Raw genomic sequence first — 72,089 nt, forward strand, 5'->3', positions numbered from 1 at the left:
TACCTTCATGATATTAACATATTATCTTTATCGAAAAATAATAATTAAAGGCATGATGGCATTCTAATTAATGAATAATCAATTTACAATAGCCTTGAAGGAAGCAGTACAACCCAATTGCATATGTACGGATCCGTACACATAGGTCACATGTAAGTGCGGAATTTGTACCGATGGTTGATGCTGGCACGCCCGAATGCGGCTTCGAGTTTTTGCCGACGAACATTTTGGCCTTATCCAGGAACATGAATGAGGCCAATTGTGAACCGACGTCGAACATCTTGCCAGGGTAAAAATACGGGTCTCACCAGTTCTGTTGCCGAACATATCTGTGTAGGGATGAAAACGGAGCGGGAGTAGACGAAACTGAGTTGTCCAACATTTATTTTCGTATTCTTTTGTAGAAACAAAAACGGAAGTAGCTATTGTCACAAACAGATATGAACCAAATACAGTGCAGAAACGGAGCAATGCACATGTTTGCTGGAACCTTGAAAATCCTTGGATCATGCAAAATAAATCAAGCATTCAGCTGAATTGACAAGCATGTTCCCTAACACGAGGGAATAGAGGAAGGCCGAACGAAGGAAGAGTCCTAACATGTATGAAGGGATTACTTGACAAGGTCATGCAACGGGGGTGACATGCACATAAATGTTAAAACGGAAATTCCATTTAAGCCGGAAATGGCAATTCTAATTTCGTCTTTGATCCGTCTAAAAATGTTGTTCTGTTTCCGTTTTCATTTCCGCAACAAAAGTTTTTGTTTTGATTTCCGGTTTGCAGAATTTTAATTTTGTTTCTATTTTTCTATTCCGTTTATGTTTTTCCACGGAAAAGTCAGGTACTTTCCGCTCCATTTTCACTATCTAGCGAGATGGCCGTCCGATCAGATGGTGATCACGAGGTGAAGGCGGTCCGACGGTGACTCATATGTGGCATACAGATTAATGGCCAGTTGGCCACTTTACATTAATCTACATCTTCTTGGCAAGGCCACTTTTGGGCAGCAGTTTCGGAGCTGCTTCGATCTGTATGCATGCGACGTGCCGTCAGGACTATTTGCATCGCGTCGCCAAAAGATTATCACTTTATCACGAGCAGCAGGTAGAAAGCGCCACTTATCTCTCAGGGCCGCCGTCGCCGCCATCGCATTACGTTTCTACCCCACCACCCCATGAATAGCAGTAGAAAATCTATCGGCAACACGGCGTCACTTTCTCCCGGTTTGACAATGCAGCAACTTGTGACCTGACCCTGATTCAGCTATCGCGGCGCAATAGAAGCTAGCGTGCAAGAAAGCGCCACGCCATGCGTACGAATGATCGACAGCGAGGTCGCGATGGTGTTAGCACGTTGCTACTTGGATTAGCTGATTAATCAATCCGCCTGGCAGGGTTCCAGGAAGAAGATGCAGGAGACTTTTGGAGGATCCAGGACCCCTGCCCCGGATGTTATCACCTTTCCAGATTCAGCTAAAGGCCAAGGGATCCGCTCGCGCGCGAGGTTTCGTCCGAGCAAGCAGAAAGAGTCGGGCTTCATATAGCATCTGGCCATTTGGGGTCAATCGATCGGCCCCGGTGACTTTTGCAAACATGGTGACGCCTGCTGTTACACTTGCTGCTACGTTCTGCATTCCACTTATTCTAAAATACAGTTGTTGGGAGTGGTGGAGCTCCTTTCAGCCTTCCCACCTCCCCGTTGTAAGTAGATCGATCACAAACTATCTCAGAACAAACATACAAACAAATAAGCGGACAAACCCTCCCTCGAAAACAAGAACAAAACAAAACTACCAGTCAAACCAAAATTCATGCGTTTCGGACTTTCAGGGAGTTAAAAAAGAGTTTCGGTCTTTCAGGGAGTTAAGAAAGAGTTTCAGACTTTCAGCTATGAAACTCACTTGTAAAACAATGTCAACCTTCCCACAGTAGCAGCAATGGACAATTTTTTCTAACCATAAATAGTTCCCGAGGAATACAGCAGAACAGAATAAACGGTTACACGTGAGACAACAGTAAAGGGAACTCATTAGCATCAACCTCACATTTGTTGTAAGCTCGCTTTTCAGATGGAGCGGAGACATCTTTGGGGGATATGGGTAAACCAAATCATTGCACAGGCAGATAATAATACAGCTAGTACACGCGGAGCAATCAAATGCAGATGTTATAATACAACTCGTCGGAGTTGGTTCAGGTCAACCCCAAATCTTCGTACACAAAAATACAGCCAGGGACACAGACTGAAAATACTTGTTAGTTTGAGCCTGCCAAACAACATTCAAAACTGCAAATACAGTTCTTTGCGAAATCCTGAAGGTCGCAAGCTGAAAAGAACAGACAAACAACCACATCTTGCCTTCCATAAGAAATGCTTAAAGTTGACATGTGCACACTTTCTATAACCTGTTGGATTTATCCTGACATATCCAAAACGTTCTGCCACGCGTGATGAACATTGATAGTCTTTCAGTTCCACAGAACAAAGGAAATTGAAGAACAATATTCTACTAGGGTAAATTACTAAAACAGTTTTTAACATATCACACATTATCTCCAGCACACCCGCAGCCTCCCACGAGTTGACAAAGGCTCGAGGGAATACCTTATAAAATTATTATTTTACAACAATGATAGAGGAGCAAACATATAAGAAATCTACGAAGGACCTGGTGTTACACAGCCCAGCTTGATTTCACATTCTAAATGTCTTTATCATGATGACGCTTAATATAGATGGAGGTCAACCAATATTACAGTATAAACCTCACCAGCCACCAGCCCCACCTTTCATTTCTTTTTTTCATAATAAGAGCTCCTCTTCTCTTTTATCAGGAACTGTCATTTTCAGTTCATAAGCAAAAGTACATAACCCATGCCATCGATAGCATTGGTTTGGATTGTGATGAAGGTGAGTATATTTTGCAAAGATACTCCTAGGTGAGGCTAAGTGTACTACTAGTAGAGATACAAAGTTGTTTCTTACTCTGAGCATTGAGTCAGAACCATCTGAATTCTGATATAACAAACACTAAATCTTGAAACTTCGGTTTGTGTTTTCACATGAGCATGCTCAGTGTCATTACAATATCGAGAAATACTTACTAGTTACTACAATTCATGATTGAAATCAAAAGAAATGTTCTTGAGATATCAAATCATGCAAACAAAGATGAAGATAATAATAATAATAAAATAATGTGGCTAATCTACATGCAAATCAATGATGGCAAAGGATATCACAAATCATAAGAACTGATACAGGTCAACCCCCAGATTCTTTGGAGAAAAAAATACTGCCAGGCATAGAACTGAATATGGGGCTACAACACTGGCCTGAAAGGGCAGATCTCACTAGTAAGTCCATACTAGTGTGGTTCCGGCCCACCAAACAATATTCAATTTGCAAATACAGCATAGAGCGAAGTCCTGATGGTCTCAAGCTGAAAAGAACAGACAAGCAACCACACCTTTCCTTAGAATGCTTAACGTTACCATGTGCGCACTTTATATAATTTGCTGAAGATATCCTGACATATCCAAAACGCCTGCTGCCTGAGCAATGTGTTTGTTTTTTTGTTCTAGTTTACAAAAAACAAAATAAATTTTACAAACATATTCCAGTAGCGTAAGTTTTACAAAAAGTTTAAAACTTTTGATACATTATCTCCAGCACACCCTTAGCCTCCCTCGAGTTGACAAAGGCTTTACAAAATTATTTTTTTACAACAATAATAGAGGAACAGAAATATAAGAAATCTCAGAAGGGCCTAGTGTTATACAACTCAGCTTGATTCCACATTCTAAATGTCTAAAGCATGATGACTCTTAATGTACATTGAGGTCAACCAATATGCAGTATAAACCTCACCGGCCTCACCTTACATGATTTTTGTTTAAGAGCCCCTCTGCTCTTCTCTCAGGGAACAATTATTTTCAGCGCTTTTCAAAGTAGGATGATAGATGAAGATAAACAAAGTACACAATCCATGTCATCCATAGCACTGTTGTGAATTGTGATGCAGGGAAGGATGTTTGCCCTCGATTCTAATAGGGCTATAGGTGACCCTAACTGTAGTAGTTTTCTAGCTCAGGTTTCCTACTCTGTCCGCGCCACCTGAAATACCAAACCCAAAAACATGAACTGAACTTCATAGTCTGTGTGCTGAAAATAGTGGTAACTTGTGCACTCCAACTTCCAAGTCCTTAAACTTCCCTATAAAGCGTTGATAGTATAAAAGCCAATTCATAAAGCAAGTCTCAAGGCCCCGTTGCTGCAATTAGACAATAGGTTGATAATTAAGGTAGCTTGAACTTGGATCTTGTGTTAAGCTAACTAATAGTATCACGAGCAACAACCAACTATGCAACAGATTTAAAGAGGCCTTGAAAAGATGCAGAGAAATTGTTCCAACTCTTCGATTAGCTGCTTTGTTTAAGTAATCACTTAATGTACTCCCTCTGTTCACTAATGTAAAACCTATTAGTTAAATGGTGGTCGGGAAAAACTCGTGCATAGCCTTGTTTGCATATCCAGTTTTCAGTGTAGCTAAAAACCCCAGTAAAAAAAAGTCTAGCTAAATTTCTGCTGACAGGTTAATCAAAGTGTGGATACAGTCTGGGCAGTTAAGTCCACAAGAGTGGGATACAACTGATGCTATAGTGAAAGCTAGGTACGTTGATTTAGGATTTTACTGTAACACCTTTAGATTCTGCCAAGCCAAATTTCCTAATGAAATTACAGCCAACAACACCTATTTGTAAGAATGTTCCAGCCACTTCCTGTTGTCTATTGTTCTTGTTGGAATTGGTGATGGACCATGGATATGGTGCATAAGTTTGACGACAACATACCTGCTCGCTCATTTGATAATTTCCAGGTGATTATCCTACAAATTACATCTGACCTTTAGAAAAAAAAATCTGCTTCACAATAACAGAAAGGTGCATGAATACTAAACTTAATGCAGTTTGTGAATTTCAGACATTGTGACTAGGAGCATAGCAACTGATAGGAACGAGGCTGAATTTTTGTTATCATCATTGATGGAAATTCCTAGACAGTATAAAGCAACACTTGACCCTAAGGTTTTTTCAACCTCACCTGAGTCAATTAGAAAGACTGTTTGACCTTTTGGCGATAGTTATGCCATTTGAGCACTTTCTTCAATCTCTTCTGTTTCAGTCGTCGGTTCGTCAGCAAGGAATACCTCCAAGAGTTCCTCTGCCCCCACCGACAAGGAATCCTTATTCAAGGTCTGCCAGCTTTGACCAACAATCTGGTGTTTATTAGCTTGGGAAACAAACAAGTGGCTTTCAGGAATCAGAAAGTTTCTAACAGCAACAGCCTGCAGCTACAAGGAGACCTGACACTTCCGCATCAGAATGTTCTCTACAAAGCAGACTTTTAGGTAGTATCTTTTTGTGTTTATACCGCATTCCCGCCACCCCGTACCCAAATATGGATAGATAAATTAAAAAATGTGTACTACAACTTTGATTACCTACACCACCAAAAAGCCTGAGGGAATCCTTTTTAGCAGTACTTTTGGATGCTGGGGCTTGGGGCAGCTAGTTGATACAGTGGAACTATATGGGGAACTATTAGGTGAAAATGTACAATGCTGTCAAAATGGCGCTTACAAGTTCCAAAAGTTCTCAAATATTTCACTACTATAAGGAACTATATGTTGTACACCCATGCATATTTGGAACTCCAAAGTTACTTCACGCCATAGAAGAAAAGAGGGACGTATACTTATTGCAAAGTACTTCGAATTTGAAGCTGAATTTTTGCATCATGTAGAACGTACCATTCTACAGTAGCTTTTTCAGATCTCTTTTGGAAAACTGATACAGACATGTTCACAAAATTTGCACATTGTGTGCATTTTTACTGGAAATGTCCCTGGGCCTATAGTGCTTCGAATTTTCTAGTTCAACCACACCGATAACTATATTTGGCTTATCCTCAACAATTCGCGTCTGCCTTTAAAACTATTTATGCCCTGAAATATTCTAATTTAGCTGCCAAAAATATAATAGACTTTAGCTTCCTATTCTACTCGACACATGCACTTGCATCTTGTGGCCCCTTGCAGATCATTGTGCTAAGTGCTAACTGCATGATCCTCTAAACTTTAGCTGAATAGAAACTAATTTTGGCTGTTTGCGTCATGTGCTATACGTATGGATAAATTGGAAGATCTTGCATTTGGATGTGTACATCAAGTGAAGAGAAGTTTCCCTTACTTTCCTCGGAGCATTTCCTCAGTCTTGTTGTATATGCTAATAGCTAACATATATAATTCAAAGGCTTGCAATGACTGGAATTTTTTTGGTCTGCTGCCCTATGTGCCAGCAGAACATAACCACAAGGATCAGGCTGTACTGATTAATAAATGTTCTCTGATACTTTTGAAGCCTAATGGCATCACCAATATTGGAAGAAGCTAAATGGAAAATGTTCTCAGTCACATAAATTTTATTGTTCTCCTTCTTGTAATTGGTGGTTTAGTGTTCTTACTGCAGTGCGATGTCTTCAGTTAGTGCTTCAGGGGCCCAGTTGGCATGCAAATTGATATTTCCATTTCCCGCAAGGGAAACGGGAATGGAATGGTTGAGTTGAAAATTACTGTGTTTTGAACGGGCTCTTACTGCCTTTTTAAGGTAAGACACTACAGTTTTAACCGCAGTAGTTGGCATTGAAAATGTGGCCTGAAAATAATAGGCTCTTAGGGCATCTCCGCAGCCCAACGCAAACGGACGTTTTGTGTCCATTTTGGTCTGCGCAGACAAAAGAAGGGTCTGCCCACAGCCTAGCGGCCTGACGCAAAGTGACCAGCCTGTCCGTTTGGACGCAGACACTGTCCGCGCATCCCTGTGTCCGTCAAAAAACATCCCCCCTCCCTCTCCTCCCTAAATTAATGCATGGCACATACGGTCTGCCCTTGCCATGTACCAGCCACACAAAAGGGATCTTCCCTTCTCTCTCCTTCCCTAATTAATGCATGGCCCATACAGCCTGCCCTTGCAAATGTCAGATGTGGTAAAAAACGGCAGGGCCGCTGGTGCAGGGGTGGACGCAAACGGACAAGGAGCGCAAACGGACAAGGAGCTACTTTTGTGTCCATGTACGTTTGCTTCCACCCCTGTCCCAGCGGCCCTGCCCTTTTTTGACTGCATCTAAGGGCATCTCCAACGGGGCGACGCAAACGGACGCTGAGCGACCGTTTGCGTCCGCCGTGACCGAAAATGCGTCTGGGCCCTGCTCCAGCGGGGCGACGCAAAGTGACCGGCCCGTCCGCAGCGACGCATACCTGGCCCAAATATGCGTCATGTTTGCGTCTCCGCGGACGCTGCGTGGACGCGCCGAGCATCCTTCTTTTCTTACCCGGCCCCGCATGCCAAGGACAGCGAAATCGAGCGCTTCAACTAACTTCTTTTTCTCCTTCTTTGCTGCCATAGTGCGACGCCACCACCCCAACCCACCCGCCGCACCCACTCGCCGTTGGCTCGGTTATCGCCGCGCGGGAGACCGCGCGGGAGAGCAGGATCGTACTCAGGGTAGGCTCCGGCGCGCACCTATCGCGTTGTTTTGGAGCCAAACACTGCCGGTTGCGCCGCCCGACCTCGCCGCCCACGACCTGTTCGATCAATTGCACCGGTAGGTTTCTTAGTCGTGTTTTCGGCGCTATTGTGTGCGGCCATTGATCCGTAGTTTGTACCCACGCAGATGGACATGTGGCAGTGGACAAGTTCCGCGCGGAGGTCGTTGACTCCTCTTCTGATGAGGAGTCTCCTCCACGAGTTCACTTCAAACCAGGCGCCAGTGCACCGGCTGTCAAGGGTCGCTCAAAAAACCTGCCGCGCAACAGAGTGGCCACACTGGTGAAGAGTATCCGTAATCCAAACTCGGAGAAGACTAGGAGGTTTGCCAAGATGCAAGAGGCTTGCAGGAAAGATGTGGAGCGAGGATTTGGTGTGCTCCAAGCTCGGTGGGCAATTTTCCGTCACCCGGCAAGAACATGGTTGCTGAAGACAATGCATGAGGTGATGACATGCTGCGTGATCATGCACAACATGATCGTTGAGAACGAGCGTCCGTGGGATTTCCAAGGTGAGCTGGTTGAGCCAATCCCTGGGGCTTTATCTTGGGAGGACTATCTGCATATGAATGTAGAAGTCACTGACGATGTCGTGTGCAAACGCTTGCAGACGGATCTGATTGAGCATCAGTGGGCTTTGGCTAGCCATGAAGACAATGCCTAGAGGAATACCATCTTATTTTCATTAGGACTTTTTAAAATTTGAATGTAATAACTATGCCTTCGTTGAAAATGTTTATTTTATTGTTTTCAAACATCCTAATTCATGCCGACGCGGAAATGCGTCGGGCCGCTGGAGGCACCCCAGGTGCAAACGGACGGGCGGACAAAAACGGTCATTCTCGCGTCCACGGGGCGACGCAAACGGACGCACGCGGACAATTTGGGCGTCCGATTTGCGTCGCCCCGTTGGAGATGCCCTAACATGGGCAAGGGCAGGCCCATATGTGTCATGCATTAATTAGGGGAGGAGAGAGAGGAAGATGCCTTTTGTGTGGCTAGCACATTGCGGCCATATGGGCAATGCATTAATTTACGGAGGAGAAGGAGGAGATGCTTCTTGACGGACATAGGGACGCGCGGGCACCTGGACGCAAACCTGCCCCAAATTTGGGCCATAAATGCATCCAAACGGATACATCCAAAGGACCATGCCAATCGAAGATGAACCGCTCACCGACCCGAGTATGTGCAAGACAAGACACAGCTAGATAAGTCAAATAGAAGATATTGCTTTTACACGAGCAACTATTTTCTTCATGTGGCAACTATTTTCTTCAACCCTTTTTTTGTCCGCGCAGACCAAAACGGACACAAAACATCCGTTTGCGTCGGCCGCTGTCGGCCGCTGGAGATGTCCTTAATGTCTTTTTAAGGCATAGTACTTTTGACTACAAGAAGTGGGTGCAGATGGGTTCTAGTGGTGAGCACCAAAATCGAGCCCATCAAATTAATAGAATCATACAGTTAACTGAGTATTAGGAATTCCACCAAGGGTAAGAATCACATAGATGGATCATGTGGAAGGAAAATCAGACAAACTGTTTAGATGACAGATGCACACTACAGTCATCAATTGTGGACTGTCATAGTAGTATGATAGTAACACAATTCGTGCCAGTGATCTGAATACAGCCTTAACCCTGTTTCCAGTTCAGAAAGGGCCTACTTCCATTAATAGACAAACAAGTTATGTGAAAGGAACACAATCGATCACTAATTAAACATTCCTGCACGTTACTAGTTCAGAAAGGGCCTACTTCCATTAATAAACAACAAGTTATGTGAGAACACAATCGACCACCAATTAAACAATCCTACAGAGAGATGTACATATGACACCTATGCCTTATTGACAAAGCAACAAGACACTAGTCAAACTCAAATTCAACAATTACAAGGGTAAGGGCCTACACCAACAGATAGACAACAAAAAAATGCCTAAAGACTTCAATTGCTTTCACTTATCAACAGAACAAACCTTTCAGCAGTGATAGCAAAAGTACTACCCGCAAGTTTACCCAGAACCAATATGTGTGGAATGGTAAATCTAGGCAAGAAAAGGCTTCACGGAATGCAAGATAATAATAGGCAATACCTGGTACGTGTTTGGTACCTCGCATGAAGGCTAGCCAGGCCTTCGGGTAACACAATCATGATAATTGGATGGCTGGGCTAGCTCTACATTGTGGCCTGCACACGCTTTAAAGCACCTCCCGGGCCTCTGCAGCGATGGCAAGTGGGTGGCTCCAGCGATGCAGCCTGTGTACATGAGCATGCGGGTGATTTGTTGTGCTCACCTTCCTTAAGCTCTACAGACAGCCATGCTTGGATTCAAAATAAGCTCTACACGAAGAAATGCGTGTCGATGATATGATATTATGATTCCATTCTAACAATCGGTTCTGAGTTTCACTAAATGTAAACCTCCAATTTCATCTTCTTGTTTGGAGCTTTTCTAAACGAATTTCGTCAAATTGATCGAACATGGTCAACCATCCAAAATGGTAAAATTGATCAAACATGGTCAGCCATTTGAACATGGACAACTTATCCTTTCTGATCAACAAAATTGTGCTTCGATTCATGACGAGGTCTACATGAAAATCTTGCGCATAGACTGTGCTTCCATTCCGACAAACATTTCCGAGTTCCGTTAACTGTATCTTCTCAATTGTGTGTTCATGTTTCGAGCTCTTTTAGATGAATTTTATTAAATTGATGGCACATGGTCGACCATTTGAAATTTCCTACAAAGACTAGCTTCATCTCGCCATTTTCCACAACTCGTGTTGTAAGTTTTCTGTTTCGACACTAGTAGATGAATAGATCTGAATTCTTAATCTCTATGTCATGTGAGTGGTGTACGAGGTAAGTCTACCACCATGTTGAAAAAAGGTGATAGGAACATCACTAACACATTACATCACCGGAGCTAATGTGGATTTTTTTTTTCACCTCATGCAAGAAAATGGATTGTGGGCAACCAAACGAAGTGGAGAACATGGCTCAAGTGCCATTCTCCCATGGCCCATGCCCCGGCCCTGCCCCGGGAGCACAAAATTTGGCCCGAGCAACCAATCCCACCCTAGGTGGGCAACTAGGACCTTATATACAACATCTTGGCTATAAGACCATCTCCAGTCGCGTCCCCCAAACCGTCCCCCAAAGGGATTTGGGGCGCGCCGGACAGAAAAAGCGTTCCAGCCGCGTCCCCCAAAGCCCTTTTTTGTCCGGCGCGGCCCGATACGGTGTCCGGCGCCCCGAGCCCGTCCCCGTCCCACAGGGGACGCTCCGGGGACGCCGGACACAACGAAATGAGAAGCGAGGAGGCGCGGGGCCGACGCGTCAGCGGCACAGTTAATTTTAACCTAACCGTCGCCTACCTCGCGACGGAAGTTATTCGCGCGCAGCGGCATCTTTGCCTTAATGGCGACGGAGGGGCAGGCGAGACGTCTCGTCTGTGCTGCGCAGCCTCCACGCGTCGCCGGCGTTCGCACGCCACCGCCCGTTCCCGCGCGATCTTCCCGCCTCTTCTCGTCTGTTCCCGCGCTTTCTTCCTGACGCCGGCGTCTATAAAAGGTCTCCCGGCTCATCAATGGTAGCCACCGCACCCCGCCGGCAACAAACACAGCCCTCGTCGCTCCACAGCCGTCTCCTCCATCACCAGTGGCAATGGCGAACCGCCCCGGCGATGGCCACTTCCCTCCACCGCCGTCTCCTCCATTGACGAGCCGGCAGCGGCGTGCGGCGGCACTCGAGGAGGCACTCGAGGAGGAGGCCCGCCGGCGGCGTGAGGCGCAGCGGCGGCGGATCTAGCGGCGTTCTCCGCCCTCGCCTCCGCAGCTCGAGGAGGCCGCAGCGGCAGGCGCGTGGCAGAGCAGCCCGTGCGACACCGTTGCGGCGTTCGACGCCTCGACGGGACAAGAGGCGCGGCGGCGCGGCATCGGGAGGAGATGGAGCAGCGATGGGCGACGAGCGCCGGCGCCGGCGCGATGAGCGGCGAGTGCTGTTCCGTGAACGGCGTGACTCGATCGAGCACCGGCGGCGTGAGTCGATCGAGCTCCAGCGACAGCGACGGCGGAGGAGCGTCGACAAGCGGGGAGGCGCTACGGCGCTATGGGGAGCGAGGCGGAAGCGATTGGCGGCGGCCGACGCGTTTGCGGCGGCGATGATGGAGGCGCCAACAGATGTGGAGGAGGAGGCGCCAATGGAGGAGGAGGAGGCCGAGGCGGAGGAGACCGAGGTGGAGGACGACGACGACGGCAGAGTTCGAGTGGTCCGACGACGACGGGCCGCACCCGGACGAGACGGCCGATCAACAACGCGCCCTCGTCGAGTCCTTCGAGTCGGAGAAGAAGCTCCAGGACGACGCCCGTGCCCTCGAAGAGGCGCATATTCGTCGCGCCATCGAGCTCTCCCTCCGAGCGGCGCAGCGAGGGACGGCGGAGGACGCGCGGCGGGAGCGGCACCGTCTCGGCCACCGCCGAACGCAAGGAGAGGAGGCGCGCGCAGGAGGAGCTGCGGCGTAGGGAGGCGGACGACGGGCGGGGCCGTCGAACGCGCCGCCGGGCGGTCAGTAGTCTAGGTTTAGATGAAATCTAGCCGTTTTCATTCAAACTTTGTAATATATAATCAAAATTGAATGAAAACCTTTATTTTCGTGCACAAATATTCATTTGGGGGCGGCGTTTGGGGGACGCGGCTGGGGAGCGACGTCCCCCAAACGCGGCACGAACAAAACACGTCCCCCAAACGCTCGATCCGGCGCGGTTTGGGGGACGCGACTGGAGATGCTCTAAGAACAGCATGCTAACAGAAGTATATAATTTATATCATGGTTGTGAGTTGACCGAATCTGTCAAAGTTTACAATACTGAACTTAATTGAGCAAGTGCAGATGCTATAGGATTTGTTCATGATGGATAATGACTCTACTCTACGGCTACTGGGTTGTTCAACTGCAGTACTGCACCTTTTCAAGAAGCTACACCAAACACTTGAGAAGCTACCACAAGTGTAAGCTAACGCCAATTCAGCAATCTGAAATTGGATTCAGCAATCCATCCTAGCACAGTTGATATGCAGAAGAGGGCTCACCGCCTAGCTAGAAGTCCATCTGCAGCCACTTCTTGTAGTAGACACAGGTGGTGGGCGAGATGACCCCATCCGGCGAGCACTCGTCCATCCTGGGGCAAACCCCGCAGGGGATCCCCTCCATCATACCGCCCTGCGGCGCGCCGCCCCTCCGGTAGCAGACCCTTCCGGCCCTGACGGCGCTGAACTCGCCCTCCCCAGTGCTCTTGCGCTCCTCCAGCACCCTGTCGAGCGCCATGGTCTGCAGGATGTCCCTGATCTGGTCGATGGTGTAGCCGGCCCTGGGGTCGTCCCTCTCGACGCCCTTGTGGACCATGTCCGGGGTGGCGGCGCCGAGCCTGTCAATCTGGTCGAGGCACCTGCGGCGCACGGCGGCGACGGCGTCGGTGTCGAGCTGGCCGTTGTGGTACCAGGTGCCGCCGGTGATCTCCGGGGCGGGCTCGATGCGCGCGTCCATGAACACCTTCTTGGCGCGGTGGCGCACGTCCGTGACCTCCTTGAGGATGCCCCGCTGGACCAGCGCGCGGGTGGACTTGCTGAGGCTGGCCGTGGTCAGCTGCGTCGCGCGCCGCAGGTCCTGGCTCCACATGCCCTTGTTGCCCGCCAGGTAGACGCGCTTGTAGACGTCGCGCTCCGACGGGGGCAGGTTGTTGAGGATGGCGGCGGAGATGGGCGGTATCTCCGGCGCGTCGGCGGGGGCGGGAGCGGCGGCGGGCTTCGCCGCGGGGATGACGGGCTTCACGTCCGGTGGCGGTGGCATGCCTGAGGACGGTTCTAGGGGGCGCTTGCGCGGCGGCATGGCGGCGGCGACGAGGAGCGGGCGGTGCGGCGGCGTTCGGTTTGGGTTGGAGGGTTTCAGTGACTTGGGCGTTGCGTTGTGACGATTGCACTATCCCGATACTTCAGTTGGGCTTTTTTGTAATCAGCTTTGAGCGTTTAACGGAGTAGTGTAGCAAGGCTAGAAAGTTCATGGGCCGGGAAATGGAAAATGAACTTGAGCTCTCATGCTTTAGCGACCCCTTCGTTTAAACATTTCAAAAAAGAGCAATTCCAAATTTTCCTATATGTACATGTGCGACTGACCTCTGAATCTGCAAAATCCTGTGATAAATGTTCTCATTTCTGGTTCTACAAAATAATAATGAGATAAATTTGAAAATAGTAGTGCTCTGATTTCGTCCTTTTTCGTGAAAAATTGCAAGTGTATTTGAAATTACAGTATTTAAATGTTGTTTATTTTCCAAAAACAATTGCAATGCATAAATAACTTCAGCAACACTTGTTTTCTGAAATAGACCAAACTAAGGCTAGGGCGGTCTTCAAAAGGGTTTTCATTGCAAAATGCATACCCTAGGTTTGTTTGAAGGGGAAAAAACAGAAAGGTACAAATCCATGAGAGGGTACTGCCTGTCTTATAAAATACCAAAATTCTCCAAAGTAAACATCACGTACATAGATTGTAATACATGAGAATTAGTAAACATTAGTGGAAAAGAATTCACTCATGGATGCAAAATAATAATAACGTTGAGTTAAAATAACAACCAAACTGAGGTTGGGTGGTTAGGAGGGTAGTTGTACCTCCAGCCCACCAGAGTTCAAATCTTAGGTTTGACATCTGTGTGTCTCATAAAGGTGGAATAGTCATTCAATAGGAGACGATGTTTCCGTCGACAACGAGGCGACTGTGGTGACTTCGTCAATTTCAAGGTCCAATCCGCCAGCGTCTTTGTTTGTACTATGTTTCTTAAAAAAAATTGGTGTTTCTATTTGCACGAATATACAGGTGCAAATAGTATTAATACACTTGCAAACGAGTGGTACTTTTGTGATTTTTTTTGGCAACAGCGTTGAAGTTGTTCGGAGAGCACTAAACTCAACAGTTTGATCAAAGTTTTCTTTAATGGAAAAATGGATGGATGTCAACATCGGATCGATGGGACACGAGTGAGAACCAAGTTCTTTGAAGGGGGAGTTAGCAAAACCAAGTTAACCCTAAATTTTTGTTCGGATCGATGGCTACATGCTAAGTTTGCTTATGAAATTTTATGACGTAATAGATGCATGTAATATGAATGTCGCAATGTTTGGCAACTTTGAAATGGACAAAACGATGCAGTGCACCGGGAGGACTTGATGCCTAGGGGTTACTACAGTATATAAGGTCTCTTTGATCGGAAGGATCCTAATAGGAATGTTTAAGATTTAAAATAATTTGGAGTTTTTCAGGTTGTTTGATTTTTAGGTTTGTTATCCATTGGGAAAAAAATCTAAGAAACTTTCGGCATTACATTTCATAGAAAATTTTGCATTGATTCAAAGCCGTAGGATCCACTTGACAAGCAATCTTGTACTATTCTTCTTTTTCTAAATCTGCGAATCGAAGAGCCCTAAATCTGATCATAAAGAAAATAATACTACTACATCTGTTCATAAATAGATGTCAAAAGTTTGTCTAAATTTGAATATATCTAGCCACAATTTAATGTATAGATACATCAGAATTTAGACAAATCTTTGGCGTCTATTTATGAACGGAGGGAGTAGTTCTGATACCGTCTAAACACGGGTTCCTAATAACACTGGTGGTGCTACTCGGCTGCAGTACCAAAGCAGAACATAAGAGGGCTGGGCCCTAGCAAAGCAATATACTAGGAGTACTCCTATACAATATACACCCACCCAACAAGCTTCAGAGAGCAACACCATTTCATCAAAGACAAAAATTATTTTGTACAAAGTCTGAAACGAATAGATCAAAAATCAACTACTGTATGTGCAATCAATAAACCAGCTCTGTACTAAAGACTTGTGTGACAGACCAAATAACAGCAAAAGTACATGATTGAATTCACAGTAGTAATCAAAACCATGTATATCGACTCTGACAGTTATGATGGCGTTATATGATTTACCAATGTGTATTGTACATCTCCACCATTTTACAGCCGTTAGGAATCCTCGAATTTTACAAATTACAGAATATGAAACAGGGAGTCAGATCCCAGTTCTTTCTTCAGCAGCGATCGTCAAGATTATGGTCGGAATGAGTAATAGGTGTCATATACCAAGTGGCGGTCATGTCATTTGGCAGCCTGCTCGATCACAGATATCTTCTTCCACCTTTCCTGCTCTTCTGCTGCATTGTTGGCCTGAAGAGGTGGCAGCGAGAACGCACTGACTGTTGAGCTTTTGCTCCGAATCTCTTTCAGAGATCTAAGCGCCGCAACGGTGCTCTTCATGTACATGCTCTCCATGAACTCAATCTCATCAAGCTCTGGAATGCATCCGCTGGTACCCAAGGAGGAACTGGGGTTCAGAGGCTTGTCCTCAGTGTTGATATCTTCTTTTCCATCTTCATTTGATACAGATGGCTTGTTCGATGGTAGGAGCTGGTCGAGCATGGCCTCGCACTCCTTCACAAGCTGGTACAGGAGGTCAGTGGTGAAGAAAGGCTGAAGCAGCACATTCTGAATGAAGGGGAGACGGATCAGAGCCCCAGTTCTCTTGTCATACTTCTTGAGAATCTTGACCAGTCCTGTAATGGCAAAAGGGAACATAAGCATCGTAGATAATTCAAAGGAATTAAGACCAACATTACATTGGGCACAATTTGGTGACTGAATAATTTCAAACAGTAACAAAAAACTAGAAATAGTTTCATGCTCATAGAAGCATACAAGCAGACTAGCTGTCTAGCACCGCAAGAAAAAATGGCAACAGCCACAAATGTGAAACATTCGGGTGAAGTATACAAGAAACATGCATCTGGCATGCATGTTGTCATAATTCCACACAAACTTCAAAATGGCAAAGCTGTATGTGTCACACTCACAATCAGAAAGTGAACTGAACTTTAAGAAAGTGACCAGACTCCATTAGTTGATTACCCCAATCTAATAAGAAGTTCTAAGTCACTTTATTGAAAAATCGGTGGACTGTCTCACGAAACAAATGTTCACGAGCAGATGCTTGACAATAGAATAGAAGTGCTTCTTGTTTAGTCAACTTGTAGGGCCAAATTGTTCTCTACAGCCAAAAAGAAATGAACCGTGACATCTCCATCTTAGAAAAAACATTTTATTTCCTACAGGTCAAACAACAACATCGAGTCAGAAATAGTGGTGCTACTTTTTTAACATGGACAGATCACAAAAGTATGGTTCATAGCTCTGTGATGCCAACAACTTGCATTGTTGTATTGACACATTGCAGGAGCTAGAAGCTCATATCAGATTGAGTGGTCTGGCCACATCATGTCCACTAAATGCAGAGGCACATATAACAGCAAAACAAACTACTGCTTGACCTCAAGTTCATTACAGGCACCAAAGTAGCACTAGAAAATAGATCACGCATTGTAGGTGCAGCTTATATAGCACTTCTTTGAATTGTGGAAGAATTTGAGCAACACCAAAAAAATGGGGAAAAACAAATCATATGATCTACCAACGACCTGACTGATCAGATCAGTTTTTTTCACACTCGATGCATAAATATTGACAAAGAGGAGATAAGGTTACTCAAGCTGAAGGACTAGTTTGCACACGCACTACATAAGCTGATTGCAAGACAGTCTGGCAAGGAAATGCATAAATCTAGTGCGTAATACAATGTCATCATGACGCCATGTGAGTAAGCAAACAATATTTTTAGTATGAATTGCAACACTCCATTTTGAATGGCAAGAAGTTGTGTTATGTGCATTCAGAAGCCATAAAACAGCGCGAGATGCATATCAGCCTACTGCAAACTTATGTTCTAGTGGAGTATTTTTTTTTCATGTTTATACTGTCTAGACCCTCTACTAGGAACATTTAATTGATTTTGATGGCAAGGCAGATAAAATTTTGTTTAAACAGACAGATGTAAATCCTATCAGGGCCATTTCAGATAGTGGGAGAAAGAAACATAGTGTGCTTCAAAATGAACAAAATATATGGACGTGTGCGAGAAGCCAAGAAATCGCCGATTTCTCGCGAGAAATCAAAGTGCTAATATATCATGCCACCGCGATTTATCGTCGAGCATTTATATATTTGTCAATAGTCGGGGCCATGTGAAAATTCAACGGCGGAACAAGGATCCATTCGCGTTGACAGCGACACGGGTGCTCCAGTCACTGACAAGGGAGGCATAGCTACTCGGAGCCACGGTAAGTAGTCACCCTTTCCTTGACTCATGTTCACGGAAGCTCACTCTCAGCGCCCCCGCTTTACGATGCGCCCTAAATTACCCGATTGCCGAATTTGAACCAGTTTCCTTCTCCATTCCCACCCACCACACGCACAAGCAATTCCCAAAGGGGATACTAAGGCACCACCAACACATCCTCAAAAGGTACCAATAATTCTGAAACCGCGTAGCAACAAGTGCAGGTGACGCCATGCATCGACCTGAAAGGGGGAAGGAAGTGGAAGTGCTCACCGGTGTAGTTGAGGGCGCTGTAGTTCTCGAGCAGCACCATCTCGCCGTGGAAGTCGACGATCTCCTTGTGCACGCGCAGCAGCTCCTCCCTGGAGTCCATCCCGGCCGCCCTCGCCACCCTGTCCTGCAGCTCCTGCTCCACGGCAACCGCAATCAGATCACGGGACGCGGTACAGAGGAAAAATCGAATGGCGAATCGGAGGAGCGGGCGGATGAATGGGTGGGTGGGTGGCGAACCTTCTGGCGGATGATGTACTCCTCCTCCTTCTCGACGAAGAAGGAATTGAACTTGTCGAGCTCCGCCTCCAGGAGGCGCATGAACTCCGCCTCCTCCGGCGTCATCTCCGGGGCGGCCGCCGCGGCCTCGTCGCCATCCTCCGAGACGCGGGCCCGCTTGGCCTGGCGCTCATCGCCGTCGGTGCCGCCGATGAGTTTGAGGCGCTTCTTGAGGTCCTTGTAGGAGAGGAACTTGTCGCGCCACTCCGGCAGCGTCTCCACGATCTGGCTGCTCAGGCTCTTGCCGAACTTCATCCCGCGCGGGAGCAAACAATCGGATTGATTCTCGGTCGATCTCCAATGGCGATGCGGATCGAGGGATTGTGGTTGCGGCGGAGCGAATGGGGGTGGTGAAATAGAGGGGAAAGGGAAGGGGAGAGGATATGCGGAGAGGAGGAAGGCATGAGCGGAATATTCGCGAGTCGGGGGATATTACTTGCAGTGTGCGCCAGTGGTTATTCCTTGCTCGTTCTGTTCCTCCTCTTGGCTTTCAGTTTTTTTCAGATCACAAGTGAGACCTTCTCCTAGTAGCCAAAAAAAACAAAAAAAAAGTGAGACATCTTCCCAAACTGCCAAAACACACATGACCAGAGTAGCACACTTGGTTCACAACTTCACTAGGATGTCATGGTAGGACACTTCGAGTTTTCCCACCACGACAAGGCATATCGGCGTGGATCGGGACAATGCCCCACCCAGAGGAAGGCATGAGGGGAGACTAAAAGCATCGCCGCGTTCGAAAGGAACACCATGCCGAGGACAAAGGCAACAAACCACCACGTCGGAGCACTGGATTCTCGAAGCAGCCAAACACGCCGTCAAGAAGGGGGAATATATCTGAGGAGACTTAATTTGATGCGTCATCACCACCATCGAGAAGTCGCTGCAACAGAAACCTAGAATTTTAGCTTCGACACATAGAATAGTTAGGAGCGGAGGGTTTGTTGGTACCGCGTATCTCGAAGGATTGTTTATGAAGTTCATTTAGATTTAAGAAAATAAGACTGCAAAGTTTCTCAACTGGCCGATTTTCTACATTCCGGCCTAGACATATTTTGTTTTGCCACATTATGCACTTCCTAAAGAAAGAAAAATCCTTTTGTCTTGCATAAACCTTCTTAATTTCTTTCAAATTTTCCCGCAAATTGTGAGGAGCAACCAACAGGTTAGCTACATATTCATGTACTTTTGTTTGCTATAACATCTCAGTCCTTTATTTCTTCAATTCATGGGTTTTCCATAATCGTACTTTCCAAAGAAACCTTAATCAGTTTTCTGCCAAAAAGGTTTAATATGATTGTTTTTTATTTATTAGTCTATATTGCTAATATTACCTTGAATACCAAAGAAAGTATAAAAAATACTTCATATGAAAGTTGTCTTTCAACAAATTGAATATCCTTTTAACCTAAGTGGTTAGAAAATCCGGTGCAAAACATGCTCACCCATGAACATAATAATGGTGTGTCTTTAAGTGAATTTTGCATATCCCTATAACAATATTATATTAATTGCCGCATAGTCGAACGCATACTATAAATAGCTATTTTCTTGAGAAATTTGTTGCGCAAGACTACAACTTTTATTAGCCTTTGAAACCATGATGCTTATACTATCATGATTTCCTCTAGATTAGAGGTGGTTGCCAATGTGACTACTTTATTAGTTGGATGTTGGAGATGGATACTTATGTTGCAATAAAAAAATATACGGACTCACATGTAACCCAATACCTATCATTTCAACGTGAGAGTACTGCTTTACACATATGTGACTGCATAATACAAGTTTTTACATGTTATTAAATTACCATGTTAGCATCCTCAGCGCTCCTCGCTCACATTTTCAATACATCAATATAAACATAACCCTATTTGCCGTTAAGCATATAGGACATAGTGAGATACCCACAATGGTTTGGGAAACATGATAACATAGAAACCAACACGAGGGAACAAGTGAGAAAATAGAGGGAGTTCCATTGCCATTCCATTTCCACTTCATTCTCTAGGGACCCTTTTAATGCATATATGTGTTTATTGAATCACGTATATTATATTTTTCTGAACTAACTCCACCTTGTATCCATCTTTGTTACAAAGGAAGAACTATGTTTTATTGTGAAATATGATCATGATATTTTTCCAATTTATTTATTTAATAAATAGTTTATTAATTCATATAAACATTAATATTGGTGTACATACTGCTTTGGAACTCCTAAGATGCACCCTAAACTACAACTTTGGCATCATGTCCCACTCGGGAGATCACTTATATGTGTGTGGTTAATATATTTTTCTAAACAACCTTCATGAACGACAACTTGAGCTATCAAATGAAAAGGTAAATCTCAATGGTGGGTGTTCATGATCACCTTATCAATTTTTACAGGAAAAATCTTAGTTTCAACATTGATAGAAGATAAAAGTTCCAATAAAAATTGAGATAAAAGTTCCAATAAAAATCTCAATGGTGGGTGGTCGATTTTTAAAGCTTGATCATATACTCACCAATAAAAATTTCCATGATAGAAGATAAAAGCTCTGAATTCCAAATAAATAAATACTTGGTACATCCCATAGGAAAAAAGTGTCGCTTCTGCCGACCATTTCGTTTGCGGGTTGCCCGACCATTATGTTAATACTCACTTTTTAGGAAATGCAAGTATTTTTGCTTATCCGACCAATATGTATGAACTGGTCAAATTAATGTATTGCACATAGTACTGGCTACTTTCGCCAAGTGAGTGGAGAAGAAATAGAGTCCATGGGATAATGAAGTATTGAAGTGATAAGTGCAACTCGTCAATGCTAGGATGAACATCAAGGTTTTTATAAACTGGTTAGGTAGCTATGCAGAGATATCCACCGGAATATTCCTAGCAATTATGTGATAGGTACCCCTGGGTAGTCAATTTTATATGGCAGCATGTCATGTAATGGCCTCCATGTGGATGTGACTGCCCTAAAGAAACAAGTTCATGAGCAAATGATGACAAACTTGGTGTCCGCATAAAAGGTGTATGTTAGTCTGATCATCGTTCATACAAGCTCATTTCATGTGCCTTAAGGATAGATGTGTGGGCGTTAATTGGTTCGGCGGTTGAGTTTCCTTTTTCTAAGTAATTTAATTCGATAAAGAAGTATAGTTTAACACCTTGTCATCACGTTCTAGCGAGACCATATCTTTATGGAGTACTTCATATGATTTTGATAAAAGATAGCAGTACGACTTAGTACTCCCTTCGTTCAATATTAGCTAGATATATCTAAATCAACAATAACTAATACGGAACAAATGGAATATTATATTTTCTACTAGTAGTCAAATACCACTATGTAAGAAAAATCGAACCACAACAAACATTGATCACGTAAATTTAAAGTGTCACCCCAATGCTCACTTCTCTACTTATATCGTCGCCCAATTCATCTTCAATTGTACCATCCGGAGAAACTAGCTCTGTCTTAAAAAAAAACTGCTCAACTTTATGAAGATATATAAACATATTTTAATTATAGATATACATCCGTATCTAGAAAATGTTTTACAACTTTTTTTTAGGACAGATGAAGTACTCCATGATTTCTCAAACAAATCATAAAAGAACAAACAAACCACTGTGATGCGACGACGCGGCGAAGTTGCATGAGCATGGGACAAACAAAAAGCTACTACTGGCTACGTATCCTCAAACAAATCATGAAAAATAACAGCTACATGGTTTAACACAGTTCGTGTGCCACAGAAGATCGCGAGAGAAACACCTTGGACTATTCCCCAAAAGAGCACGCACACGGCACATCTTGCAGCGATGGAAGATTCGAAGCATAATTCCTTGCTTGGGACCGGAATATCCAATCGGACAATGCCCCAGATCCTCTGCGCGTCGTTGTCCAGCTTTAAAGCCCCCCGTCATTCTTTGTCCCATCGGTCAGTCTCCCTATCTCTGTCTGAAAAAAAACCATGAGAAGCTCAACCCTCCCACTGACCTACACGGCCCCGTGTCTTCTCGATCATGTGAAAACCAAGAAAAAATTATACGCCCTCTTTTGATGTTTCTTGACACGATGTTTTTGCTTGTTGAAAGCCCGATGGTGCAGTGGATTCTGTTAGAATCCCTCTTGTGTGATAGTGTACTTCTCACGATTTCTCGGGTGTGGAAGTCCATGTGCCACTGATCACCTGCTTGCTTATTTTAACAAAGTGGGGTGGTTGTTTCACTATTTTAAGACTAAGATATTGAAGTCAGTTAAAGTAGAAGTCACATGGTCTTTGTGGGTCAGAAAAGTGCAAGTTATGACTGGTCCAAGATGCGGTCCACATATTCTTGGCCCTTTATTAATTATAGTGCATGCTATTGCTAGTCAACTTTAAGTCTCGTAGTTGGAGACTAGTATGTGTGACTTTTCTCCCACTTTTGATTTGGTGTCACCAAGCTAAGTTGAAAGATTTTTAGCCGATCATAAGCGACATAGTATTGTCTTGCGAAAGATCATTTACGATAAATAATAACTGGATTTGTTTGAGTTATGCTTGCGGGTTTCTTCTAAAGTTCTATAATATTTTCTACGTAAGTCATTCGCGTGCATTAGATAATTGCGTCATTACATACTCTTATCGTGCAAAAATTTAGAATCACACAACATTACCATTTAATAATACTGATAGCTGTGAGCGAGGAACCGATCTTTGCTTCATGCATGGTCAGCAAATCACACAACAAGAATAGTCGTTGCACCATACTCCCTGAAATGAAGTCAAGCTGCAAAAACGGGGTAGTTTTCCAACGGTCTTGGAAGACAACGGAGAACACAACAAATCCCGTTCATAGCTTTATCCCCTCTCTCTATATATGTATGTATCCTGCATTGTTTTCGATTAAGTTGCAAGCGAAAGAGATACTGTTTGGTTACTGTTGTAAAAGGATCAAGCAAGGAATATCCGATGCACACAGGATCGCTGGACGTAAGCTGCTCCTCGATTTCAGATCCTGGACAAAGCGGCGTGGAGAAGACGCTGTCCTGATCAATTTCTCAACTGCCGGAGCAGCAACCGCCAGCTTGGGCTAGATTTTGAATCGAGCTAGCCCGTGGCCAGGTGAGCAGACTCTCGGGAAAACGACCGGAATCGTGTGCATATTCCCGCGCAGATGCGCATGTACCTTGCCAAAATACGTACGTGGGTTCGTTCACGCGTCGGTGCGTATAGCCGGAGCGATCTCCTATCTCTCCGCAGTCGTGCTTGGAGTTTGAAAAGTAACCATATGGGCCGGCAAGGTCGCAAGGATATGTTTTTCTCTGCGAGAGCGTGGAAGATTGGTCTCCAGATGGCATCACAGGAGCATATCCTCGGGACCTCGTTGACGTTCAACTGCTTTTAGACGGCAAGAGACGCATATTCGCTCTTTGTGCCGGCTGCCAAGATACAAAAACGCATGATTTTATATAGTATATCAACTCGAAAGGGGAAAAAACTCCATTATATTACGGCTAGCTTTACTCATTCATCCATAGCAAGTACATCGATCTTGCTCTTGAACTTGAGACCCTCTTGCTCACATATCTTCACACGTTGGGCTCCTTAACGCCTAAACATGGATTGAAAAGCTACTCCCTCCGGCCCTAAACCTACGACAAGTATTTAGTGCCGAAGGGAGTAAGATTTTTTTTTGTTTAAATTGCATCAGTCGTGGTCTTGAACTCAAGACATCTTAGTTGTGATACCACATTGAATTGTTGCACCGGCCGGCGAGCACATCCAAAAGTTCAAACTGATGAAGAAGGACGAGGCATATATATCAACACAATTAGTCAACACAAAGTCTTGCTCGATTGGTTGTTATCTTTCATGCAAGAGGTAGATTGATAGCAGTTGAGAACCACCTCTTGATAGCAGGGAAGTTATAGAAATATGCATGGACGGCCAGCCCAAAGAAAATGTACTAGTTTGCTAAAAAAATAATGGTCCGGGCTACCAATTTTTGGTTAGTTGTGCAAAATCATGGACGGGCCAGCCCAAAGAGGGGCAATTCCGGAAACCCAAGCACACACTTTTGCGAATCTGCATGAGCGTGAACCCCAACCCACCCCCGCTTCCGCCACACCAGCAACAGCCGATCCCGTCGCCCACTTCGGCCTCGCTGCGGCGAGCTTGCACCACGATGGATGCCCCAACCCCGCCGGTGGTTGCTGACCAGGCCGTGCCGCGCGAATCAACCCCGCCCACCACTCCGGGATCTCAAGCCGTCGCCGCACCAGCCGCCGCCAAGGAGCTTGTGGTCGACGACACCCAGGAAACTGCCCTCCCCAACGGCAAGCGGAAGCGGCTGAGGCAGCACATCGTCGTGACCGGGGCTGCTGCTCCCGCTCCCGGTGCGACCAAGCGGCAGAAGAAGCCAACCAGCAAGCCGCAAAAGAAGCAGGTGGAGAAGAAGGCTACCGTCAAGAAGCCAGCCGCCAAGATGGCGTCCTTGACAGCTTTGATGGCGGCGATGGGCGAGGCGCCCTCCGCATCCGCGGTCGTGCACAAGGTGCTCGACAAAAGTCCCTCCCTTGATGACGTGCTGGAATCTTATGTTGAAACGCTCAACGACGCATCCGCGAACATTGATTCCCGCCGCTCGGAGACTACAGAGACTACGCCGATAACATGGAGGATGGTCTCGAGGATAATGAGTTCGGGGAAGAAGATGTCGATGGCACAGGGGGAGAAGAGGTGCAAAAGATTGAAGAGGGGCGTTCAAAGGGGCGGTGGCCAAGGTGAAGGGGAAGGCGGCGAGGACCGGGAACTGTAGTAAATTTGAAGATGTGATCTTGATCAAGGCTTGGTAGGGAGTATCGATGGATGTCATGATCGGCACCGATCAAACCAAAAAGAGATGATGACAATGCATCGAGGATACGTTCTTCAAGTTGATGCCACCTCTCTCTTCCACGCCACCTCGCTCATACCGTTCACTCCAAGGCCGATAGGATACCATCAAGACTGCGTGTAGTCGATGGGCCGGTTGAATTGAGGCGGTGAGGAATGCGGCACCGAGTGGCACCAAAGCGGGTGATTGGGACGAAATTGCGCAAAGAAGATACAAGGACATGCCAATGTCGAAGGGAGATCCATTTACATTCAAGCATTTCTATGCCATTCTTGAGCATAACGAGAAATGGAAGATGATAGAGCAAGAAGAACTGCCACCGAGGCATAAGCTTTTCGAGTTGGAAGATGCGAAAGAGGATGATGTGCTTGAGACCAAGAGGAACAAGAAGAGGCCGGATGGAACAAAGATGGCAAAGGACAAGATCAAGAAGCAAGGCGAGGCCAAAAGTTTGTCCCTCAAGATTGATGTTATGGTGAAGCCCAAAGAATTGTTGGTGATGAAGACATTGAAGGCAAAGAAGGAAATGATGGAGAAGAAACACTAGGAGAAGAAAGCAAAATGGAACATGCTCTGAGAAGATGCCAAGCGCAAGGCTGATTTGAAGGAGAGGAGAGCACGTGCCGACAAGATCCGGGCCATGCCATATGAGAACGCCCAAACCGGCCATTTCTCCTCAGCCAACCTCGGCGCGTGCAAAACCAGAGGCTCAACGTAGGAGGTTGTGCAGGAAGGGAGATGGCGAGATGTCGGGGGCGACAACGAAAATGATAAATTCACTCACCGCACACCAAATCCTCACCCTATTTAGCGTTCTACTCTGAAAGTCCAAATCCACCTATGCCCTCCTAAAAGGACACAGATGTCGCCTAGAGGGGGGTGAATAGGCGGTTTAAAACTTTTACGAGATGGGCTTAACAAATGCGGAATAAAACTAGTGTTTACTTTGTCAAGCCCAAAGCCTATATACTATGGTTCACCTATGTGCACCAACAACTTATGCTAAGCAATACAAGCAACTATGTGATAGCAAGATATATAACTTCAAGCACGATGGCTATCACAAGGTAAGGTGCATAAGTAAAGAGCTCGGGTATAGGAATAACCAAAGTGACGCGGAGACAACGATGTATCCCGAAGTTCACACTCTTGCAAGTGCTACTCTCCGTTGGAGCGGTGTGGAGGACCAGTCACTCCAAATGCACGAGGGCCACCGTATTCTCCTCGAGAATTCCCACCAAAAGGGATGTCCTCGATCCACTATGGAACCTTAGGGAGGTCACCGAACCCGCACAAAGCTTGGGGCTATCTCCACAACTTAATTGGAGGCTCCCAATAAATTTCCACTAAGGCCTTGCCCTTGAAGAATCTCCACAACTTAATTGGAGTCCCCAAGAACACCACAAAGATGCCACAAAGTCCTTGCCCTTGAAGAATCTCCACAACTTAATTGGAGTCTCCAAAAACACCACAAAGACGCCACAAAAGGCCTTGCCTTGAAGAATCTCCACAACTTAATTGGAGTCCCCAAGAACACCACAAAGACCACTAAGCCATCTAGGGTCCAAAGACCCAAGAGGAACAAGCTCCGGGAACAAGCTCCCGAAGAGAATATCTCACGAACTTTCACCTCCACGTATCACCGCGGAGAAGTCAAACCGATGCATCAAATGCAATGGCAAGAACACCACAAAGATGCTCAAGTTCTTCTCTCTTAAATTCCAACAAAGCTACAAAAGCTATTGGCGGAATAAGAGAGGAAGAACAAAAATAAGAGAACACAAAGAACTCCAAGTTTCTCCAAGATCTAGATCTAGGTGGTTCCTCTCACAAAGAGAGGGATTTGATTGGTGAAGATGTAGATCTAGATCTCCTCTCTCTTTTCCCTCAAGAATATACAAGAATCATGGGAGGAATCAAGAACTAGGGCAAGATTTGAAGGTCAACAATGGAGGAGTGAGAGAGAGTGAGAGAACCAACCAGATTTTGGGGAAAAAGAAGGCTATTTATAGCTCCCCATGAAATATGGCCGTTGGGTGTCCAGGCCGGATTATCCGGCCCTAGGGATGAAAAATCCGGCCAAAAATCCGGGTCCAATACTGGGGCTCACGCCCCAAAGTCCTTAGCAGTTTTTCGAGGGCCGGATTATCCGCCCCTCACTTGGGCCGGATTATCCGCCTCCCTGAAAACTGACAGAGACAGCCAATCGAGAAAGACTATAACTTGAGCATCCGAACTCCGATTTTGATGATCTTGGGCTCGTTTCGAAGCTAGTAACAAGCTCTACAAGATCATGCATGGAACCATCATAGTAGAGCAAGGGAGTATAGAAACAAATGATGAAAGGTTTGACCTATCTAAAAAAGACATACCGGTAAAACCTCCAACCTCAAAAATGCACCAAGTTGCCCATGCAAAAACCATTCTCGATGAACTAGAGCTTCTCATGAGAATAAGCACAAGCTCTAAAACATCACATGGATAAGAGCCAAATAACAACCAAGAAATATGGTGCAAGGATGCAAAGGTTTGAACTCTCCGAAGGATACGATCGATTTACTCATTCGAGAGCCCTCTTGATAGTACGACAACTAAACTATAAACCGGTCTCCAACTACACCATGAGGCCGGTGAGAAAGAAACCCTATCAAGAGCAAACCTTAACCTTGCACATTCCACTTAAGCTTGATGATGACGGTCTTGACCGCAACAAGATGAAACGTCTTTCTTGATTGTGCTTGCTTGATGAAGTCATGCGAAATGCTCCCCCATACTCCACTATGGGAGAGCTTCTTCTTCGGCGCATCTTCACATATCCATGATCACCATATGGATGGCAAGCTTCAAGCATATGATCTCTTCGAGTTTGGCTCATCTTGAACTTGCACTTCATTTCTTCATTCTTCATCATGTTGATGTCTTGAAGAAATTGAGGGCTCACTTCATCTTCATCTTCAAGACATACTTGACACTTGATATCCTTCATCAATTTCTTCTTATTGTAACCTTGAAGCCAACATATGGTTCAAGCATTGCCTATGGAAAACTCCTACAAATATAACTCAATGAAAACATTAGTCCATAGGAATTGTCATTAATTACCAAAACCACACATGGGGGCTCCATGCACTTTCAATCTCCCCCACTTTGGTAATTGATGACAATCTCTTTGAGAGGGTTTATGTAAGGAATTTAAGTAACAAACAAGTTGAATACATAGAGCAAACTCCCCCATATATATGCACGTGTGAATGAACTTGAATTTCATTGCATACATTGGCATTCAAAGCCTAGTAGAGTTTTCTCTAAATATTCAACTATGCAAAGCAACAAGATGCAATGCACGAAAGGCACATGCTTAAGCACAAAGCAAAGACATAACCAAATTCCCTTAAACCCTCCAAACTTCTCCCCCATTGGCACCAATTGCCGAAATGGGTGAAAAATTTAGAGGGCCAATATAGTGAGAGTTCCTCCATATCGTGTGCATTTCTCATAATTTGAGTGGAATCAAATGCACGTATCCAATGATAAATATTCAGAAGGAATCACACTATAGAGAGGATAAAAGATTGCAAAAAGATAACAAGGTCAAGAAGTTTCAATAAATGAAGCAAGCAACCAAATGAACCACAAAGAAGATACCAAAATAAAGATAGATATTATGATAAGATCAAGAAGATTTCTCTAAATAATATGAGGAAGCTCCCCAAGGTTTGTGCACAAAACTAGACAATTTGCATTGGAGCATAAAGTGCACAAACATGGAATCATCACTCCCATAATATCATTAAAACAAAAGTTACCAAGTGAATTAAACTCTAATGATCATCACAAAATTGTGCTTTAAATAAAATGAGAAGCTCCCCAAGGTACATGCATAGATTAAAATGTTGCATTTGAATACAATATGCATAACATGGAATCCTCACTCTCTCATTACCATTTAAAGTCACAAACATTTGCAATAGATCATAGATAGAAAATTAAGCTTAACACTTTGCAACAAACAAATGGTTGAGCAATAAGTAAGAGGCACCATAATAAAAGGCTCAACCAAGAGGATATGTGAAAGGCATGACAAAGCAAATTATAAGACTATTACAACGATGAGCAAATAGCATCATCATAGTCTTCAATGAATTATATTGCTTAACATGACCAATCAACACGCAACAAATAAATAAGATATCAAATGGAGATGTATCATCTCTTATGTGTATAAGTTTCACTAAGTGGACAAAATCACGAAGATGTTTATCCACAAAGAAACATGTACACACAAAATAGATATGCAAGAAATCGCATGATATCCAAGATGAAGTCATGCAATATACCAATGAGAATTTTCGCTTAATAGCATGGCCAAAGGCACAATTTTATCTTATTGTACATTCATGAACTTCAACCAAAAACATCTAAAATACATCACAAATATCAACAAGGGATAGAAGATAGTTGGGATGCACTGAGAAAGGCAACAAGTATCACAAACGAGGATACCAAAAGAAATAACTAAATTTGCACTTTCATCTGTATTGCACACGTGAGAGCCTTGAGGAATTGATATGCAATAAAATTGCTAGATAGGCATAGTTGGGATGGATGAATCATGAGCATGATTTAATATACTTTCCAACAAATGCACTCATCTAAAATTACTCACATTCACAATAAAGAGGTTTCATTAAGACTTTTGCAAGAAGCACAACATTTGCAAATCAAGAGATTCATGCCAAGATGCAACCACATGGTTGGATGCTGGAAAAATATGCATGAGAAGATACTTGTTACCGAGATAGCATTGGTGTGGATGTAGTAGATATGTGTTCATTGACCCTCCTAGCTTGCCTCAAGTTACCATTGAGTCACCAATTCTTCCCAAGAGTGAGACAAGCATCCAATGCATATCCATTATACCTAACACAAAGGTAAGTACAAAATGGTCTCCAAACTAATTGGGCCCGAAGTAGTTAGACACACTACAACATATACGACAAACTCCACAATACTATGTGCATATAGATATGAAATTGAATTTCATGCATATCTTAGCTAAATTAGGATTTGATGGAGTTTACCCTATATATTGGATCAAAGAAAGTAACACATGCCATAAGATGTACATATATTAAATATGCATGCACAATACTTTCAAGAACCAAAGGAAGATACAATTTGCACAAAACACCAAATAAATCAAGAGACAATGGTTGTCCAAATTATATCAAAGAATCAAATCAACACAAGATTGACTTCAAAGACTTATCTCATTATAAGAAAGCTAATTAAACCTAAACACAAAGGAATGAGATAACTAACTCCCAAGATAGCAAGGTTCCAACAAATAAACCAAACCCTCGACACTTTTTATGATGGCACAAAGTACCAAAAAGAAAATTTATGTCTCCCAAAACCAAATTTTTGATAATGATCAAGAGATGTTAAGCATTCTAACAAATATAGGAGAGCTCCCCCAAGATTAGTGCATTATCTAGGATTTTGCATATGAATACAAAATGCACAAAACTAGGATCATCATGCTATCTATATCTACTAAAAATGCTAAGAAAGTTTGAATAGACAAATTAGATCCATAAGATGCAAGGAAGACACATGGGAGTCAAAGCACAACAAATTCATGGCAATAAATAAGGCAATTTAAACACAAGAGCCAATGTAAATATGATCAATAAATCTCTACCTCATAATAGATTGCCAATTGTCCTAGGACAAGAGGTATTAGGAAATATTTCCCGGTGGTAATTTGTAAGTATACGTAAGATCATATTTACACCAAATAAAGCATATGGTAAAAGATAAGAGTTAACCATTATGCAAAGAGAGTTTATTGATAGCTTCAATTAGTCATACCAACATGCAAAGCAATTAATAGCATTCATGCCAACATGCAAAGCAATTAATAGAATGACTTGAAGCACATGGTTTCCCAAAAGTGTATTGAGGGACACGTTGTGAAAAACCATGCCAAGAAAAACTTTCACAAAAAAAGATCCACAAAGATATTAGCAATGAAGCCATTTAAGCAAATTGGAACTTGTTTGAGCAAACATGCCACATATTAGAGAGATAATTTACAATATCAATTCTATGCGACACAACCTCAAATGTTCACATTTTCTAGGCTTGTAATATGCACAAAGCTTATTACTCCCCTATAGTGTGATAAGGAATTTATTTTCACAAGAGGCAAAAAAGATCCAACTAGAGATATTAATGGACATTAGAATTTGAATTTCTCATGAAGATGACATACCACATAGAGACTAGATATTCTTGCAATATCAATTCTAAGTGATATTCCTCATATGTACACACATTGTTAGGATCATGAAATTCCCAAAGGAATATCACTCCCTGATGTCTACGCACGCTTCTTTTCCTGTAGACAGTGTTGGGCCTCCAAGAGCAGAGGTTTGTAGAATAGCAGCAAGTTTCCCTTAAGTGGATCACCCAAGGTTTATCGAACTCAGGGAGGTAGAGGTCGGAGATATCCCTCTCAAGCAACCCTGCAATTAAGATACAAGAAGTCTCTTGTGTCCCCAATACACCTAATACACTTGTCAGATGTATAGGTGCACTAGTTCGGCGAAGAGATATTAAAACGCAAATGGTATAGATGGTGGTAAACGGTAATTGCGATCTGAAGTAAATATTGCAGGAAGTAAAGATGCAGTAAAACAGTAAATAAGCGATGTTTGCAGTATTTGGAAACAAGGCCTAGGGATCCTACTTTCACTAGTGGACACTCTCAACATTGCAATCATAATTGAATATAAATATAAGCACTTCATCATACTACTCTCCTGTTGGATAAAGAACTCAAATTCATTGGGCAAGTGTGCAAAAGAACACCTCAAAGGTGTATTCCCAAGTACTAATAAACACCCCACACTGTCACCGTGAGCATTCATAGGAGGTACTAACACACCACAATTCATAAGGGAGTTACACACGACGCACACACTGTCACCATTACACCGAGGTCACAGTAACTCCAAAGTTCACATAATAAAACACTTGAATAGCATATGACATCTAGATTGCAAAGCCTATGATCACATAGATGAACAAATAAATGCTACTCTCAAACACTCTCTTGTTGGATAACAAACACCATTCATTGTGTAGGGCTACAAGAGCTCCCTCAAGCCGGAGTAAACAAGCTCCACAACTTCATAAAGGAAACACACACGATGCACACACTGTCACCATTACACCGTGGAGAGTGAATCCGGAGTTCATATTTAAAGTAACCTCTAGAGTGCATAATAGACAAGAGTAACATCTACATATTCATAAAGATCACACCATGGGAGAGAGAGATGAACCACATAGCTACCGGTAGAGCCCTCAGCCTCGGGGGAGAACTAATCCCTCCTCATCATGGGAGACAGCAACGGTGATGAAGATGGCGGTGGTGTCGATGGAGATGACTCCGGGGGCAATTCCCCATCTCGGCGGCGTGCCGGAACAGAGACTTCTGTCCCCCGAAACTTGTCTTCGTGATGGCGGCGGCTACAGAACTCTTCGTGGAATATGACTTGACGACTTAGGGTTTTCGCGACGGAGAGAATATATAGGCGGAAGGGCGGCCTCGGAGGAGCCAGGGGGTGCCCACATCACATGGCGACGCGGCCAGGGGTGGGCCCGCGCCCCCCTATGGTGTGGGTCCCCTGCTGGCCGCCTCCGACTCTCCTTCGATGTTCTGGAACCCTCCGAGGAAAATAGGAAGTTTGGCTCTTGTTTCGTCCAATTCCGAGAATATTTCCTGTGTAGGATTTCTGAAACCAAAAACAGCAGAAAACAGGAACTGGCGCTTCGGCATCTTGTTAATAGGTTAGTGCCGGAAAATGCATAAAAATGATATAAAGTGTGAACAAAACATGTAGGTATTGTCATAAAACTAGCATGGAACATAAGAAATTATAGATACGTTTGAGACGTATCAAGCATCCCCAAGCTTAGTTCCTACTCGCCCTCGAGTAGGTAAACGATAACAAGGATAATTTCTGAAGTGACATGCTACTATCATAATCTTGATCAATACTATTGTAAAGCATATGAGATGAATTAAGTGATTCAAAGCAATGGTAAAGATGATGATTAAACAACTGAATCATATAGCAAAGACTTTTCATGAATAGTACTTTCAAGACACGCATCAATAAGTCTTGCATAAGAGTTAACTCATAAAGCAATAGATTCTTAATAGAAGGTTTTGAAACAACACAAAGGAAGATTTAATTTTCAGCAGTTGCTTTCAACTTTCAACATGTATATCTCATGGATAATTGTCAACATAAAGCGATATAACAATTGCAATAAGTAAACATGTAAGAATCAGTGCACACAGTTGACACAAGTGTTTGCTTCTAAGATAGAAAGAAGTAGGTAAACTGACTCAACATAAAGTAAAAGAAAGGCCCTTCGTAGAGGGAAGTGATACGTCCAATTTGCATCACTATTTTATATCATAATTTGTTGTTATTCATTGATATATTTCATATTGGGACACAATACTTATGTTATTTCATCTATTTTGCATGCTTCATCATTATTGGAGGATCGAGCACCGGAGCCAGGATTCTGCTGGAAAAAGCACCGTCAGAACGCAATATTTCGGAAGATCAACTGTGGAAGGAAATTATACCGAAAATCCTATTTTTCCAGATGACGAAGGAAGCCAGAAGGGGGAGCTGAGAAGGCCCAAGGTGGGGCCAGACCACAGGCCGGAGTGGCCCATGGCCTGGCCGCGCCACCTTGTGGTGTGGGGGCCCCACAGCCACTTTCGCCTCCTTTTCTTCGCGAAACCCTTCGTCCCGAAAACCGAAGCCACAGAGGGTACCTCGCGAAGAGACACAGCCGCCTTTGCGGGGCGGAGAACACCAGAGAGAAAAGAGCTCTCCGGCGGGCAGGAATCCGCCGGGGAAATTCCCTCCCGGAGGGGGAAATCGACGCCATCGTCACCGTCATCGAGCTGGACGTCATCTCCATCACCATCATCATCATCTCCACCATCATCACCGCCGTCTCCACCGCTGGACATCGTTACCGCCGTAGCAATTTGGGTTTGATCTTGATTGTTTGATAGGGGAAACTCTCCCGGTATCGATTTCTACTTGTTGTTGATGCTATTGAGTGAAACCATTGAACCAAGGCTTATGTTCAGATTGTTATTCATCATCATATCACCTCTGATCATGTTCCATATGATGTCTCGTGAGTAGTTCGTTTAGTTCTTGAGGACATGGGTGAAGTCTAAATGTTAGTAGTGAACTATGGTTGAGTAATATTCAATGTTATGATATTTAAGTTGTGGTGTCATTCTTCTAGTGGTGTCATGTGAACGTCGACTACATGACACTTCACCTTTATGGGCCTAGGGGAATGCATCTTGTACTCGTTTGCCGATTGCGGGGTTGCCGGAGTGACAGAAACCTAAACCCCCGTTGGTATATCGATGCAGGAGGGATGGCAGGATCTCAGAGTTTAAGGCTGTGGTTAGATTTATTCTTAATTACTTTCTTGTAGTTGCGGATGCTTGCAAGGGGTATAATCACAAGTATGTATTAGTCCTAGGAAGGGCGGTACATTAGCATAGGTTCACCCACACAACACTTATCATAACAATGAAGATTATTTAGCCGTATGTAGCGAAAGCACTAGACTAAAATCCCGTGTGTCCTCGAGAACGTTTGGTCATCATAAGTAAACAACTCGGCTTGTCCTTTGCGCTAAAAAGGATTGGGCCACTCGCTGCAATTGTTACTCTCGCACTTTACTTACTCGTACTTTATTCAACTGTCACATCAAAACCCCCTGAATACTTGTCTGTGAGCATTTACAGTGAATCCTTCATCGAAACTGCTTGTCAACACCTTCTGCTCCTCGTTGGGATCGACATTCTTACTTATTGAAAATACTACGATACACCCCCTATACTTGTGGGTCATCAAGACTATTTTCTGGCGCCGTTGCCGGGGAGTGAAGCGCTATTAGTATGTAACATCCCAAAATTTTCAAATTTTGGAATGTAAAGATAAAAAAATTAAGTTGATTGAATTGTTTGTCTTTGTTGAAATTTCACAAGGAACTAAAACTTTTTGAGTTTATTTATAAGCCTTTCCCAAAATAAGTTTTCACAAAGATTTGTTTCCAAAATATTTCCAAACCAAACCTATTTATGTTTCATGGTTTTGAAATCATATAAGATTCTATTTTGAGACAAAAGGCCCAAACCTTATTCTGATATATCAATGCCCAAGTAGCCATATAAAGCGTTATATTTATAATAACATTTTTGTAATTTGGTTTTCGACCAAAATGAGTTTTATAAAGTTAATTGAGTCGTTTCGACTTCAATACCATAATCTATGTTGAAATAAAATCTGCAAAAGGTTTCATTTTCGTGAAATATTTTAATTGCTTGATTTTATAAAATACTAGTGGAATGCCCGTGCTTCGCCACGGCTCCCTACCTTATGCCAGTCACAATATTACATCGATCTCTACTTTATGTAGTTTCACAAATATTACAAGTGTAAATGATGCGCAAAAACATTTAAGTACATAAAAATAACCATATAATATTTAAAATATCATAAGATCATATCACATAATTTAGTGTAATAATTATAAAAGGCAACGAGACCGACATATTATTTCTTATATTATATATTAAATCCATGCTCTCTTGATCGTGAATAACATATGCTCGCACAACATCTTGTATGTTATTTTCAATGTCATTAGCAAGGTACTTGAGTATGTGTATCAAAAATCTCTTTGTCAACTCGTAGCCATCCTGCACAATCAATCTATCGAGTTAGCATGAAGTTTTATTTTCATAAAAATATAAGGATGTGAACATAAAGTACTCCCGGTGCAAATTGGATGAACAAATCATTTATTGCATGAAAGCATAAAAGAAAATACTAAGTAACCAAACAATTTTTTGCAAATAAATGGAAAATATTATTATCTCTTGGTCATTAGGATGATATTACTTTTTTTGTAATGATAACCAATGAAAACCACATGTCAGTGCTTGTTGGTATTAGAGTACTGAGAAAAGTCGGACAATCCTGCTTTCTCCCTCACCCAAATTTCCCTAATTTTAATTTTAAAATAACAAACTTTTCCCAATTTCACATTCTCCCGACACCACCGCATGGGTTACTCATGCCGCCTGTGGCCACACACGCCGCCAAGGTCACTCGCTGTTTGGCGCCCGTCCACGGCTAGCTCTCTCACGTCCATCCCATCCTCCGGCGCTGAGCCACTCACCATCGGCCTCCACACCCCCCGGCGCACGGTTTCGGCTGCCGGCCTCCCTGCCATTCGGCGGACGGTTCAGGCTGCCGACCTCCCCGCCCTCCGGAGCTAAACCACTCCTCCATCAGCCGCACGGTTGTTACTCCGCCGTTGAAGAGTTGCCCGGGCTTTCCTTTGGTTCCCATGCGGGCCCACTATTACTATTTTTGGAAATATTCCTTTACCACAAATGGATAGTTTCGGTGACCTGACTATAAGCAAAAACAAGGTCGACCTCGATGTAGTTCTGTCCAGGATAGAATGGGAAATTAATATGGCATGAACCAGAATCATTCAATAGATCAGTTTGAACCGTAAAATTGGTTTATAATACACAAACTTTACCATTCATTTTTCTCCGCTCTTTCCCATTCTCATGGCACAACAAAAAATTCATATGATAGAAATTTATTTCTGACATTGCCATATTTTTTATATGATACGAAATTAATTTCTGATATTACCCATAAACAATTGACGAAGCGGAAACACACATTTGCAATTGGCAGGCAAACACGCGCGCTAGCAGTCAGCGGCAGCAGCAGTAAACACACAAGCCAAATCTATGTCTCCAGCTATTCTCATCTCTTTTCTCAATTTCTCTTGCGCACGGCAAATAAGGCGTACGCGGTAGACCACACGCCATGGCCGCTGCTTAACCCTCGATCTACTCCCTCCCTCCTCCATCCAAAGAGCCGAAAAAATTCAGTCGCCCCGTTCATCCAAAGAGCTACCGGCGGCCGCGACGTGCACGCACCATGGGAAAGCCGACTCGCACTGCTACACCTTCCAGATTTGCGCCTGGCAGTCCCACCCATCGGTGCGGCGATGCCACGCCACCAGAGTCGGAAACGATGGGTTGCCATGATGATATGCGTGTGGTAAATTGAGTCAAACTGTGATAACTCCATCATAGTAGTTGTTCCTATTAGCAAGATAAGATAAGATAAGATAAGATAAGATAAGATGGTTAGCTATTTTTGAGGAGTGCGGACCGGGTGGTTTGAGGGAGGAAATATGAATTGAGGACGTGGGGGGGTATTATTGTCCATCCTGAAAATGTGACACCAGGCATTCACCAGTTTGCTCTTAATAGTAGAGATAAATTATATTTCTAAATTTTGCTAATAGTCTATTAGGCTAAGTGCACAAAATATATATACCATGTGCTTGTTCGGACTGAAATAGTGTTCCATATTGTCCACATACTGTACACTAATTTTTACAGAACCTTCATGTTTGGTTTCTCTAAAATTGGATACCCAAACTGAAACTAGAAAATGTAAAATACAAATAAGAAAATAGAAAAGAATGAAAGAAAAAGAACGTCCGGCCGGGCCGGCCAAGCCGGAACCGCGCACGCTCGCGAGAGGCCAGAGGCCAAGTCACGCAGCGCAGCCACGCTGCCTTTTCCTTTTCGTTTTTTTTCTTTTTCTTCTCTCACTGTCGCGGAGGCCGCAGCTATCTTCAACCTCTAGCCAGAGTTTATCTCACGTACGCGTATGAACCAGAACCGAAAATCTCCTGTTTCTTCGCCGGTTCCGTTCGATTTCGTGCTCTCTTTTTCCACGAAATTCTATCTATAAATAACCCACACCTGTGCACACTTTATCCCGCAAAACCCTAACCAATCCCGCTGCCAGGCTGACGATTTTGCTCGCCGGAGTCCGTCTCTGCCGTCGCCGTATTTCTCTCGATTCCGACGAGTATTCAAGGTTTTTCTGCCCCCGTTTGGTCCCTATTTGATCAGCTTGTTCTTGCGCATCTTCTCCACTTCTTTTTCGTTTTCTTTTTCCTCGTAGCGTAGCGCTGACGCCGAAGAAATCTGAGGTTGCCGCAGCCTTGGCAACTCCGTCCGAAGAACGCCGGCAACTCAGGGCCTCCGAGGCAACGCCCTGTATGCAGTCGACCCCTTCGTCTTCGTCCGCTTCACGTCGACCTCGCCACCACCGCCGACGACCACTAGAACGACGGGAACCATCACCTCGACTGGATCACACCGGAGCAGCACCACCTCCGGCCGTCCTCGTCGTTGTTACACGGAAGAGATCGAGGCCGCCGGCCTCAACACCGAGCTCTGCGCGAAGAGCTGGTTCCCGTGGACATTTTCCCTGAGCCAGGACACCACCGGAGAGGGGCCATGGACCGCGCGCGACCACGCCAGTGTCTCCTTCGTCAACATCGACTCACTGTAAGCCACCAACGTTTCCTCCTACGGTTTGATTAATCGGGCCAATCACAACCTAGACCGTTCGATCTAAATCGAAAACACTGTGTTATCTCAGTTAACTGAACCGGCTGAAGTTTCCTATCACGATCGATCAGTGCTCAGTGCCAGCTAGTTCACGTAGATAAACTTTAAAATTTTGTATCTTCCGATCTATAGCTTCGTTTTAGAATGATTCCTCTTGCATTGATTTTGTAATACAATTCTCTGCAACCTTTGTGTAGGAAGTTTTTCCATCGGAGCAACTTTTTATGACAACTTTTCGTACAACATTAAAATTTAACCGCGACATGTTTAATCTTATAAATTTTATTGGAAATTGTACACATGACCAAATATGGCAAACCCTATACCCCTGAATTCAGAAAAATGAGTAGAACCCAATGATAAAATAAAAATTGGCTTTTGGACAAGTTGAAAATGTTCAAATTTAAATATGTGAATTTGAGTATTTTAGGCATGAATTATATTCTACAAATTCAAATCACATGATTCCTTTTGCAATGGAAGGAATTGATGTCCCCTATCCAGTAACATCACTCCCTAAAACTTTTAGAACTATTTGCAAGTATTCAAGTCTAAATATGAGGATTTGAGTAGTTTTGGCATAGCTTAATTTCTATAAATCTTTTTAAGATGATTCCTCTTGCAATTGAATCACATTGGAACTCTCCATCCAGTAGCACACTTGTTTAGTTTAGTTGATTATATTCACTTCGCATGGTTTTAGATTTGAAGTAATATCCTTCTATGTGTCATACGACATAATCCATAAATCATACTTGATCATATCTTTTCTTTTGAATATGTGTTACTCATCAATATTCATCGAAACCATTATCATAATTCATTTATGTAAACATTGAGGTTGAAGATTAAACTCATAATTCCATTTTCCAAAGTGAATCATATGATCATAACTCTATCAAAATCATTTAGATATTTTCATCATGTACAAGATCATATCTATCCTAATTATATTTGCCTAGTTCACAATATTCAAACCACACATGAATTATTTGAGTAAATTGTGACAAATCTTATTTATAGATTTTCCATGTGCAAATGTTGTGGAGACACTCTACACATGTGTTGAAACCTTTACATCCTTTAGAATCTTTGGTCCACATCTTGGATACCATTCATGTCTATCCAATCTTATGTCATTCGATCATATTTATTAACTTTGGGATATTCAAATTACAAATGAGTCATTTGAGTAAGTAAATATACCATTAGTTCATACCCAAATCTTTGTGTGAATTTGTGCTACCTTGATAAGTGTTTTCACACTATGTCATGTTGCATTTTGAATTGCACTTGCAATACTTGTGAGAGTTTCTATAACACCAGTATCATTATAATTATCTATCCTTGAGTAGCAAATAACCATTGACCATAGGTTCTTGTCAATCATTCTTCTTCTGAGCACTTGACTTAGATAATCATTTTCTTTCCAAGTATTTGACCAATTCATTCAATATCTCAAATTCATATCTTGCAAGCCATACCTCTACCATACCTTCAATTTTCGAGTTAACCATAAATTTAATGAAAACTAAAATACAATGAATAACAAATCTTTCTAAATTGTTGTCTTGCTTGTTTTTGTTGTTGCTTGAATGTGTGTTTATGTTCTTTTACTTTTATGTTATAGTTGTACGGAGAGATACGAGTTCTGATTGAGAGAAGAGCAGAATTCTTCAGATACCAAAAAGGCAAGTGTCACACACCGTTATGTCCTACTATTTTTCTATGCACTTTGTAGTTATTTTCAGTAGCTATCCATGTGTAGGATTGTTTTAAATATATGTATTGCTATGCTATGAACACCTATTAGAACAGCCACATGTTCAACACTTGATTCTTTGTCGCTACCGTATTGTAGTATGCTTAGCATTGCTATTGTAGATGCGTGGTTGGGATCTCATGATGTGATATGTGGTATTGTGAAAGTATGATTTTATATAATAAAACAACCTAAGATAATGAATCATCTGGGTGGTAAGTGGTAATGCTTGGTTTATGTTGAGTGGTTACACCGGAGTCATGTCTATGGCGGTCGTGTGTATCACACTTGTGGTTGGCCACCCAGAAACAAAGAGATTTGACAGGTTTCTATTTTAGTAGCTTCCAGTACAACCACATGCTATATGGGCTCTGGCTAGATTGAGTAGGTTGCGAGAACTCGACCCAATGTACAGAGGGTGGTAGATATTGGTAGGACGGAGCGCGTCCATTGTGGTTGAGGTATTGCTTCTGAAAGGTCTTGTCCTAGTCGACATCTGTCCATTTGAGCAAAATGCGCATCATGGAAGAAGAACAGACTAGGTCATGTGGGGAATGTGTACAGCCTCTCGAGAGTGTCAAACTAAGTACTTAGCCGTGTCCCCGGTTATGGACATTATGAGCAACTAGAGTCTGGAACTGTTTGGAGGATCTCATCATTCCAATTTCATAATAAAACTTGATGGGACAAACAATGGGTTTAGGAGCATGCAAAGCTAGGTTGTCTTGTGTTTACATGGGCCTATGCTAGCATGTCCGTAGATGTTTAGGAGCATATGAAGCTAACCGTCTTGCGACGGCATGGGTTATGCTAATATGTTCCTAGACGATGTTTCTGAAAAATAAAAATTGTTTATAAAAGATAGGGAAACTATTGCTTTTCGCAAAAGATGCTAAACTCCACCTGCCAAATGAGCACGTAGTTTTTAGGCGCCATTTATATATCCACCAAATAGTGACATTTGCCAATACAATTCCAAATGTATTGACCCTGCGTGGCTGCAACGTTTTATGTTGCAGATATTTTGATGAACGAGTGAGGTTCGATGGTTAGGGTTACGAGTCTATACTCGACATGCTCGCCTGTGGCACATGAAGACGAAGGACTCCCTGCTGTTATGGTTCGTTGTGAACTCTGATATTGAGCTAGCCTTGTGCTATGCAATTTGTAAGTTATTATGTAATTTGGATCATGCGATGTAATAAAGACCTTTGTTTCTTGGTATTACATCTTAAACTGTGTGTGCTAGCGATTGATCCAGGGACTAGCACTACTAAGCACAGAGATTCAACCCGTACCGGGTCGGATCGCTTCAGATGGTATCAGAGCATTGTGTTGACTGTAGGTTCGTGACCCTAGGTTTGGATTAGAAATAGGAAGACCCTAGGATGAAAAAAATCTATCTAATCCAGTTTTATTAAAACGATTTTGCATTTTGAACTTCTTGTACTCTCATCTACTTCACCTTCAAAAGTATTTCCTCTTACCTTAGATGGCCCAAATCTTGAAATCTATCAAGGAAGGACTGATGATGACCATGTCTCTTAAGTGTGAAGACCAATGTTTCATATGTTATTACTCGACTCAGCATGATGCAACTTCATGGAAGGCCACCGAAGAACTTGGAGAAGACTTCGATGCATACTTGAGAACTCGAAAGATACACCATAACAGTAAAAGAAGTTGAAGCATTGGAGGCAGAAATAGAATATACCACCAATTATTTTAGCTTGTTAGACCAACGATATTACAATAACGTTATGATCATACTAACTTGTGGTATGACCATACTAGATTATGTTTTTGTTTGAACTAGTTTGTTTGATGTGATGAATGCTTGTTAGATGTTGTTTGTAAGATGATTTGCCTTGATCTGATGTGTTCGGGTAGGAATCTTCTGTAGAATCTTTCTATCTATTCTCATCTATACCCAAAGCAAATGTTTTCTCGATAAAACATCATGAAGATAACCTTAGCAAAACCAACCTTGTTGTTCCTTATCAAGATGAAGAAACGAAGAGTGTGAGATATGCAAAACCCTACTTAAGGATCGATAGAAATGTTTTCAAAACAATTCAATAATGGGGACTGAAACATAGATTCAATACTCCATGGAAATTTTTATCAAACTTGTAAGGTTGACCAAGTGTTAGATTACGAGATTCCATCAATCAAATACGGAGTAATGATCTGGGTGCAGGATGGATTGATCACCATTCCTTCTACTCTTATTATTCGCTTTCGTAATGTTGATTGTACGAATCCAGAGAGACATACCTACAAAAGAGATGTCGCTGATAAGCCTGAACCATAGGGTGGATAAGTATTATACCCCTATAATTGGCAAGTGCTGCCAAACGTAGGACTACAATAAGAATGAACATCCAACTACTAGATGAAGAATAGTGGAACACCATCGATGACACCGACAAGTTAAAAAGATGAAGGATGCCTTAAAGTACTCTCACCTTGGTCATCTATTTGACCCAAAGAGTGGCCCCTTAGTAGAAAAAGTAGATCAACAACCATCTCATATGGATTAGAAGCCCAACCATGAGGAAAAACCTACTCAAATCAATTTAAAGAAATGTGTTGTTCACTATATGTGAATAAATATTCGCCTATTGGATATTAACTCTGAAGCCATAAATGGTTCAAAAGATGACCTGGTGTCAAACCATACCAAAGATGAGCTTAGCCTAAACCCAAGACCTAAGACTACCTACAAAATTTTCCTTTAAGGGTGGTAGCCGACCCCAACATATCGCAAATCTTCTAGCCTTTCTCGAATCTCGAGGACGAGATTCCTTTTAAGGGTGGTAGTCTGTAACATCCCAAAATTTTCAAATTTTGGAATGTAAAGATAAAAAAATTAAGTTGATTGAATTGTTTGTCTTTGTTGAAATTTCACAAGGAACTAAAACTTTTTGAGTTTATTTATAAGCCTTTCCCAAAATAAGTTTTCACAAAGATTTGTTTTCAAAATATTTCCAAACCAAACCTATTTATGTTTCATGGTTTTGAAATCATATAAGATTCTATTTTGAGACAAAAGGCCCAAACCTTATTCTGATATATCAATGCCCAAGTAGCCATATAAAGCGTTATATTTATAATAACATTTTTGTAATTTGGTTTTCGACCAAAATGAGTTTTATAAAGTTAATTGAGTCGTTTCGACTTCAATACCATAATCTATGTTGAAATAAAATCTGCAAAAGGTTTCATTTTCGTGAAATATTTTAATTGCTTGATTTTATAAAATATAAATTATATTTCTAAATTTTGCTAATAGTCTATTAGGCTAAGTGCACAAAATATATATACCATGTGCTTGTTCGGACTGAAATAGTGTTCCATATTGTCCACATACTGTACACTAATTTTTACAGAACCTTCATGTTTGGTTTCTCTAAAATTGGATACCCAAACTGAAACTAGAAAATGTAAAATACAAATAAGAAAATAGAAAAGAATGAAAGAAAAAGAACGTCCGGCCGGGCCGGCCAAGCCGGAACCGCGCACGCTCGCGAGAGGCCAGAGGCCAAGTCACGCAGCGCAGCCACGCTGCCTTTTCCTTTTCGTTTTTTTTCTTTTTCTTCTCTCACTGTCGCGGAGGCCGCAGCTATCTTCAACCTCTAGCCAGAGTTTATCTCACGTACGCGTATGAACCAGAACCGAAAATCTCCTGTTTCTTCGCCGGTTCCGTTCGATTTCGTGCTCTCTTTTTCCACGAAATTCTATCTATAAATAACCCACACCTGTGCACACTTTATCCCGCAAAACCCTAACCAATCCCGCCGCCAGGCTGACGATTTTGCTCGCCGGAGTCCGTCTCTGCCGTCGCCGTATTTCTCTCGATTCCGACGAGTATTCAAGGTTTTTCTGCCCCCGTTTGGTCCCTATTTGATCAGCTTGTTCTTGCGCATCTTCTCCACTTCTTTTTCGTTTTCTTTTTCCTCGCAGCGTAGCGCTGACGCCGAAGAAATCTGAGGTTGCCGCAGCCTTGGCAACTCCGTCCGAAGAACGCCGGCAACTCAGGGCCTCCGAGGCAACGCCCTGTATGCAGTCGACCCCTTCGTCTTCGTCCGCTTCACGTCGACCTCGCCACCACCGCCGACGACCACTAGAACGACGGGAACCATCACCTCGACTGGATCACACCGGAGCAGCACCACCTCCGGCCGTCCTCGTCGTTGTTACACGGAAGAGATCGAGGCCGCCGGCCTCAACACCGAGCTCTGCGCGAAGAGCTGGTTCCCGTGGACATTTTCCCGAGCCAGGACACCACCGGAGAGGGGCCATGGACTGCGCGACCACGCCAGTGTCTCCTTCGTCAACATCGACTCACTGTAAGCCACCAACGTTTCCTCCTACGGTTTGATTAATCGGGCCAATCACAACCTAGGCCGTTCGATCTAAATCGAAAACACTGTGTTATCTCAGTTAACTGAACCGGCTGAAGTTTCCTATCACGATCGATCAGTGCTCAGTGCCAGCTAGTTCACGTAGATAAACTTTAAAATTTTGTATCTTCCGATCTATAGCTTCGTTTTAGAATGATTCCTCTTGCATTGATTTTGTAATACAATTCTCTGCAACCTTTGTGTAGGAAGTTTTTCCATCGGAGCAACTTTTTATGACAACTTTTCGTACAACATTAAAATTTAACCGCGACATGTTTAATCTTATAAATTTTATTGGAAATTGTACACATGACCAAATATGGCAAACCCTATACCCCTGAATTCAGAAAAATGAGTAGAACCCAATGATAAAATAAAAATTGGCTTTTGGACAAGTTGAAAATGTTCAAATTTAAATATGTGAATTTGAGTATTTTAGGCATGAATTATATTCTACAAATTCAAATCACATGATTCCTTTTGCAATGGAAGGAATTGATGTCCCCTATCCAGTAACATCACTCCCTAAAACTTTTAGAACTATTTGCAAGTATTCAAGTCTAAATATGAGGATTTGAGTAGTTTTGGCATAGCTTAATTTCTATAAATCTTTTTAAGATGATTCCTCTTGCAATTGAATCACATTGGAACTCTCCATCCAGTAGCACACTTGTTTAGTTTAGTTGATTATATTCACTTCGCATGGTTTTAGATTTGAAGTAATATCCTTCTATGTGTCATACGACATAATCCATAAATCATACTTGATCATATCTTTTCTTTTGAATATGTGTTACTCATCAATATTCATCGAAACCATTATCATAATTCATTTATGTAAACATTGAGGTTGAAGATTAAACTCATAATTCCATTTTCCAAAGTGAATCATATGATCATAACTCTATCAAAATCATTTAGATATTTTCATCATGTACAAGATCATATCTATCCTAATTATATTTGCCTAGTTCACAATATTCAAACCACACATGAATTATTTGAGTAAATTGTGACAAATCTTATTTATAGATTTTCCATGTGCAAATGTTGTGGAGACACTCTACACATGTGTTGAAACCTTTACATCCTTTATAATCTTTGGTCCACATCTTGGATACCATTCATGTCTATCCAATCTTATGTCATTCGATCATATTTATTAACTTTGGGATATTCAAATTACAAATGAGTCATTTGAGTAAGTAAATATACCATTAGTTCATACCCAAATCTTTGTGTGAATTTGTGCTACCTTGATAAGTGTTTTCACACTATGTCATGTTGCATTTTGAATTGCACTTGCAATACTTGTGAGAGTTTCTATAACACCAGTATCATTATAATTATCTATCCTTGAGTAGCAAATAACCATTGACCATAGGTTCTTGTCAATCATTCTTCTTCTGAGCACTTGACTTAGATAATCATTTTCTTTCCAAGTATTTGACCAATTCATTCAATATCTCAAATTCATATCTTGCAAGCCATACCTCTACCATACCTTCAATTTTCGAGTTAACCATAAATTTAATGAAAACTAAAATACAATGAATAACAAATCTTTCTAAATTGTTGTCTTGCTTGTTTTTGTTGTTGCTTGAATGTGTGTTTATGTTCTTTTACTTTTATGTTATAGTTGTACGGAGAGATACGAGTTCTGATTGAGAGAAGAGCAGAATTCTTCAGATACCAAAAAGGCAAGTGTCACACACCGTTATGTCCTACTATTTTTCTATGCACTTTGTAGTTATTTTCAGTAGCTATCCATGTGTAGGATTGTTTTAAATATATGTATTGCTATGCTATGAACACCTATTAGAACAGCCACATGTTCAACACTTGATTCTTTGTCGCTACCGTATTGTAGTATGCTTAGCATTGCTATTGTAGATGCGTGGTTGGGATCTCATGATGTGATATGTGGTATTGTGAAAGTATGATTTTATATAATAAAACAACCTAAGATAATGAATCATCTGGGTGGTAAGTGGTAATGCTTGGTTTATGTTGAGTGGTTACACCGGAGTCATGTCTATGGCGGTCGTGTGTATCACACTTGTGGTTGGCCACCCAGAAACAAAGAGATTTGACAGGTTTCTATTTTAGTAGCTTCCAGTACAACCACATGCTATATGGGCTCTGGCTAGATTGAGTAGGTTGCGAGAACTCGACCCAATGTACAGAGGGTGGTAGATATTGGTAGGACGGAGCGCGTCCATTGTGGTTGAGGTATTGCTTCTGAAAGGTCTTGTCCTAGTCGACATCTGTCCATTTGAGCAAAATGCGCATCATGGAAGAAGAACAGACTAGGTCATGTGGGGAATGTGTACAAATTTCTCTCGAGAGTGTCAAACTAAGTACTTAGCCGTGTCCCCGGTTATGGACATTATGAGCAACTAGAGTCTGGAACTGTTTGGAGGATCTCATCATTCCAATTTCATAATAAAACTTGATGGGACAAACAATGGGTTTAGGAGCATGCAAAGCTAGGTTGTCTTGTGTTTACATGGGCCTATGCTAGCATGTCCGTAGATGTTTAGGAGCATATGAAGCTAACCGTCTTGCGACGGCATGGGTTATGCTAATATGTTCCTAGACGATGTTTCTGAAAAATAAAAATTGTTTATAAAAGATAGGGAAACTATTGCTTTTCGCAAAAGATGCTAAACTCCACCTGCCAAATGAGCACGTAGTTTTTAGGCGCCATTTATATATCCACCAAATAGTGACATTTGGCAATACAATTCCAAATGTATTGACCCTGCGTGGCTGCAACGTTTTATGTTGCAGATATTTTGATGAACGAGTGAGGTTCGATGGTTAGGGTTACGAGTCTATACTCGACATGCTCGCCTGTGGCACATGAAGACGAAGGACTCCCTGCTGTTATGGTTCGTTGTGAACTCTGATATTGAGCTAGCCTTGTGCTATGCAATTTGTAAGTTATTATGTAATTTGGATCATGCGATGTAATAAAGACCTTTGTTTCTTGGTATTACATCTTAAACTGTGTGTGCTAGCGATTGATCCAGGGACTAGCACTACTAAGCACAGAGATTCAACCCGTACCGGGTCGGATCGCTTCATAGTAAGTGGAATTGGTAAGGAAAACCTTTACTGTTTGTGCTGATTTTATTTCTGCCTGCTGCTATAAGTCATTATGGAGAGATCTTCTCTTCAATTTCTATTTGGGAAATCTACTACTACTGCAACGGTAGTGGATGAGGCGCCAGGTGAGGAAGTGATACCATATAAAATACCTATGAAAATTATTGAACGTGTTATGGATAACCGCTATGAAGGGGATGGAACTGTCCACCCTGGAGATCATTTATTGTTCTTGCATGAATTATGCGGTTTATTCAAATGTGCATGTATTGCTATGGATGAAGTGAGGAAGAAACTATTCTCTATATCGCTGTCTGGTAAGGCGGCACATTGGTATAAATTACTGGATAATGGGGATTCTCTTGAATGGAATGATATTGTGCCCCGGTTTTATTCTTAGTTCTATCCTCCAAGTGAAATTCACAAGGATCGGAATCGCATATATAATTTTTGGCCTCATGATGGAGAGAGTATTGCCCAAGCTTGGGGGAGATTGAAGTCTTTAATGCTCAAATGCCCCATTCATGAGCTTCCTGGTAATGTTATTATTGATAACTTCTATGCAAGACTTTCTTTTCAAGACAAGACCTTGCTGGATACTTCTTGTTCTGGATCATTTACACGCAACAAAGAAGAGTTTAAAAGGGACCTTCTTGATCGGATCCAAGAAAATACTGAAGGTTGGGAGAACGACAAGGATAGAGAATCAGGTATAATTTATGATTATAAATGCATTGAAGCTTTTATGGATACTGATAAATTTCGTAATATGAGTGCTACATATGGTCTTGATTCTCAAGTTGCTGCAAATCTTTATAAAGCTTTTGCCTCTCATTATGAATTGCCTAAGAAGAATTTTGATAAGTATCATGAACCGTATAAAGATAAAATTGATTCATCTATTAATAAATGCGTTGTAGTATAAACTGCTGATCATGTTATTCCTGAAGCTTATATTGAAAAAACTCCTTTCCCTGCTAAAATGAAGGAGTACTCTGTTATAAATAGTGCGGTTCATAAAAGTGAAAAGAAAGCTGTAGAACCTGAAGAACAAATAAAAGTTGAACCTGCTGTTGCAATAGTTAAAGATCTTGTGACTGAAAATGTGGAGGATGGTCATATTATTTTATGTGAAGATGCTTCTAATATTGTTTCACATCCTAATAAACCCAAGCAAGCTAGTGTTCCTATGCTATCTGTTAGAATTGGTGATCATTGCTATTATGGTTTATGTGATATTGGTGCAAGTGTTAGTGCTATTCCTTATGAGCTTTACACGGAGATTATGCACGAAATTGATTCTTGTGAACTTGAAGATATTGATGTGGTTATTCAGCTGGCTAATAGAGAAACTATTTCTCCAATTGGTATTATTCGAGATGTAGAAGTTCTATGTGGTAAGATTAAATATCCTGCTGACTTTTTGGTACTTGGTTCTGCTGCTAGTGATTATTGTCCTACCATTTTTGGTAGACCTTTTCTAAATACTTGTGGAGCTATTATAGATTGCAAGAAAGAGAAAATTTTGACTAAATTTGCTGGTGAATCTTATGAGTTTAATTTCTCTAAATTTACCAAAACTCCTTATAAAGCTGATTTGCCTAGTGATGATTTTAAAATGGAGCAGTGTGCATCTATTGTTCTTGTTCCTAATAATCCTTTGCAGCAACATTTGGAGAATAGCGAGAGTGAAGTTTTTAGGAAACAAATAGATGAGCTTGAGGAAATTTTTCTTCGCCAACCTATTCTCAAGCATGATTTACCGGTGGAAGATTTGGGTACAACACCGCCACCAAAGGAAGATCCTGTTTTTGATTTAAAGCCTTTACCTGATAATCTTAAATATGCTCATATTGATGATAAGAAAATATATCCTGTTATTATTAGTTCTAAGCTTTCAGAGATTGAGGAAGAAAGGTTATTGGAAATATTGAAGAAACACCGAGGAGCTATTGGCTACACTCTTGATGATTTGAAGGGGATTTCTCCTTCTATTTGCCAGCATGCTATTAATATGGAAGATGATGCAAAGCCTATTGTCGAACATCAGCGTCGTCTAATTCCGAAGATGAAGGAGGTGGTAAGGAATGAGGTATTAAAACTTCTTGAAGCTGGTATTATATATCCTATTGCTGATAGTAGATGGGTTAGTCCTGTGCATTGCGTTCCCAAGAAAGGAGGAATGACTGTTGTGCCTAATGATAATGATGAGCTCATCCCTCAAAGAGTAGTTGTAGGGTATAGAATGTGCATTGATTTTCGAAAAGTTAATAAAGTTACTAAGAAAGATCATTACCCTTTACCATTTATTGATCAAATGCTAGAAAGATTGTGTAAAAATACTCATTTTTGCTTTCTTGATGGTTATTCTGGGTTTTCACAAATTGCTGTTAAAACTAAAGATCAAGAGAAAACCACTTTTACTTGTCCCTATGGAACTTATGCTTATAGACGTATGCCTTTTGGTTTATGTAATGCTCCTGCTACTTTTCAAAGATGCATGTCTGCTATTTTTCATGGATTTTGCGAGAGTATTGTAGAGGTATTCATGGATGATTTTTCCGTCTATGGGAATTCTTTTGATAGTTGCTTGCGAAACCTTGATAAAGTTTTGCAGAGATGTGAAGAAACTAACCTTGTTCTTAATTGGGAGAAATGCCACTTTATGGTTAATGAAGGAATTGTATTGGGACATAAAATTTCTGAGAAAGGTATTGAAGTTGATAGAGCTAAAGTTGAAGCAATTGAGAAGATGCCCTATCCGAGGGATGTTAAAGGTATTCGTAGTGTTCTTGGTCATGCTGGGTTTTATAGGAGATTTATTAAAGATTTCTCCAAGATTTCAAAGCCTCTTACTAATCTTCTTCAAAAAGACGTACCTTTTGTTTTTTGATGATGATTGTAAGGAAGCTTTTGAAACTCTAAAGAAAGCCTTAACAACTGCTCCTATAGTTGAACCTCCTGATTGGGATTTACCATTTGAAATTATGTGTGATGCTAGTGATTTTGCTGTAGGCGCTGTTCTTGGACAGTGGGTAAACAAAAAACTGAATGTTATTCATTATGCTAGTAAAACTCTTGATGCTGCTCAAAGAAATTATGCTACTACTGAAAAGGAATTGTTAGCTGTAGTCTTTGCTTGTGATAAGTTTAGATCTTATATTGTTGATTCAAAAGTTACTATTCATACTGATCATGCTGCAATTAGATACCTTATGACAAAGAAAGATGCTAAGCCGAGGCTTATTAGATGGGTACTTCTTTTGCAAGAATTTGATTTACATATTGTAGATAGGAAAGGTGCTGATAATCCTGTTGCTGATAATTTGTCTAGATTGGAAAATATTGCTTATGATCCTGTTCCTGTTAATGATAGTTTTCCAAATGAACAATTGGCTGTAATAAAGGTGAGCTCGTGAGACAGTCCTTGGTATGCTGATTATGCTAACTTTATTGTTTCCAAGTACTTGCCTCCAACCTTTTCAGCTCAGCAAAGGAGGAAATTCTTTTATGACTTGAGGCATTATTTCTGGGATGACCCACACTTATATAAAGAAGGAGTGGATGGTATTCTGCGAAGGTGTGTTCCCGAATATGAACAACAAGAGATATTGAGTAAATGTCATGGTAGTGCTTATGGAGGACATCACACCGGAGAAAGAACCGCGCAAAAGGTTCTACAATCAGGTTTCTATTGGCCAACTCTCTTCAAGGATGCGAGAAAGTTTATTTTATCTTGTGATGAATGCCAAAGGGTTGGTAATATCTCTAGATGTAATGAAATGCCTATGGATTATACTCTTGTTATTGAACCATTTGATTGTTGGGGATTTGACCTCATGGGACCTTTTCCGTCTTCAGAAGGTAACACTCATATACTTGTTGATGTTGATTATGTTACTAAATGGGTGGAAGCCATACCTACAAAAAGTGCTGATGGTGAGACCTCTTTAAGAATGCTTTTAGATATTATTTTTCCTAGATTTGGAGTTCCTAGATATATTATAACTGATGGAGGTTCTCATTTTATTCATGGAGGTTTTAGAAAAACTCTTGCTAGGTATGGTATTAATCATAGAATTGCTTCCGCTTATCATCCTCAAACTAGTGGTCAAGTAGAATTATCAAATAGAGAGATTAAATCTATCTTGCAAAAGACTGTTAATAAAACTAGAAAGAATTGGGCTAGTAAATTGAAGGATGCACTATGGGCTTATAGAACTGCTTATAAAAATCCCATGGGAATGTCACCTTATAAAATGGTTTATGGGAAAGCTTGTCATTTACCTTTAGAACTAGAGCACAAAGCTTATTGGGCAGTTAGAGAATTAAATAAAGATCCCAAACTTGCCGGTGATAAGAGGTTGTTGCAATTGAGTTCTCTAGATGAATGGAGAAGTGAAGCTTATGAAAATGCTAAACTCTTTAAAGAGAAAGTTAAAAAATGGCATGATAGAAGGATTATCAAAAGAGAATTTAATATTGGGGATAAAGTCCTATTGTATCGGTCTCGTCTCAGATTCTTTGCAGGGAAATTACTCTCGAAATGGGAAGGACCGTATGTTGTTGAGGAGGTGTATCGTTCAGGAGCAATTAAAATTAGCTCTCTCCAAGGCAATGCCACGCAAGTGGTGAATGGACAAAGACTCAAGCATTATATCTCAGGTGATTCTTATAATGTTGATGTTGATATTATTCAAGTGGAAACACCGGAGGCTTTCATCAAAGGACAAATTGACAATTCCGCTTAACTCGACTTTGAATAGGTAACAAGATCGTAATGAAAAGTTCGCAATTTACTTTCCGAACAATATTTTTGCTGTTTTTGGAAAATATGAAAAATTACGAGATCGAAACGGAGTGGAAAAGACGCACGAGGGCGTGCCACCATAGGCCGGCGCGGCCTGGCCTGGGCCCGCGCCGCCCTATGGTCTGGCCGCCTCGTCGCCCCTTTCCGACTCTGGTTCAATATGGTACTTTCCTTTTGTCGTGAAAATTTTTGCTATATAATCCCCCGGACCCCTGGAGGTCCGTATATCGTTTTCTCGACGTGTTTTGTTTCGAAATGCTTCTCGCCAGATCTGCTTTTCGGTCTAGAAGCACCATGGCCTCCAACAACAAGGGCAAGGGGCTTTCGGAGGAAGAAGTGAAGAGGGTGCCATCAAGACAAGAGCAGCAAGCCGTTGGGAGCAAGCAAATCAAGGTGGGATCTGTTGACACTCGACGTTCTTTTTCTCATAACTTGCAGGGACCTTTACCACCCGCTCTTAGCCTCGACTCCTTCCCTGTGTTGGAAGAAGCTCTACGGACTACTGATGAGTTTTGTGATCAATATCGGGCTCTAAGAAGAGAAGTGGAGATACTCCAGGAGGAGAATTGCCGTCTCCGAAGAATGCTGGAATACCACTCGATTCACATCACAAGGTCATCATCGCCAACTTCAGATAACAATGAATCTCTTCGAGTCTTAGTGCAGAATTGCCAAGCTGAGAAACTAAAGCTGAAGGAGATCTGTAAGAAGCGCGGGAGGAGTTCATCACCACCATCGCCGCAGGAGTAATTCATCATCGGTATTGGCATCCCCTTGGTTTGTTCCAAGCTTGGGGGAGTGCCGCGGTATCACATCATCACTACCTTTTACTTTTTATTGTCAAGTAGTGTCATATCATGAGTAGGGAAGTTATCATATAAGATGGGTTGCAGTTTGGAAGTATCTCTCCTTTAGTTGGTTATCTATGTATCCCTTGGTGTGAGTTATCGTTATGGAATATTAATGAGAAGTCTTATCATTTACATATTTTACATCTTATTTTAGTTTGCAATCTCTATTATATGATTTACCTTGTTGTTAGTATTGGTATCACTTTGGGAGCATTGAATAAATCTATTTGGTTTTGGCAAACTTAGCATTGGTCAATAGCAACAACACTTTGAGGTTTAAGTAGAAAAGAGAAATACATGTAGTTATTTCATTGTCTTTCTTTCTTGTTAGCTCATAGCTTATTATTCTGAAGTTAAAATTGTTTGTGCTTACAAGGAAGATGCATGATTGTTTCTATCACATGTATATTTGTTTGTTTCCTTCAACTCTTATGCTTGCTAATTAGCCTTGCTAGCCAAAGACTTGTACTGAGAGGGAATACTTCTCGTGCGTCCAAACCTTAGCCCAAACCTATGTCATTTGTGTCCACCATACCTACCTACTACATGGTATTTTCTGCCATTCCAAGTAAATACTTCATGTGCTACCTTTAAACAATTCAAAACTTAGTATCTCTTATTTGTGTCAATGTTTTATAGCTCATGAGGAAGTATGTGGTGTTTTATCTTTCAATCTTGTTGGGCAACTTTCACCAATGGACTAGTGGCTTCATCCGCTTATCCAATAATTTTGCAAAAAGAGCTGGCAATGGGGTTCCCAGTCCCAACTTAATTAAACTAAATAGACACTCCTCCATGGTATGTGATTGATGGACGGCACCCGAAGGATTCGGTTAGCCATGGCTTGTGTAAGCAAAGGTTGGGGGGAGTGTCATCATCATAATAAAACCGAAATAAAAAGGCACTCCTTCATGGTATGAGATTGTTGGCAGGCACCCGAGGATTCGGTTAGCCATGGTTTGTGAAAGAAAGGTTGGAAGGAGTGCCACATAAAATGAAAATAATATGGGAGCCGCTCTTTGAAGGTTTGTCTGGCAAGGGGGTTAGAGTACCCGCTACCAGTCATTGACAACAACAAACACTTCTCAAAATGTTACTTTTATTATCTCTATATGATTTCAAAACTGAAAAAGCTCTAGCACATGATTTAATCACTGCTTCCCTCTGCGAAGGGCCTGTCTTTTATTTTATGTTGAGTCAGTAAACCTATTTCCCTCCATCTCAAGCAAGCATTTGAGTAGTTGTGATCAAACCATTATATTGTGATTTGCTTCATCATGTCTTTATTTTTTCCTTGTTTAGTACAAGTTTTATCTGAATGAATATAGCTTTGCAAGTTATCAATGATCATGAGGAGACCATTATGATTGAGTATGCAAGTTGTGCCATATAAACTTTAACATGAGAGCGCTGCTCAATAGATAAATATAACCTGTTAATTGTTCTCTGACCAAGAACGAAGTTTGCCATCACCAACTATGATTTCTTATGCACCTTTATTTGTGATTACCTTATACTTGTTTCAAGTTGAATTATATGAGGAAGTTGTTTACTAGAATGTCTGGTGTGAATGAATATGATGCTTCTTGTCCGTATTTTATTTATCGACTCTTCACTCCATAAACATGTGGTCCTGTTTACTGAGTTCAGTTTCGCTTGGGGACAAGCGAAGTCTAAGCTTGGGGGGAGTTGATACGTCCAATTTGCATCACTATTTTATATCATAATTTGCTGTTATTCATTGATATATTTCATATTGGGACACAATACTTATGTTATTTCATCTATTTTGCATGCTTCATCATTATTGGAGGATCGAGCACCGGAGCCAGGATTCTGCTGGAAAAAGCACCATCAGAACGCAATATTTCGGAAGATCAACTGTGGAAGGAAATTATACCGAAAATCCTATTTTTCCAGATGACGAAGGAAGCCAGAAGGGGGAGCTGAGAAGGCCCAAGGTGGGGCCAGACCACAGGCCGGCGCGGCCCATGGCCTGGCCGCGCCACCTTGTGGTGTGTGGGCCCCACAGCCCCTTTCGCCTCCTTTTCTTCGCGAAACCCTTCGTCCCGAAAACCGAAGCCACAGAGGGTACCTCGCGAAGAGACACAGCCGCCTCTGCGGGGCGGAGAACACCAGAGAGAAAAGAGCTCTCCGGCGGGCAGGAATCCGCCGGGGAAATTCCCTCCCGGAGGGGGAAATCGACGCCATCGTCACCGTCATCGAGCTGGACGTCATCTCCATCACCATCATCACCGCCGTCTCCACCGCTGGACATCGTCACCGCCGTAGCAATTTGGGTTTGATCTTGATTGTTTGATAGGGGAAACTCTCCCGGTATCGATTTCTACTTGTTGTTGATGCTATTGAGTGAAACCATTGAACCAAGGCTTATGTTCAGATTGTTATTCATCATCATATCACCTCTGATCATGTTCCATATGATGTCTCGTGAGTAGTTCATTTAGTTCTTGAGGACATGGGTGAAGTCTAAATGTTAGTAGTGAACTATGGTTGAGTAATATTCAATGTTATGATATTTAAGTTGTGGTGTTATTCTTCTAGTGGTGTCATGTGAACGTCGACTACATGACACTTCACCTTTATGGGCCTAGGGGAATGCATCTTGTACTCGTTTGCCGATTGCGGGGTTGCCGGAGTGACAGAAACCTAAACCCCCGTTGGTATATCGATGCAGGAGGGATGGCAGGATCTCAGAGTTTAAGGCTGTGGTTAGATTTATTCTTAATTACTTTCTTGTAGTTGCGGATGCTTGCAAGGGGTATAATCACAAGTATGTATTAGTCCTAGGAAGGGCGGTACATTAGCATAGGTTCACCCACACAACACTTATCATAACAATGAAGATTATTTAGCCGTATGTAGCGAAAGCACTAGACTAAAATCCCGTGTGTCCTCGAGAACGTTTGGTCATCATAAGTAAACAACCTGGCTTGTCCTTTGCGCTAAAAAGGATTGGGCCACTCGCTGCAATTGTTACTCTCGCACTTTACTTACTCGTACTTTATTCAACTGTTACATCAAAACCCCCTGAATACTTGTCTGTGAGCATTTACAGTGAATCCTTCATCGAAACTGCTTGTCAACACCTTCTGCTCCTTGTTGGGATCGACATTCTTACTTATCGAAAATACTACGATACACCCCCTATACTTGTGGGTCATCAGGAAGCAGGGATTAAATCATGTGCTAGAGCTTTTTAAGTTTTGAAATCATATAGAGAGCATAAAAATAAAGTTTTGAGAGGTGTTTGTTGTTGTCAACGAATGGTAGTGGGCACTCTAACTACCTTATCAACCAGACTTTCAAGAGCGGCTCCCATGAAGGACGTTATCTCTACCAGCAAGGTAGATCATCCCTCTTCTCTTTTGTTTACACATGTATTTTAGTTTCATTATTGATGACACTCCTCCCAACCTTTTGCTTACACAAGCCATGGCTAACCGAATCCTCGGGTGCCTTCCATCATTCACATACCATGGAGGAGTGTCTATTTGCAAAATTAAGTTGCTTACTGATAGATCAGGGCAAAACATGTGAAGAGAATTATTAATGCAAGTTAATTAATTGGGGCTGGGCACCCCGTTGCCAGCTCTTTTTGCAAAATTATTGGATAAGCGGATGTATATGCCACTAGTCCATTGGTGAAAGTCTGTCAGAAGTAAATGACAAGGTTGAAAGATAAACACCACATACTTCCTCATGAGCTATAAAACATTGACACAAATAAGAGATAATAGCTTTTGAATTGTTTAAAGGTAGCACATGAAGTATTTACTTGGAATGGCAGGAAATACCACATAGTAGGTAGATATGGTGGACACAAATGGCATAGGTTTTGGCTCAAGGTTTTGGATGCACGAGAAGCATTCCCTCTCATTACAAGGCTTTGGCTAGCAAGGTTGTTTGAAGCAAACACAAGTATGAACCGGTACAACAAAACTTACATAAGAACATATTGCAAGAATTATAAGACTCTACACTGTCTTCCTTGTTGCTCAAACACTTTTACCAGAAAATATCTAGACCTTAGAGAGATCAATCATGCAATCCAAATTTAAACAAGCTCTACAGTAGTTCTCCACTAATAGGTTTAAACTACATGATGCAAAAGCTTAAACATTATCTACTTGAGAGCTCAAAACAATTGCCAAGTATCAAAGTATTCAAGATAATATACCAATTACCACATGAAGCATTTTATTTTTCCAACCAAATAGCAATAAGTGAAGCGATCAACTTTCGCCATTGAACATTAAAAATAAAAGCGAAGAACACTAGTGTTCATATGAAAAAGCGGAGCGTGTCTCTCTCCCACACAAGGATGTTTAGGATCCGATTTTATTCAGAGAATGAAAATAACAAAACGAAACCAAAAGCACACAGACGCTCCAAGTAAAGTACATAAGATGTGACGGAATAAAAATATAGTTTCACTAGAGGTGACCTGATAAGTTGTTGATGAAGAAGGGGATGCCTTGGGCATCCCCAAGCTTAGATGCTTGAGTCTTGTTGAAATATGCAGGGATGAACCACGGGGGCATCCCCAAGCTTAGACTTTTCACTCTTCTTGATCATATTATATCATCCTCCTCTCTTGACCCTTGAAAACTTCCTCCACACCAAACTCAAAACAAACTCATTAGAGGATTAGTGCATAATCAAAAATTCATATCTTCAGAGAGGACACAATCATTCCCAACACTTCTGGACATTATTCAAGGCTACTGAAAGTTAATGGAACAAAGAAATCCACTCAACACAGTAAAAGAGGCAATGCGAAATAAAAGGCAGAATCTGTCAAAACAGAACAGTCCGTAAAGACGAATTTTTTAGATGCACTTAACATGAAAAATCTCAAAACTAATGAAAGTTGCGTACATATCTGAGGATCACGCATGAATTTTCGCAGATTTTTTTGATTCTTCTACAGAGAGAAAAACGTGAATTCGTGACAGATAAGAAATCTGTTTCTGCGCTGAAATCGAAATCTAGTATCAACCTTCTATTAGAGACTTTACTTGGCACAACAATGCAATAAAATAAAGATAAGGAGAGGTTGCTACAGTAGTAACAACTTCCAAGACAAAACAAAACAGTAGCAAAATAAAAACATGGGTTATCTCCCAAGAAGTGCTTTCTTTATAGCCATTAAGATGGGCTCAGTAATTTTAATGATGCTCTCGCAAGAAATAAGAGTTGAAGCAAAAGAGAGCATCAAGAAGCAAATTCAAAACATATTTAAGCCTAACCCACTTCCTATGAAAAGGAATCTTGTAAGGAAACAAGTACTGAAAGCACATAGCAACAAGCATAAAAAGGCAATACAAGTTCAACTTCAAGATTCTCAACATAAAGAGGGGAAACTTAATATTATTAAGATGCATATAACCATGTTTCCCTCTCTCATAATAACTTTCAGTAGCATCAACAATATAACTATCACATGAAACATTCTTATCATGAGCTACATGCATAAAAGTATCATTACTCTCCACATAAGCATAATCAATTTTATTAGTAATAGTGGGAGTAAAACTATCATAACCATCATTGTAATCATCATAAATTGCAGGCATGGTATAATCATAATAACCTTTATCCTCCATAGTAGGTGGCACCAAAATACCACTATCAGTATAATCATCATAAATAGGAGGTAAAGTATCATCAAAGTAAATTTTCTCCTCCATGCTTGGGGGACTAAAAATTTCATGCTCCTCAAAACCAGCTTCCCCAAGCTTAGAATTTTCCATAGCATTAGCAACAATGGTGTTCAAAGCATTCATACTAATAACATTGCCATTAGCATGCATATAAAGTTCCATAGGTTTTTTAATTTTCTCTTCAAACACCTCATGTCCTAATTCAAGATAAAGTTCATAAAGATCTCTAATTTTTTTGTTGTTTTCCATTAAGCCTAAATAGTGAAATAAAAACAAGAAACAAAAAGATACAATTGCAGAATCTAAAGGACATAGCTTCGAGCACTCACACACCGGCAACAGTGCTAGGAAATAGCTTAGTAGTCGGAGGATGTGAATACCTTTTACCTTACCTCCCCGGCAACGGCGCCAGAAAATAGCTTGATGTCTACGCACGCTTCTTTTCCTGTAGACAGTGTTGGGCCTCCAAGAGCAGAGGTTTGTAGAACAGCAGCAAGTTTCCCTTAAGTGGATCACCCAAGGTTTATCGAACTCAGGGAGGTAGAGGTCGGAGATATCCCTCTCAAGCAACCCTGCAATTAAGATACAAGAAGTCTCTTGTGTCCCCAACACACCTAATACACTTGTCAGATGTATAGGTGCACTAGTTCGGCGAAGAGATATTAAAACGCAGATGGTATAGATGGTAGTAAATGGTAATTGCGATCTGAAGTAAATATTGCAGGAAGTAAAGATGCAGTAAAACAGTAAATAAGCGATGTTTGCAGTATTTGGAAACAAGGCCTAGGGATCCTACCTTCACTAGTGGACACTCTCAACATTGCAATCATAATTGAATATAAATATAAGCACTTCATCATACTACTCTCTTGTTGGATAAAGAACTCAAATTCATTGGGCAAGTGTGCAAAAGCACACCTCAAAGGTGTATTCCCAAGTACTAATAAACACCCCACACTGTCACCGTGAGCATTCATAGGAGGTACTAACACACCACAATTCATAAGGGAGTTACACACGGCGCACACACTGTCACCATTACACCGAGGTCACAGTAACTCCAAAGTTCACATAATAAAACACTTGAATAGCATATGACATCTAGATTGCAAAGCCTATGATCACATAGATGAACAAATAAATGTTACTCTCAAACACTCTCTTGTTGGATAACAAACACCATTCATTGTGTAGGGCTACAAGAGCTCCCTCAAGCCGGAGTAAACAAGCTCCACAACTTCATAAAGGAAACACACACGATGCACACACTGTCACCATTACACCGTGGAGAGTGAATCCGGAGTTCATATTTAAAGTAACCTCTAGAGTGCATAATAGACAAGAGTAACATCTACATATTCATAAAGATCACACCATGGGAGAGAGAGATGAACCACATAGCTACCGGTAGAGCCCTCAGCCTCGGGGGAGAACTACTCCCTCCTCATCATGGGAGACAACAACGGTGATGAAGATGGCGGTGGTGTCGATGGAGATGACTCCGGGGGCAATTCCCCGTCCCGGCGGCGTGCCGGAACAGAGACTTCTGTCCCCCGAAACTTGTCTTCGCGATGGCGGCGGCTACGGAACTCTTCGTGGAATATGACTTGACGACTTAGGGTTTTCGCGACGGAGAGAATATATAGGCGGAAGGGCGGCCTCGGAGGAGCCAGGGGGTGCCCACACCACATGGCGGCGCGGCCAGGGGTGGGCCCGCGCCCCCCTATGGTGTGGGTGTAGGATAACGTTGCATAGAAAACAAAAATTTTCCTACGGCGAACACGCAATCCAAGCCAAGATGCAATCTAGAAGACGGTAGCAATGAGGGGGTATCGAGCCTCACCCTTGAAGAGATTCCAAAGCCTACAAGATGAGGCTCTTGTTGCTGCGGTAGACGATCACTTGCCGCTTGCAAAAGCGCGTAGAAGATCTTGATCACGATCGGTTCCGGCGCCACGAACGGGCAGCACCTCCGTACTCGGTCACACGTTCGGTTGTTGATGAAGACGACGTCCACCTCCCGTTCCAGAGGGCAGCGGAAGTAGTAGCTCCTCTTGAATCCGACAACACGACGGCGTGGTGTCGGTGGCGGTGAAGAAGTCCGGCGGAGCTTCGCTAAGCTACGCGGGAGATATGGAGGCGAGGGGGCGGCTAGGGTTTGGGAGGGGGTGGCCGGCCACTTCAATGGGGCGGCCAGCTTGTGGTCTTGGGGTGGCCGGCCCCCTCCCTTGGCCCCTCATTATATAGGTGGATCCCCAAGTGTTGGTGTCCAAGTCTTTGAATAAGACCCGAACCAAAAACCTTCCATAAGAGGGGGGAAACCTAGCCCAACTAGGACTCCCACCAAAGGTGGGGTTTCCACCTCCCATGTGGGGGGGTGGCCGGCCCCCTAAGGGGGAGTCCACTTGGGACTCCTCCCCCACTAGGGTTGGCCGGCCATGGAGGTGGAGTCCCATGTGGACTCCACCTTCCTTGGTGGTTTCATCCGGACTTTTCTAGAACCTTCTAGAACCTTCCATAGAACCTTCCGCGACATTTTAATTCACATAAAATGACATCCTATATATGAATCTTATTCTCCGGACCATTCCGGAACTCCTCGTGATGTCCGGGATCTCATCCGGGACTCTGAACAAATATTCGAACTCCATTCCATATTCAAGTACTACCATTTCAACATCCAACTTTAAGTGTGTCACCCTACGGTTCGTGAACTATGCGGACATGGTTGCGTACTCACTCCGACCAATAACCAATAGCGGGATCTGGAGATCCATAATGGCTCCCACATATTCAACGATGACTTTAGTGATCGAATGAACCATTTACATATAATACCAATTCCCTTTGTCTCGCGATATTTTACTTGTCCGAGGTTTGATCTTTGGTATCACTCTATACCTTGTTCAACCTCGTCTCCTGACAAGTACTCTTTACTCGTACCGTGGTATGTGGTCTCTTATGAACTCATTCATATGCTTGCAAGACATTAGACGACATTCCACCGAGAGGGCCCAGAGTATATCTATCCGTCATCGGGATGGACAAATCCCACTGTTGATCCATATGCCTCAACTCATACTTTCCGGATACTTAATCCCACCTTTATAGCCACCCATTTACGCAGTGGTGTTTGGTGTAATCAAAGTACCTTTCCGGTATAAGTGATTTACATGATCTCATGGTCATAAGGACTAGGTAACTATGTATCGAAAGCTTATAGCAAATAACTTAATGACGAGATCTTATGCTACGCTTAATTGGGTGTGTCCATTACATCATTCATACAATGACATAATCTTGTTATTAATAACATCCAATGTTCATGATTATGAAACTAATCATCCATTAATCAACAAGCTAGTTTAAGAGGCATACTAGGGACTTCTTGTTTGTCTACATATCACACATGTACTAATGTTTCGGTTAATACAATTATAGCATGATATATAAACATTTATCATAAACATAAAGATATAAATAATAACCACTTTATTATTGCCTCTAGGGCATATCTCCTTCAGTCTCCCACTTGCACTAGAGTCAATAATCAAGATTACATCGTAATATACCTAACACCCATGGCATTCTGGTGTTGGTCATGCTTTGCCCTAGGGAGAGCTTTAGTCAACGGATCTGCTACATTCAGATCAGTGTGTACTTTGCAAATCTTTACTTCTCCATCTTCGATGTACTCGCGAATCGAGTGGTAACGCAGCTTGATATGCTTCAGCCTCTTGTGTGACCTTGGCTCTTGTGCATTGGCGATGGCACCCATGTTATCACAGTAAATGATTAATGGGTCCAATGCACTAGGAACCACACCGAGCTCTACAATGAACCTCTTCATCCATACCGCTTCGATGAAGCCTCCGAAGCCGCTATGTACTCGATTCTGTTGAAGACTTCGCCACCGTGCACCGCTTCGAGCTTGCCCAGCTTATCGCAAAGCACCATTCAATATAAACACGTACCCAGATTGTGACTTAGAGTCATCAGGATCAGTGTTCCAACTTGCATCGGTGTAACCGTTTACAACGAGCTCTTGGTCACTTCCATAACAAAGAAACATATCCTTAGTTCTTTTCAAGTACTTCAGGATATTCTTGACCGCTGTCCAGTGTTCCATTCCTGGATCACTTTGATATCTGCTAGTCAAACTAACAGCATGTGCTATATCCGGTCTAGTACATAGCATGGCATACATGATAGATCCTCTGCGAGGCATAGGGGATATTACTCATCCTTTCTCTTTCTTCTGCCGTAGCCGGTCCTTGAGTCTTACTCAATACCTTGCACAGTAACATAGGTAAGAACCCTTTCTTACTTTCGTCCATTCTAAACTTCTTTAGAATCTTGTCCAGATATGTACTCTGTGATAGCCCTATTAGGCGTCTTGATCTATCTCTATAAATCTTGATGCCTAATATATACGATGCTTCACCAAGGTCTTTCATTGAAAAACTATTATTCAAATAACCTTTAACATCGCTTAATAGTTCTATATCATTCCCGATCAATAATATGTCATCTACATATAATATCGGGAATGCTACGAGCTCCCACTCACTTTCTTGTAAATACATGCCTCTCCATGACCTTTGTATAAACCCGAAGTCTTTGATCACCTTATCAAAACGTCGGTTCCAACTTCTTGATGCTTGCTTCAGTCCATAGATTGAACGCTGAAGTTTGCATACTTTGTCAGCATTTTTAGGATCGACAAAACCTTTGGGTTGTACCATATACAACTCTTCCTCAATGTCTCCATTAAGGAATGCTGTTTTGACATCCATCTGCCAAATCTCATAATCGAAAAATGCAGCTATTGCTAACAAAATCCTCACAGATTTTAGCTTCGCTACAGGTGAGAAAGTCTCATCGTAGTCAACTCCTTGAATTTGTCGGAAACCCTTTGCGACAAGTCGAGCTTTATAGACAGTAATATTACCATCAGCATCTGTTTTTCTCTTGAAGATCCATTTATTTTCGACAGCCTTTCGGCTATCAGGTAAGTCTACCAAAGTCCATACTTTGTTATCATACATGGATCCCATTTCGGATTTCATGGCTTCTTGCCATTTGTTGGAATCTGGGCTCATCATCGCTTCTTCATACGTCGCAGGGTCCTCATCATTGTTATCCACAATCATGACATTTAGACAAGGATCATACCAATCAGGAGTGGCACGTTCCCTTGTCGATCTGCGAGGTTCAGTAGTTTCCTCGTTCGAAGTTTCATGAACATTATCATTAGCTTCCTCTGTTGCCGGTGTAGGCGGTATAGGTACAACTTCCGGTACTGCGCTACTCTGATCAACGAGTATAGATTCATCAATCTCATCGAGTTCTACTTTTCTTTCAGTCACTTCTTTAGTGAGAAATTCTTTCTCAAGAAAGGTTACGTTCTTAGCAACAAAGATTTTGCCTTCGGATCTGTGATAGAAAGTGTACCCTATAGTTTTCTTAGGGTATCCTATGAAGACGCATTTCTCCGCTTTGGGTTCTAGCTTGTCCGGTTGTAACTTCTTTACATAGGCTTCGCAACCCCAAACTTTCAGGAACGACAGCTTAGGTTTCTTGTTAAACCATAATTCATACGGTGTCGTTTCTACGGATTTTGATGGTGCTCTATTTAAAGTGAATGCGGCTGTCTCTAATGCATAACTCCAAAATGATAACGGCAAATCAGTAAGAGACATCATACTACGAACCATATCTAAGAGAGTTCGATTACGACGTTCGGACACACCGTTTCGTTGAGGTGTTCCCGGCGGTGTCAATTGTGAAAGTATTCCGCATTTCTTTAAATGCATGCCAAACTCATAACTCAGATATTCACCTCCACGATCAGATCGTAGAAATTTGATCTTCTTGTTACGTTGATTTTCTACTTCACTTTGAAATTCCTTGAACTTCTCGAAAGTTTCGGATTTATGTTTCATGAAATAGATATACCCATATCTACTCAGATCATCTGTGAAGGTTAGAACATAACGATAACCACCGCGCGATGCTACACTCATTGGTCCACATACATCGGTATGTATGATTTCCAATAAGTCAGTAGCTCGCTCCATCATACCAGAAAATGGAGTCTTTGTCATTTTTCCCATTAGACATGCTTCGCATCTATCAAGTGACTCAAAGTCAAGTGATTCAAGTAATCCATCAGTATGGAGTTTCTTCATGCGTTTCACTCCAATATGACCAAGGCAGCGATGCCACATATAAGTAGAATTATCATTTAATTTAATTCGCTTAGCATCAATGTTATGTATATGTGTATCACTACTATCGAGATCAAACAGAAATAAGCCATTCTTTTGTGGTGCTCGACCATAAAAGATATTATTCATAAAAATAGAACAACCATTATTCTCAGACTTGAATGAATAACCGTCTTGCATTAAACAAGATCCAGATATAATGTTCATGCTCAACGCGGGTACAAAATAACAATTATTTAGGCTTAAAACTAATCCCAAAGGTAGATGTAGAGGAAGTGTGCCGACAGCGATCACATCGACTTTGGATCCATTTCCAACGCGCATCGTCACTTCATCTTTCAGTAGTCTTCGTTTATTCTTTAGTTCCTGTTTCGAGTTACAGATATGAGCAACCGAACCAGTATCAAATACCCAGGTACTAGAACGAGAACCAGTGAGATAAACATCTATAACATGTATATTAGATATACCTTCTTTCTTCTTCTTGACAAGGCTGCTCTTCAGATCAGCCAGATACTTGGAGCAATTACGCTTCCAGTGTCCCTTCTCCTTGCAGTAATAGCACTCAGCATCAGGCTTAGGGCCGTTCTTAGGTTTCATAGGAGGCGTGGCAGCTTTCTTGCCACCCTTCTTGAATTTTCCCTTAGACTTGCCCTGTTTCTTGAAACTGGTGGTCTTGTTGACCATCAACACTTGGTGCTCTTTCTTGATCTCAATCTCAGCAGCTTTTAGCATGCCAAAGAGTTCAGGTAACTCCTTGTTCATGTTCTGCATATTGTAGTTCATCACAAAGTTCTTGTAACTTGGTGGCAGTGATTGAAGGACATGATTAATCCCCAGTCTATTAGGAATCACTATTCCCAAGTCACTGAGTTTCTTCGCATGCCCGGTCATGGCGAGCATGTGCTCACTAACGGAGCTGCCTTCTTCCATCATACAGCTGAAGAAATGTTTCGATGCTTCATAGCATTCCACGGCCGCATGAGTCTCGAATATAGCTTTCAGCTCATTCATCAACTCATGAGGATCGTGGTGCTCAAAACGTTTTTGAAGATCGGATTCCAGACTGCACAGGATGGCACACTGAACTTGAGAGTACCGAGTTTTCCGAGTCGCGTAAACAGCTTTTACTTCATCGGTTTCATCTTCTGCAGGAGGGTCACCTAGCGGTGCATCAAGCACAAATTGCAGATTTCCACCAGAGAGGAAGATCCTCACATGACGGAACCAGTCGGTGAAGTTGCTACCGTTGCTCTTAAGTTTCTCTTTCTCTAGGAACTGATTAAAATTGATTGGGGATGCCATCTCTACAACATATATTTGCAATAGTTTAGACTAAGTTTATGACAAATTGAGTTCAAATTTTAATTCAACATAATTAAAAATCTAAGTGAACTCCCACTCAAAACAATATCCCTCGCATTGTCTTAGTGATCACACGAACCAAATCCACCGCACCTAAACCCGATCATCACGAGAAAAGGTGTGACTTCAATGGCGAACACTCAAAGTGTTCATCATATCAACCATATGATTCATGCTCTACCTTTCGGTATCACGTGTTCCGAGACCATGTCTGTACATGCTAGGCTCGTCAAGGCCACCTTAGTATCCGCATGTGCAAAACTGTCTTGTACCCGTTGTATGCACTTGTTGATTCTATCACACCCGATCATCACGAGATGCTTCGAAACGACAAGTCTTGGCAACGGTGCTACTAAGGATGAACACTTTATTATCTTGAGATTTTAGTGAGGGATCATCTTATAATGCTACCGTCGCGATCTAAGCAAAATAAGATGCATAAAAAGGATTAACATCACATGCAGTTCATATGTGATATGATGTGGCCCTTTTGTCTTTGCGCCTTTGATCTTCATCTCCAAAGCACGGACATGATCTCCATCATCTTCGGGCATGATCTCCATCATCGTCGGCGTAGCGTCAAGGTCAATGACGCCGTCTTCATGATTGTCCTCCATGTATCAACTATAACAACTACTTTGAAATACTACTCAACATCAAATTTAAAGACAACCATAAGGCTCCTGCCGGTTGCCACAATACAATAATGATCATCTCATACATATTCATCATCACATTATGGCCATATCACATCACCAAACCCTGCAAAAACAAGTTAGACGTCTCTAATTTGGTTTGCATATTTTACGTGGTTTAGTGTTTTCGAGAGAGATCTAATCTACCTACGAACATGAACCACAACGTTGATACTAATGTTTTCAATAGAAGAGTAAATTGAATCTTTACTATAGTAGGAGAGACAGACACCCACAAAGCCTCTTATGCAATACAAGTTGCATGTCGAACGAGGAACAAGTCTCATGAACGCGGTCATGTAAAGTTAGTCCGAGCCGGTTCATCCCACTATGCCATAAAGATGCAAAGTACTCAAACTAAAGATAACAAGAGAATCAATGCCCACAAACCATTGTGTTCTACTCGTGCAACCATCTATGCATAGACACGGCTCTGATACCACTGTAGGATAACGTTGCATAGAAAACAAAAAATTTCCTACGGCGAACACGCAATCCAAGCCAAGATGCAATCTAGAAGACGGTAGCAATGAGGGGGTATCGAGCCTCACCCTTGAAGAGATTCCAAAGCCTACAAGATGAGGCTCTTGTTGCTGCGGTAGACGATCACTTGCCGCTTGCAAAAGCGCGTAGAAGATCTTGATCACGATCGGTTCCGGCGCCACGAACGGGCAGCACCTCCGTACTCGGTCACACGTTCGGTTGTTGATGAAGACGACGTCCACCTCCCGTTCCAGCGGGCAGCGGAAGTAGTAGCTCCTCTTGAATCCGACAGCACGACGGCGTGGTGTCGGTGGCGGTGAAGAAGTCCGGCGGAGCTTCGCTAAGCTACGCGGGAGATATGGAGGAGAGGGGGGCGGCTAGGGTTTGGGAGGGGGTGGCCGGCCACTTCAATGGGGCGGCCAGCTTGTGGTCTTGGGGTGGCCGGCCCCCTCCCTTGGCCCCTCATTATATAGGTGGATCCCCAAGTGTTGGTGTCCAAGTCTTCGAATAAGACCCGAACCAAAAACCTTCCATAAGAGGGGGGAAACCTAGCCCAACTAGGACTCCCACCAAAGGTGGGGTTTCCACCTCCCATGTGGGGGGGGGGGTGGCCGGCCCCCTAAGGGGGAGTCCACTTGGGACTCCTCCCCCACTAGGGTTGGCCGGCCATGGAGGTGGAGTCCCATGTGGACTCCACCTTCCTTGGTGGTTTCATCCGGACTTTTCTAGAACCTTCTAGAACCTTCCATAGAACCTTCCGCGACATTTTAATTCACATAAAATGACATCCTATATATGAATCTTATTCTCCGGACCATTCCGGAACTCCTCGTGATGTCCGGGATCTCATCCGGACTACGGACAAATATTCGAACTCCATTCCATATTCAAGTACTACCATTTCAACATCCAACTTTAAGTGTGTCACCCTACGGTTCGTGAACTATGCGGACATGGTTGAGTACTCACTCCGACCAATAACCAATAGCGGGATCCGGAGATCCATAATGGCTCCCACATATTCAACGATGACTTTAGTGATCGAATGAACCATTTACATATAATACCAATTCCCTTTGTCTCGCGATATTTTACTTGTCCGAGGTTTGATCTTCGGTATCACTCTATACCTTGTTCAACCTCGTCTCCTGACAAGTACTCTTTACTCGTACCGTGGTATGTGGTCTCTTATGAACTCATTCATATGCTTGCAAGACATTAGACGACATTCCACCGAGAGGGCCCAGAGTATATCTATCCGTCATCGGGATGGACAAATCCCACTGTTGATCCATATGCCTCAACTCATACTTTCCGGATACTTAATCCCACCTTTATAGCCACCCATTTACGCAGTGGTGTTTGGTGTAATCAAAGTACCTTTCCGGTATAAGTGATTTACATGATCTCATGGTCATAAGGACTAGGTAACTATGTATCGAAAGCTTATAGCAAATAACTTAATGACGAGATCTTATGCTACGCTTAATTGGGTGTGTCCATTACATCATTCATACAATGACATAATCTTGTTATTAATAACATCCAATGTTCATGATTATGAAACTAATCATCCATTAATCAACAAGCTAGTTTAAGAGGCATACTAGGGACTTCTTGTTTGTCTACATATCACACATGTACTAATGTTTCGGTTAATACAATTATAGCATGATATATAAACCTTTATCATAAACATAAAGATATAAATAATAACCACTTTATTATTGCCTCTAGGGCATATCTCCTTCAGTGGGTCCCCTGCTGGCCGCCTCCGACTCTCCTTCGATGTTCTGGAACCCTCCGAGGAAAATAGGAAATTTGGCTCTTGTTTCGTCCAATTCCGAGAATATTTCCTGTGTAGGATTTCTGAAACCAAAAACAGCAGAAAACAGGAACTGGCGCTTCGGCATCTTGTTAATAGGTTAGTGCCGGAAAATGCTTAAAAATGATATAAAGTGTGAACAAAACATGTAGGTATTGTCATAAAACTAGCATGGAACATAAGAAATTATAGATACGTTTGAGACGTATCACTCCCCCAAAATGGGATAGTCCATTAATCGCTCATAAGAGCCATATAAGATACAACAGGATGCAAAGTGGCTCCAACACAAACACAAATACATGGTGTGCAACCCAACATGCATAGACTTGATTTCTCAAGAAAAGCAAGTAGGAAGCACAACATATACAAACACATGTTAGGAACAAAACTAACACATGCAAAGGGGCGAGTAACTTTCAATATAAATGAGTTGAGTGCATGTTACCGCAAGGAGGAACATTGGATATATAAAAGAAGCAAGATAACCAAAAACCTTGGCTTGAGATAATATAAATGATGAAGATCCCTTAATTCTTCATGATGTAGCCAAGTCTCCAATGCCCTCCAACAATCACCTATTGATCAAGTTTTGGATTGTTGGTCCCCAACTAAGTTGGGTCCTAAGAGGTTACTCACAATAGGCTTGGTAACCCAAATGGTTCTTTTCTTGACACCACTTTGAGCACCAACATATTTGGCAAACACATTGCCACCCTCATGCTTACGAAGAGAATAAACATCATCAATGGTGATAGAATTGGATGAGGTACCAATAGTGCAAAAGGAGGAGATGTGACCCTTCTCACGGCATATGTAGCAAGTTCTTTTCTTCTCCTTCTTCTCACTAGATTTCTTCACAATGGAAGCATTGGCTTGATTCTTCTTGGGAAGTGGCATTTTTCAACTTGAGGTTGAATATGAGTTTGAGCTTGAGGCCGCTTCCCTTTTCGCTTCTTCTTCAAAGTGCAAGATCTAACATGGTGCCCTTCAATATTGCACTTGAAACAAACAATCTTGGCCGGGTCATTGACTTGTACTTGGCCCTTCTTGTTGTTGTTCTTGGACTTGTTCTTGTTGTTGGATTCGAATCCAAGTCCACTCTTGTCATTGGGGGATTGTTGCACACTCAACATCGTGTCAAGTTTGCATTTCCCTTCATGACTCTTTACCAAGTCGTTCTTCAAAGAAGTGACTTGGGACTTGAGCTCTTTGATTTCCTCTACATAGTTAGTAACAACACAAGTACTAGAGGAAGTAGAGTCTTCATTGTTAGAGCAACAAGGTGATGGGGTTCGTTGCATAGAAAACAAAAAATTTCCTACCGCAAAGACAAATAAATCCAAGATCTAATCTATGGAACACCCAAGATCTAATCTACAAGATCAAAGCTATGAGATGGAGATGAGACTAACCCTCGAAGATACCAAAGCTTACGAGATTAATCTCGTTGTTGGTGTAGACGATCGTCCCCGGTGCTGCAATCCGGCAGCACTTCCGTACTCGGTCACGCGTACGGTGTCGATGAAGCCCTTCCTCTCCCCGTTCCAGCGGGCAGCGGAGGTGTGGTAGATCTCCTCCAAGTTCCAGCAGCACGACGGCGTGGTGGTGGTGGTGGAAGAAGAAAAGCTGCAGGGCTTCGCCTAAGCCAGAGCGGCGTATGGTGGAGGAGAGAGGCGGCCAGAGGAGGGGACAATGATGGGGATGTTGGCCGGCCACCCCCTCCTCTCTTTATATAGGGGGCCAGGTTGGTGGGGTGGCCCCCTTTCCCATCTAGGGTTAGGGGGCGGCGGCCAAGTGGGGGGAAGAGGGATTCTTCCCCCCAAGTTGATCCCCCCTAGGGAAATCCTAGGGGTTGGCCGGCTGGGCCTTGAGGGGCATGTGCCCCTGGACCATTAGGCTAGGGAGCACCCCCTCGGCCCATGCTAGGCCTCCTAGGGTCGTGGGCCCATTGGTGGGACCCCCAGAACCTTCTAGAACCTTCCTG

General features: G+C 42.3%; 2 protein-coding genes and 2 long non-coding RNA genes across 9 annotated transcripts; 2 read left to right on the forward strand and 2 right to left on the reverse strand.

Annotated features, from left to right (window-relative positions):
* Positions 1-3,776: 3,776 nt before the first annotated feature.
* LOC127313531 (uncharacterized) lies at positions 3,777-13,599 on the reverse strand. Of its 6 annotated transcripts, none has more exons than XR_007859058.2 (3): positions 12,710-13,599; positions 9,708-9,871; positions 3,777-4,119 (listed from the first exon to the last, which is right to left on the reverse strand). XR_007859058.2 is itself a non-coding variant. In XM_051344020.2 (3 exons), exon 1 carries the CDS (start codon positions 13,503-13,505, stop codon positions 12,717-12,719), a length of 789 nt encoding a protein of 262 aa, XP_051199980.1. In that variant the 5' UTR covers positions 13,506-13,599; the 3' UTR covers positions 3,777-4,119; positions 4,857-4,891; positions 12,710-12,716. The 6 variants fall into 6 exon arrangements, 4 of the variants coding, with proteins under 4 accessions (XP_051199980.1, XP_051199978.1, XP_051199982.1 ...); XM_051344020.2 differs by lacking the exon at positions 9,708-9,871 and adding an exon at positions 4,857-4,891; XR_007859059.2 differs by lacking the exon at positions 3,777-4,119 and adding an exon at positions 4,131-4,276.
* Positions 13,600-15,532: 1,933 nt separating this feature from the next.
* LOC127313532 (SPX domain-containing protein 1) lies at positions 15,533-18,831 on the reverse strand. Its single transcript, XM_051344024.2, has 3 exons — positions 18,371-18,831; positions 18,134-18,266; positions 15,533-16,244 (listed from the first exon to the last, which is right to left on the reverse strand). The coding sequence occupies exons 1-3, from the start codon at positions 18,662-18,664 to the stop codon at positions 15,790-15,792; spliced, it is 882 nt and encodes a 293-aa protein (XP_051199984.1). The 5' UTR covers positions 18,665-18,831; the 3' UTR covers positions 15,533-15,789.
* A 19,233-nt stretch (positions 18,832-38,064) lies between these two features.
* On the forward strand, positions 38,065-41,866 carry LOC127313535 (uncharacterized). The gene is made up of 4 exons (XR_007859062.2): positions 38,065-38,338; positions 38,426-38,814; positions 40,508-40,568; positions 41,659-41,866. It is a non-coding gene; the product is annotated as an uncharacterized lncRNA (long non-coding RNA).
* A 4,284-nt stretch (positions 41,867-46,150) lies between these two features.
* LOC139834125 (uncharacterized) lies at positions 46,151-48,073 on the forward strand. Its single transcript, XR_011749496.1, has 2 exons — positions 46,151-46,745; positions 47,839-48,073. It is a non-coding gene; the product is annotated as an uncharacterized lncRNA (long non-coding RNA).
* The last annotated feature ends 24,016 nt before the right edge of the window (positions 48,074-72,089 follow it).

This window comes from Lolium perenne, chromosome 7 (genome assembly GCF_019359855.2).
Source record: "Lolium perenne isolate Kyuss_39 chromosome 7, Kyuss_2.0, whole genome shotgun sequence".
NCBI lineage: Eukaryota > Viridiplantae > Streptophyta > Magnoliopsida > Poales > Poaceae > Lolium > Lolium perenne.

Coding starts and splice junctions, on each gene's coding strand:
- LOC127313531 (XM_051344020.2), bottom strand. CDS start 13,505: ATGCCGCCGCGCAAGCGCCCCCTAGAACCGTCCTCAGGCATGCCACCG.
- LOC127313532 (XM_051344024.2), bottom strand. CDS start 18,664: ATGAAGTTCGGCAAGAGCCTGAGCAGCCAGATCGTGGAGACGCTGCCG. Junction 18,267..18,370: donor AGTACATCATCCGCCAGAAG/GTTCGCCACCCA, acceptor GCCGTGGAGCAG/GAGCTGCAGGACAGGGTGGC. Junction 16,245..18,133: donor CAGCGCCCTCAACTACACCG/GTGAGCACTTCC, acceptor TTGCCATTACAG/GACTGGTCAAGATTCTCAAG.